Raw genomic sequence first — 72089 nt, forward strand, 5'->3', positions numbered from 1 at the left:
TTTAGTTCACTTTCTCCTATTTGATCACTATGATTTCTTGACTATTATTATTTCACAGAAAATCAACTAATCTACTTCTTCTCCCTCTTTTGTCATCAAGGAATTCACACACACTCACAGGCTGGTCACTCGCCCCCACTTTTCTTTCTCTCTCTCTCTCTCTCACACACACACACACACACACACACACACACATCTTACTCCTCCTTTGTTCCACCTGTGAACCCGCCCCTCGAGGCTGGTCCTTTTTGTTACTTTAATTGACTCCCGTACTTCAGACGAGACACAGACTCTAACTGCGCTTTCACACACAGTCCTTCTGCATCAGGCACTGGTTCAACTCAGCTCGGAATCTAACCGGTGAAAGCAACCGATCCTGCTTTTATGCAGACTTTAGACTGTGACAGGGACCTCTCCCCGACTTAGTTATTTAGGAGTTCCGAATCCCCAGGTTACCACCCTGGATCTCCTGTCCCACAGGTCTCCCCCCCGCGTCCGAAGGGAAGTGAGGCAACCAAGCCCGGAACACAAACAGCCCTGAGCTGGCGACGAGGCCTTAAACCCCGCTTTCTAACTAATAGTAACACACGTTTCCTGCTTTAATGCACGGGGACGGATCACAGCACCGCCACTTTTTCCTAATAACTAAGACGGATCACACACCGCCACGGATGAAGCACCGATTCTATTAACTACTAACTAAGACTGATCAAACACCATTTCTTTTACCTACTGAGTGAATTTACACTGAGATGCGTTCAACTTAGCGAACAGATAATTTAGGCTTTAAACAATATGCACGGTTCGAAAAGAAACAGGTCGTGCTTACCTTTTAATCAGGTGAGCTAGCGCTCTGTTCGCCTCGTTTCACGATCTCAGCTCTGCCAATTCATCCCCTCTGGGCCTCGAGCGAATCCCGGGTTTCACGGCACCAAAACTGTTGCGAAATCAGTTTCACCCTGGTTCTTTTATTCCTCGGGCATCCAGAGACGGCACCGGAACTCAGTAGTTATTTCACAAAACCTTTATTCATCTTTATTCATCTTCATTTAAGCATGCATCTTCTAGAAGGAGAGACGTGCAAGGCCGGTGTCCCTCTGCAGAATCTCTCACTCCTTTGTCTGTGAAACGCAGTTTTGTGGAAGCGACCCCATCATAAAACCCCCATGGTGTGCTGCAAACTCTGTGTCTGTGTGTATGCACGAGCACGTGAGTGCCTGTGTGTGCACGTGAGTGAGTGAGCATGTGGGTGTGGGTGCGTAACAGTCAAAGCACTGTGTGTGTCTCTGTGGACGTGACTTCCTGGGGGTCATAAAAGTAATCTCCTCACCCAAGCTACACCAAATTCCTCTACACAACAGAGTTAACATATTACAAACACTGAGACCCCCACTCTGCATTCACTGGGCCATTGGCCTCTTGTTGTTTTACATTTACAGATAAGGCGGAGAGTCTCCTGCAAACTGTGGGGTTAAACAGAATGTTTTTGCCATATATATAACCTGCAGCATCCACAGGACATTCATAAGTACAGCATGTAACTTTCAGATCAGATTGAGATGAGCAAAACAGATTGGCAATCTTTGAAACTTTTGTTATGAGAATGACTATAATCATTTTATACACACTTGCTTCTGTGCTTATAAAGAGCTGCAGCTTGGTCCATTAATTGAGGGTCAAAAGCTTTTGGCTGGTGGTATGATCAGCCAATCTACTGTGAAGTTGACTAGAGCTGGGAAGGAATTGCAACACATGCTTACAAGACATTTATATCAGATTACTCTTGGGTATCTTGTATTCGTTTATATTCTTTTTATTGAGTTTAAGTAGTATCATTTAAGCAAGACATTTATTCAATATATTACACATAGCAGTTTCAGTTGTGTACGTGCTGGCCTTTTGTTTGATGAAAAGGTTATGAGCAGAGGTGCGAGGTGAGCCAGAGTACAGGCGAGGTCATGACATATACACAGCACATACACACACAGTAGTAGACTCATTTTGTAGGTAAAGAGTTAAGACTTATTTTGCTGTAACTGCAAAGTTGTGTGCGTACGTGTTAGTCTGTTCCAGGAAGTACACCAGATGTCCCAGAGATAAGCGACAGCGAGGGCGAGCTGTGGGAAGACACCTGGACGGAGACGACGGCGCTGTTCTTTTTAAACTATGTCAAAGTTAACTGAACGTTTGTGGTTTTGGATTGACGTATGCTGTATTGTGTCTGCTTAATGCAAGGGGGGGGGGGGGTTGTATCACCCCAACCCTATATAACCTTTTGTTTTGAGTATTGTCAGACAGCTCTACACTGATTCTGCACAGTGTGGTCTCCATGCGTGTATCTCATTAAACTTCTTCGCTTGACCTTACCTCCTGGACCAGAGTGGTTATTTTTAGATTTCCTTTTGCAACCCTCCTTCAATATTTTGAATCCTAACAAAACCTACCTACTTCTAAGTTATAACAATTATGAGTTTTTATTAAAGGTACGAGCATCAGCATCAGCAACCCCCAACTGTAGCTTCCTGTCTCCTTTGATGAGAGCAGAACCCCAGTGTCCATAAATTCCTTTCCCTCTAAACAATTACACACTCAAGCCTACAGCTAAGCCAAACTGAAACACAGACAAATCCTTTCCTTATTCCTCTGATCTAAACAAATTTAACACATCATATTATAATAATTATTTTCTTGTACTCACAGTATCCACATTAAACATTAAGCACTGATTTATCCACTGAGCCTCAAACTGCACACATACATGAAAACATGATATTTATTTTATAAAAACATGATGTTTATTATTCAAAGGTGTTTGAAAGCCTTTCCAGGTGAGTTTGATCCAGGAGGGTCTGAAGCCAGAGTCAGACAAAGACTGTGCAGAGACTTTAGAAGGACAGAGCAGCAGCAGAGCAGTCCAGATCCACTGATGATCCAGAGGGACACACAGGGATGATGCTGGACTCTACATTGTGTCTGACAGTGGAGCTGTTCTCAGAGCAGTTCACTCTGCAGCACTGACAGTCATCTGCACTTCATTCCTCTGTCAGTCACTGCTGGATGAAGCTCTCCTCTCCACCTCCCAGTAACATGGCCCAGTCAGAGCGTCTCTACACACAAGCTGCTGTTGCTTCAACCTCTCTGGATCATCAGGACACAGCTGCTCCTCTCTCAGCACACACACCGTCCTGTTTACCATCATCGGCTCCACCTGCAGAGAGAAGAAGGAAGAGCAGAGGAGATAAACGAGTGTTTCCAGAGACTCTTCATCAGCTGTCAGTCAGTGATGCAGCACATCCAGTATAAAGAGCAGCAGGGACTTCAGTGCTGGGACTGTACTAGGACTCATTGTTGCTTCACTTTTTCTAATCTTTAGATTTTTATTGAAGTTGATGAAAATGTTTTTCACTCCTAGTTTGAGTTTGGACTTTCATTCATTAGAAGAACCTTGGTCTGTCCACTCTGAGCTCTTTGGCAACCCCAACAACAAGCCCAACAATCCAGATGGACGGTTCCAGCTGTTAGCTGGAGGAATTCCATACAAACATCTGCTCTCACTAAATTCTACCTCACCTACAGACTGTGTTCTTCACTGCTTTAAACTTGGAAATGAATGCAGTCATTGGTCTGCGTGCTGCTTTGTTCAGAGAGCTGATTGGCTGTTGACAGTGTTTGATCAGAGTGTGTCAGCCGTTACTATGGTGACCATAAAGGTGAGAAACAGGAAGTGTTTGTGTCCAATCCTGAAGCCTGTCACCATTCTCCTCTCACAGCTTCACTGAGAAGCTGCAGCTTTACAGGAAACACTGGATCTTTGTTTTATACTGACTGTGTTTAGTACAAGACTGCTGACAGCACCACCCACTCACTCCATCACTCTACTTACACCAGACTCGCCAGTCTGCAGTCTGGACTCTCCTTAAGATCAGACAGCTGCTTCACATCTGAATCCGTAAGGCTGTAGTTTCCACTCAGGTCCAGCTCTCTCAGATGGAAGGGGTTGGACCTCAGTGCTGCTGCCAGAGAATCACAGCTGAACTTTGACAAACCACAGAAACTCAATCTGTATAAAGAATGGAAGATGTAAGTTTATTAGACAAAGTGTGAGCTTGAAATCATTTAGTGTTTCATCATCTGTTCAGAGCTGAAGAAGGTTCAGAATGTAGAAGTTTAGAAAATGGAAACTCCAAACAGCTGAAGCCAACAGGAAGCAGCTTCAAACAGGAAACTGTGCAGAGTTTCAGACTATATGTCCCAATGCAGCCAGTTTGAGTTTGGAGATTTGAATCTCTGTTCTGGGACTAAGTCCTTGAATCATTTCTTCCAGTTTGTCTAAGTATTGGACATGTGTTGTGGCTCCATTAGGGGAACTTCTAAATGTGATGTGATGGCCCCTCTGGGTCTGTCAGATCACAGGACTGAAGAGAGCTCAAACTGGGCACACAGTTGTTCCAGTCTGGATCAGAGACTCTATACTGGAACTGAGGGATTGCTTTGACTGCTCCCACTGGGACTTTTAAAAGGCTCATGTTCTCACTTAGATCATCTGTTTCTACTTACATTTCTTTTTGGGAAAAATTACTTTGAAAACAGGAACTATTTTCCCCAATAAGCAGCCCTGGATTAGTAAATCACTCCAACATGTTCTCAGTCAGAAGAAGCTGTCTTGTTATGAGGGAGAGAAGAAAAGGATTGAGGCACATAAACTTGTTCAAAGAGAGATAAAGCAGCTAAAATAAGGTCTAAAAGTAATGAAGAGGATGAGCTGAATAAAGGACACTCAAGGCTGGCTTGGAAAGGAATGAAGTCCATGGTGGGTATTGTGGCTCCTCCAACCAACGGCCGCGGCAGGCTAAACATGAGGACACCGATGACGCGCAACAGTGAACACATGAGATACACTTCTGTATTATTTGCTCCTTTTATTCCACATGCAACTGTCCACTATACAAATCAGCACATGGGCTCAAACCATTAAACAAATGCACAGACTGCACAAACCAAATAACTGCAACTCACAAAGAATTACACCAATTACTATGCCAAACTACAACATTGGCCTATGGCATAAATTAGTGCATAAACCATACTTCAAGTTACAGTCAAAATATGTGTGTGAATGGGTGGATGACTGAATGTGTAAAGCGCTTTGGGGGAGTTACACCCAAGAGTTACGAGGCGCAGAATCATTGACAACGATAACCACATCCCCAGGAATGAAATTCCGTCTGATTCTCTGCCACTTCTGACGCTCTGGGGCAGGTACTACTTAACCCAGCTCTTCCAGAACAGGTCAGACATGTACTGTACTTGCCTCCATATTGTCGTCCATATGCGTCCCCCTTCTGAAACACTCCTGGTGGCATCAATGGCTTGGTCTTAAGCAGCAACAGATGGTTAGGAGTCAAAGCCTCCAAATCATTAGGATCAGTAGAGGCTTTGGTTATTGGCCTACTGTTCATAATAGCCTCTGGCTAACAAAGAACTGTACAAAGGCCTTCTTCGTCCAAATTCTGCACTTTCAGAATGGAATTTAACACCTTCCTGACAGACCTTATGAGACGTTCCCAAACACCGCCATGATGGGAACCAGCAGGAGGATTAAAAATCCACTTTATGCCCTTTTGCAGCAGCATCTCATGAATCTGTGCCTGATTCCACCCTTCCACTGCCTCTTTCAACTCACGTTCACCACCCACAAAATTTGTACCATTATCCGATCATATCTCCAATACCTGACCCCGCCTTGATTTAAATTGTCGGAGCGCATTAATAAAGGAGTCTGTGCTCAAAGATGACAACACCTCTAAATGCACAGCTCTCACAGCCACACATGTAAAGATAATTCCATATCTCTTTACTTCACACCTTCCACGCTTAACCTGAAAAGGTCCGAAACAATCTACTCCAACCCGAGAGAATGATTTGATTTGATTTGATATACCTTTATTAGTCCCACAAGGGGAAATTTCATAAGGCTGCCGACCTATTGCACGCAATGGCGGCGCCATCTTACCCTCCGACCATACATGCATTACACAAAAACATCACATGGGGAAGACAGGTCAGAGAGGTATAACATGGAAAAAGCACAACATGAGGAAAGATAAGAAGAAAAAAATAACTCCCCCCAGACTGAGCTCCAACAGGGAGATCAGTTTGAGAACAGAAAAAAACACCTCTGCACATAGCACATGAAAAAAAACTCTTAATACACCAAAGAAACACATGACAAGCAACAGGGGTGGGTAAAGGGTGAGAGACAGCCGATGTAGAATGGAGGTTCATCTGGTGAGATGCGATCTTGTGGAAGGTCTGCCATCATCTGATATCCTGGTGCTGCATGAAGTCTGAGACAGACAATGCATTTAGCCAAAATCCTTCTTATGGCAATGCTTGCACCTGGAATCCAATACCTTTGCCGCAATTCGGACAGCGTGTGGTTACGTCCACCATGCCCTATTTTCTGATGTATATATTGAAGCACAAGGTCAGAAATATGAAGATCCCTAGCTATAATAGCGGGATGCCTTGCCTCTTCAGGCATAGCTGCTCTACTAAGCCTACCTCCCACCCTCAACACATCATTCTCAAGCTTAGGATTAAGCTTATAGAGCTCACTACTCTTCTTCACCTTTTCACCCCTCTGCAACCTACTGATCTCATCTGAATATGTCCTCATTTGACAAAAGCAAAGAACTGCATTCTCTGCCTTGTCAAGCTCTTCTACCGAGAGAAATCCTTTAGCAGCATGGTCCTTGACAGTCTGCAACAAATGCAGACTGTCATTAAACAAATGCACAGACTGCACAAACCAAATAACTCCAACTCACAAAGAATTACACCAGTTACTATGCCAAACTACAACATTGGCCTATGGCATAAATTAGTGCATAAACCATATTTCAAGTTACAGTCAAAATACATCAAAATGACTCAAGCTGCGTCCAAGCTGCGGTCAACAGAAGGTTTCCCCTCGTGCTCACCCTACCTTTCTGCTCGTCAACATCAGGTGCGGTGAACAAGTGAGTGCAACCACATTTATCACCTAACACACCCATGAGTCACGCCCCACACCCGTGGACCAATACAGTGAGTGCATTTAAACCAACCCACTTAATCAAAAAAGGAACAACTCACATGGCTCCTACAGTGGGGATGCAGAACAAGAACCAAAGATGAATGTGATGCTGAATCAGCAGAAGACTTGGACTCATTTGATTCCAGTTTTGATATCATTGATTTCAAGAGCTTTGTGATTGTAGGAAAGGGCTGGTAGCTCTGAGAGTCACACTCATGAGGTGTTTGTGTGGAAATATCTTTTCTCAAAGAAAGAAAAAGCCCTGGTCCTGATGCTTTGGGAGGGAAATGATTGAAGTGTGCTGTGAGGAACTGACTGGGAGATTTTCACACATTTTCCAGTCCTCCTTGGAACAACAGGAAGTTCCCAGCATATGGAAACAAATGTTAAGTGTCCTATGGCACTCAGTGATGATGGTGCTGTGGCCCCACCACCTCCACCTCTTTTTAAAGGAACTAACTGTTATCTGAAGCTTCAAATGGGACTAAGACTTCTTCCACTAGGTGGCAGTGTCTGATGAGAAAGTGTTAGTGCAACTTGCCTGTAGTCAAAAACAGGAAAATGCAGGATTTGGGCTGAAATTGGAAAAAGTGGTTAGCACTAGTGCCTTAAAGTAAGAAGGTTGTAGGTTGAAGCTTGTTGGCCAGATGGGTCTTTCTGTAGAGGTTGGATGTTCTCCCACAGTCCAATGAAATGCTGCTTAGGTTCATTGGTGCTTCTAAATTGGCTGTAGGTGTGGATGTGAGAGAGTGCCTCTCTGGCTGTATCCCAATTCAGGGTCTTCAGCCTTAAAGGAATTTTAAGGCTGATTATGTCACAGCGACGCAACGAAGGCTGTCCCAATTCAAAGGCTGCTTGAAATGCGGCCCTCAAATGCGTCCTTCATTTCCCTGAATTTTAAGGATGGGTCCGTGTATCCTCCATGGCCCAACATATCCCAGACTTCATAGCGCAGCAGTGGGTGTGGATAATTTTGCAGAGAAAAAAAAAAACGGCGGAAGAGGGGCGGCCAAAAAGTAAACTTTTAAAAGTAAGTACTGAATATTATATCACTTATTTATGTGCAAATGTTGAATAATGAAGAACATTAAAACATTACTGTTGGCCACATGTTGGCAAAGTTATTTGCCATTAGTGATGTTTGTACTTTCAGCATTTACTTGGTTTTAAAGCCTTTACTTTAAAATATACGCCGTTCAATAGTCGACCTTAAACTTACAGAGAATGTGATGATTTTATGGATAATTAAAGTCAGTCATATATCCAAACACAACAAGCTGGAAGTCAGTGATGCTGCTCGGTTTGCAGTCCTGAATATCACGGCACAAGCAGGATTCACTGCACTGTTAATGTTAGCTATGTTATATTGCTGCCTCTGTTCGGTGGTGTCGAGCCAAACGGACTTTAACGTGTGTTTGAACGAGCTGACGGTTCACTCGTTAAGCTGAAAGAAAGATGCTTTAATCACAGGAGTCACACATGTGTCCACTGTACCATCTGGGAACTCTTCTTGTTTAGCACTCGTAATAACACAAACACTAAATCCTCCTTCTCTTGTGCTGTTTTGTAGCAGTGTATACACCTGAGACTGTCACCTGTCTGTCTGTCCTGCACTCTCTCTCTGTTTCTTTCTCTCTGATTGTGGAATAAAAGTATGAACATGTATTTATAAGTTACACTTGTGTTTGAATCCTGCAGCTTATCACACATTTGATTTCCATGTGTGACGACTGCAAGTGTCCAGAGTGAGAACAGACTGAGGGACCCACTGCTGCACATCATCTGTGAGGCTTTGCACCCCTGATGATCCACCAGGACAAACTCAGCAGTGTGTGAGGAAGAGGAGGAGGAAGAGCCAGCAGCAGCTGGCAGATGGAGAGAATAGACATACTGTTCCCTGTTTGTGAAGGACTGCTAGGAAAGTTTAAAAGAACTAATTGTCTGTCCTGAATCAGTCTTATTAGGTAATGTTCAAATAATTATATCATTCCAGTGTTTTCAGTGTGGGAGAAAGTACTCAGGGCCTTCAAGTTACACACTATGAAAGGCAGAAACAAGTTTAATGTTCAGAAACCTAAAGTATGTATCAGCAGCAGAATGGAGCTAAAAATAAATGTTTGTTTCAGTTCTATAATGCCAACATACTTAGAAAGAACAACATTTGTCTCTGATATATAATCAGTGTTGGGTAGGTTACTTTAAATTAGTAACTTAGTTACTTTTGATAGAAGTAACTAGTAATGTAACTCAGTTACTTCAAGTTACTCGTTACTTTCAAAGTAACTAGTTACTAGGGAAAGTAACTTAATTTTACTCAGAATTCTCTTGTTAATGTGTTGCTTCCGTAACTGGATACCCAGCAAGATTGCCAGTCTTCTAGCTTGCTTACTTGCCACAAGTGCACTGTGCCACCTACCAATAGAAAGGAAAAAATAATGTGCATATTTCCACGAGAGAAATTCCATGCCTGGACCGGCGCCCATGATGTCACAGCGTCATGTGCGCTTTTTACATCCAACACGAAAACTGCAGTCGTGGTGCTTTCGATTGTACTCAGAACTCGGAAATTCTGCCTTCCGAATAGGAAGATGTAGGTAACACCAGACTCCAGATGAGGTGCATACAGGGCTGGACTGGGACAAAAAAAAAAAACAAAAAAAAAACGGCCCAGGCGTTTTGACTAGAGACCGGCCCGCCATTATAGGAAAAATCATAAAGCCTTTGAATGAAAACAAACGCCGTAGAGACAGTGATGTATACTGTTTTGAGGCATCAATCTATCAATCGTTTGTTGTAAGATTCAGATAATTATTTTTTAAAAGCGAGACATTTTAAATGAGAATAAGAAAGAAAAGTACTTTGTGCCCCCCTTTCCCTGTTAATGCCCTATCTGCCCCCCTGGCAAAGTTTTGCTAGACCCGCCCCTGCACAGTTACCAGCTGTCAGCTAAAGGATCCTGGTGTTATTTCTCAGAAACAGTTCATAACTTCCCTTCAACTCATTCATGTCACCTAAAAGGTAAACCTGTTTCTCCATCACCTGTTCAGCTCTGATGATTCAGTAAGGACATCTCCTGGTTTCATCTTCATGTTTCCCTCTCACCACATATCCAAACCGATATCATGACCAGCAGCTTTTACAGCTGTGGCTCCAGCAAACTTCAGCTAAAACTAGAAGGTAATATTAAATAAATTCTAACAACAGTTGATCAAGCTTAAACGTGTAGCATGTAAAAGCCACCGAGTAACCGCTAAGGGCCTGTATACTACTCGTGCAAACTTTCAGGCCCAAAGCTCTTGCAGGAATGAGCCCAGAATAAACGGGACAAGAGGGTCAATATCAGCCAGATACGTTAAAATTTATTATTAAAAAAACAAAAAAAACAAAAAACAAAACAAAAAAACAAACAAAAAAAACCCGAAAAAGGGTTTTCAATAGGCCTAAAACATCACAATAAAGAGGTCACTAACGACCACAATATAGTCTTTTTGGTGCAACCTGCCAGCAATGCAACTATCACCTGAGGGCTTGCTCTCCCCCAGCGGTCCCAGATGCTCGTTGCTTTCAAAGAAACAAATCCACCCCAAATTAATACGAGCCCAACAGAACACTTATCGCATGCACTAAGTGTTTTATTTCAGGCAATAATTGGTGGCACTAAAATCACTCTAAATAAAACTTATTCACCACAAATCCACACGGAGCACCTCTAAAAGACCTAATTTCCCTAAGGTAAGAGCCCAGCTCAGGGATTGCATATTGCCCGACTAATATTGCACCAGCCCAGTAGAAATAAAAAACAAACCCAGCATAAGAAAAATTCAGTTTTAAAAGGTGACCCTACTCTAAAACCAACTTGTGAGAAAAACGCAACAACAAGGAGAAGGAGGAAAAAAACAGTGACAAATTCACATGTGCAGCCTGTCCTGCAGGAGGCAATACAATATAAATTAGATTTCAGTGCATAAATATACTTTTTTTATTGTCAAATATATTAAGTTAACCTACCTCCAGCTGACTACTATATTTGCTGCACAACTCACTTGTGGTCTTCTAAAATCTACTAAAAACATGAAATACAATAAACATCAAATACATTTCAACGTACTTAAAAAAAACACTAAAAGAATAACAGCCTGTACCTTGAACCTCTGCTGTAGAGTAGTGATGTGTCCTGTGTGTCGAAGCTTCGAAACCTGTGTCGGGTAATCTCGGGGGACTTTTTGTGAAGCACGTATCGAGGCTTGCTTTGATTACGTATGCAGTGACGTTCTAGGCAACGGAACTGTCTCGCCGGTTTGCGCCAGATTCGAAATAAAATGGGCAGCAAAACACAGCTGATTCCCCCATCACATTGTGTTGGGGAATTTGATTACGTACGTGCTACATAGTAAATTGAGCGTTTCTTCTTCGATGGAACCAGCAAGGAAGAGATTTGTTAAATCTCATCTCTTCTAATAAAGTATGCACACAGTAATAAATATCACAAAGATAAGTACCATAATATAAATAAACAACACTACAGATCATATAATCTGATTTCTGTCTTTTAGTTTATTAAAAAGTGAAGCACCAAACACTAGTTTGTGTCATTATCCAGATGTACATAAGCATGATTACACAGTTACTAGGGGTTGATTTTGATTATCTATAAAAATCGATTCTAGCTTGGATAACATGATATCGATGAATTAAAATCCTGAATCCATTATTTATTTTTTATTTATTTTGCCCGAAATGCCAGAATCTAAGGTTAAACCTCACTAAATTTCAACCACCACCAAACAGCTAGAACATTAAATGAGAGCAGGAACACGGATTCTGCCCAAAGACGCAAAAACAAAGCGCGGACCCGCCGACGGATCAGAATCAGTGAGATGTCGCCTTTCTCACCAGACGGCACGGACACGGTCGGGGCTGAAAGCCGACAGCTCACTGATTCTGATCCGTCGGCAGGTCCGTGCTTCGTGTTTATGCCCTTTTTGCGCTGATTCTGAAGCTGCAGGTTTTATTTCTCTCCAAACAATATTGACTGAACCAGCAGCAAAAGGAGATCCAAACTACGCTTCACATAAACATCGTCATGAATTCCCTCTGACTTTTACTGTTTTGCTTCCACCACGATAAAATCACACTTCATGCACAGCTCTCTCTCTCTCTCTTACACACACACACACACACACACACACACGGTATACTTTAAGAACAGTTTCCCATCTAAAAATCTGTTTTCTGCATTATTCGCTTGCTTGTTACGCACAAGTCTACCATTGTTTGCAGCGCTGTAGGTCACTTTCTGCTGTTCAGTAGGCTACTGAACAAATTATAACTTTTTATAATTATGCAAAATTGCAAAACGCTTAGCTGTGTCTCTAATAAAACCTCTGTAACTTTGCTCTGCTTCACTTCAACAGCATCAGGTAATGTTCCTATGTTGATTAATGGTTTTCTTTCGTTTGTGATCTACTACAGAATATTTTTATAAAATCCAGGAAGGAAAATCACCTTCACGTCTTTCTGTGTTTTATCCTCAGCTACTTTGACACAAAGGCATCTGCTGTGATGCTTACACCTTTGATAAAGTCTTGCAAGTGTCAGCTTTATTGTTATAGATACAAAAATATGGAAATGTACTGATGCATGATCTGAATTATAATATTTCTGACTGTCTGAGGCAAATTTCCCCGATTCGAATCGATTCTACAAATCAGTGATGATACCCAGCTCTAACAATTACACAATCATACCAAAACTCTGTCCTGATGGTTTCCACTTTCTCTTTTGTATCAAACTTACTGAGACAATATTCGGGATAAATAACCATGAAAACAATTTATTTATTCAGTTTAGAGGTTTACACATCACATCATTATAATCACAGAGCCTGTTTCACTTGAATTATCCACTTGATGGCGCAGTAGAGCAAATGAATCATCACAATGCTTTGAACCATGAGTCGACCAGTTGGATGGAAAGCTTCAGTTCATCACGAGGCTTCATCTCACCATCACTACTGTAGAGATTTACAACAGTTTGTGTAGCAGACAATTGAAACTTCTCAGGCTCTTCACCTTCTCATAACCATTGTTCACAGCCGATCCTCAGTGCAAATGAGAGAAGAAGGGCACCTGCTGCTACTTCCTCTTTTATACCCTGCCTTGGGTCCCCTGGGTCCTAAAGCCTTCCCCATTACAAACGTGCTCCTGTTGTTAAACACGACCTCCGCTGGTTTCTTCTTTCTGGCGCAAAGTGGGCGATAAACAAATAAGAGAGCCGGGACTTGCGACAGAAAAGCCGATCAGCTGATCACTGATCAGTTTCATGATTGAAGTAGAAACAGGAGAGGGAGGGGGAGAGAATGAGAGAAGAAGAGGCAGCTGTGCAGCAAGGACACAGAATAACTCCAGCTTTGTATCTTTTTCATTCTAGCTGAAGTCCGTGACAAACTGTGTTCCTTTTCACCTCAATACGAAACGCGACGATTCCATTTTTTAGGGGATGGTTGGAAACTCTACTAACTAACCTTATGAACAAAATAAAGTTCAACATCAGTAACATCATAGCACCCACCCAGCTGTATAGAAACTCTAGAACTAGAAACATGCTAGCTAGTGCCCAGTACGAAAAAGTCAGCATAACGAAAATAAACTCCACCTAAACTTGGTTTATATCTGACCCAGATAGACTGCAGGTCATAACCTGTTACCTGAAATTCAGTTCACCTGACACTCGGACCGGCGGCCGCCTCAGGGCTCTCCTCCTCCCCTTTCCCTCATCCACCTGCTGGCCTCCACCACTTGCTAATGTTACTGAATCTGTGGAAGTTCCACGATAGCCACCACACAAAGTAACAAATAACGACCCGATCTAAATCCCAGTAACGAGTAACGCGTTCCTGATTTTGGCATAATAACTAGTTACCGTGCTCGTTACCACAATAATAACGTAGTTACTGTAACGCGTTACTTAATAACGCCTTAGTCCCTACACTGTATATAACACACCTATATATGCACTGTCAAAGATACTTGTCTTTGAGTGAAGATTTAAGGTGATAGGAAATATAAATAACTGCAACTTGAATCTTTACTGAAGCTCAGTTTTTGACACAGAGTTCAAGTACACTGCTGTAATAACTAATGATGATTAATATAATAACTATCATATTGGCCACATTATATTTACATTACCAAAGTGATATGACTTTAGTCTCATGAACAACATTAGCTAATTGTTATTTACAAGCTAATCTTAAAATGACTGTTCAGTACAGAAATGAAGCCCAAAAATCATGTTTTACTGTCCCGTGGTCTCAGCCTCAGATACTTATCAAATCACACAAAGCTCATGTAGAAACAAACAAACAAATGAACAAAAGATTTTCTCCTTCATTTCTGTCAAACAATGCTGTATGACACATTTCCAGCTGTTAGTATCATGGTTGCTAGGCAACCTGGGCAGCGCGACGGGGGCTAGACCGTCCCATTTCACAAGCCTACAAACCTCGCACTTCCGGCCTTAGTGGTCTTTGAGTACGCGGCCCTTGAGGACCGTTGAGGGTGCGTACTTTAAGGCTGCAGACCCTGAATTGGGATACAGCCTCTGTCTCTCTGTTGGCCCTGTGATGGACTGCTCACCTGTGCAGGTGGACCACGTCTCTTGCCCTATGACAGCTAGGGCACAGGCTCCAGCCCTGTGAGCCTAAGCTGAATAAACATTGGATGATGTGTGTATGTTTGTGTTGGACTGCTGTCTGTAAAGCAAACGGCCATTTTGGTTTGGATTTCAGTGTCAGACAGACTTTAAGGTGGAATGAAGAGTTTTAGAGTTTCACAGTCAATTATCCACTGGAGGAATTTTCTTCTTCTTTTAAGGTTTGAAATGTGAACATTGTTCTGCTACAGTCAATGGACTAAACCAGAGAAGAAGAAAACAGACTTTACCATGAAGATCCTTATGTCAGCCTTATGTCTGCAGTTTAGTGTCAGCACAACTTTCACATCATATTCATCTCAGCACAACTAAAACATGGTGACTGACCTTAGAGTTTCAAGTTCACATCTTGGACTCTCCAGAAAACGACACAGCTGCTTCACTCCTGAATCCTTCAGGTTGTTGTTGAAACTCAGGTCCAACTCTCTCAGATGGGAGCGGTTGGACTTCAGCGCTGCTGCCAGATAATCACATCTGATCTTTGACAAACCACAGCCCTTCAATCTGTATAAAGAATGAAAGATGTAAGTTTATTAGACAGTGTGCGCTTGAAATCATTCAGTGTTTCATAATCTGTTCAGAGCTGAAGAAGGTTCAGAATGTAGAAGTTTAGAAAATGGAAACTCCAAACAGCTGAAGCCAACAGGAAGCAGCTTCAAACAAACACAACAAGAGAAAAAACTCTCAATGTTTCACATTAAAGTCGTACATTTATCATAAAAACATGAAAAGGACATGAAAAAGTCATGTGTTTCCACATGGCTTCACTTTTAAAGGTGAAGTGTGAAAGAAACGGACATATTTGAAGTCCAACACCTTTTTCCAGTCACATTATTAAAGCAGACAAACTACAAGCTCATTTTCATTCCAGCAAGTCATCTTCTGACCTGGACTAACAACACTGGTCTCTATATGCAGCTGGCTGTCAGACCAGTGCTCAGGGACCGTCTACAAAGTGCAACACTGAAAGAACATCACACACAAATTTGCTTCAAGCACTTTCACACAAACATCTACTGTCATTATTTTCACCAAACTCTGTGGATCCTTTATTGGAAATTCAAATGGGATTCAAATGGTCAGACAAAAGAGGGTTATGTTGAAATATGATGAAATGTTGTGTATTAGCAGGAAGTTATTGAATCATTTTCCTCATAAACCAAACAAAATGATTGACAAACATGTTTTTACAAACTCAGTGCTGGACTTTAATCAGCAGATTCTCCAACACACACTCTGACCACAGGCCAGGCCCAGGGGCCACACACAGCTGGGCTCCATCCAAGAGACGGGAAACGAACCAACACAATAACATAGAGCACCATTTGATCTTCTTACATTTTAGCTCTTCAAACCAAACACAGTAAAAACATGAGCATATCTATTTCATGATAAAATGACCTGACAGGTAGAATAGAATAAAGTGGTGGTGTTACAGCCGGCCTTTCTCCCTTCTGCTGCCGAGGCTGCTAGTCTCTCCCAAACTCAGCTACAGGACTTCCAAATGAATGAAAGCAGCAGAAGTGGCTTTACACATGAAAGAGGAAGAGGAGAAGAAGAGGAGAGGGAGGCCACCCTGACCATCACTCCAGCTGAAAACATCGCACTTCCATTAAAGTTGGTGAGAAAATGTTGAGCAGGATGAGCTGCTGGCTAATCTGGAGGCCATAGCAGCAGCTCACAATCACAATGGATTTCCACTCATGAAAAAGCTCTGGCTGCTTCATTTCTCATTTCATATCAGAGACTTTAAAGTTTCAGTGAAGCTGGACTGTGATGCTTCCTTTCCTTCATATTCCAGTGAGACCTCCATAATGATTTCAGCTGTTCTGTACACACACTGTGTGCCCTGTATGTCTAATTATTGAAGAAGGAAAAGAAGCCGAGCATTCAAATCCTGCTGGTGAGGGTCCATCACACATCTGTGCCCAGGGCTCTGTAAGCTGAACATGGAACCATGGAGCCATCATGGATTTAGTGTGAACAATAAAATAGACAGTGATGTTTCCACATCTGATCCACAACATAATGACATTAAAATGATGTGATTACATGGAACTGGCAGATCCTGATTCAGGCTCCAGTCTGCAGTCACGTCAGCCATCATGTCCCACCTTCACTGGAGGCCATCTTTGGCTTTATTGTCAAACTCTGCTCTGACTGGCTGGCCTAAAATCCCTGTTACCCATAATGCAACAGGCGTCAGACATGGGCAGAAAGAGTGTGAGATTTTTTACAAAGTGTAAACAGTTCTTCTGTTTTTAATAACGCTTAGCCAAAGTGAGAGAAAAAGGAGCTTTATGGAAGAAATAAATGTGATGAATGAGTCATTACATCCACACCTGAATCACAACACTCCAGTAGGCGCAGCCATCGGCCATCAGCTGTGCAACACTCACACAAATATATCAACTGTGTTTAATATTTAGTCATGTAGATCATTTATGTGCTTCAGCTCTTCTTACATTTTACTGCCAACATGTTTCAAAAGGAGCAGCTTTTACTTTGAAGGCCAGCTGTCTCTGTTTCCTGTTTTCATTGTTGGATAATGGAACAAGTCGATGCTTCAGTGCGTTGAACTGTGTTACACAAAAATAAGAAAAGTTTTCACGTTGTTCAGGCAGAATTGAGCGTTGAAGAATGAATTCACACGTCAATAAAATTTTCCATCAGCACAAGCAGGACAAAGAAAGCAGGAAATACTCTAAAACTGCCCTTTCTCATTCTACAACTTCACCCACATGAATTATACTTCATACGCAGACGCACAGTCTCTGATTGCTCTGAAATCTCACTGACAGCCAATAGAAATAAAGTAAAGTCCAGACTGACCGGGTCTGTGGGGTTAGGCAGTGAACTAACCCCAGTGTATCATATCTATCTAATAGACTCCAATTTGTACATGTAAATGGAGAGTCCTCTTCACCCACTAAGGGCAATTATGGAGTTCCACAGGGTTCAGTGCTAGGACCAATTCTGTTTACATTATACATGCTTCCCTTAGGCAGCATCATTAGAAGACATAGCATAAATTTTCACTGCTATGCAGATGACACGCAGCTCTACCTATCCATGAAGCCAGGTAACACACACCAATTAGTTAAACTGCAGGAATGCCTTATAGACATAAAGACCTGGATGGCCGCTAACTTTCTGCTTCTTAATTCAGATAAAACTGAGGTTATTGTACTCGGCCCTGAAAATCTTAGAAATATGGTATCTAACCAGATTCTTACTCTAGATGGCATTACCTTGGCCTCCAGTAATGCTGTGAGGAGCCTTGGAGTCATTTTTGACCAGGACATGTCCTTCAATGCACATATTAAACAAATATGTAAGACTGCTTTCTTCCATTTGCGCAACATCTCTAAAATTAGAAATATCCTGTCTCAGAGTGATGCTGAAAAACTAGTTCATGCATTCATTACTTCCAGGCTGGACTACTGTAATTCTTTATTATCAGGATGTCCTAAAAACTCGCTGAAAAGTCTTCAGCTAATCCAAAATGCTGCAGCAAGAGTACTGACAGGGACTAGAAAGAGAGAGCATATTTCTCCTGTTTTGGCTTCCCTTCATTGGCTTCCTGTTAAATCCAGAATTGAATTCAAAATCCTGCTCCTCACATACAAGGTCTTAAATAATCAGGCCCCATCTTATCTTAATGACCTTGTAGTACCATATCACCCTATTAGAGCACTTCGCTCTCGCTCTGCAGGCCTACTTGCTGTTCCTAGAGTATTTAAAAGTATAATGGGAGGCAGAGCCTTCAGTTTTCAGGCCCCTCTTCTGTGGAACCAGCTTCCAGTTTGGATTCGGGAGACAGACACTATCTCTACTTTCAAGATTAGGCTTAAAACTTTCCTTTTTGCTAAAGCATATAGTTAGGGCTGGACCAGGTGACCCTGAATCCTCCCTTAGTTATGCTGCAATAGACGTAGGCTGCCGGGGATTCCCATGATGCATTGAGTTTTTCCTTTCCAGTCACCTTTCTCACTCACTATGTGTTAATAGACCTCTCTGCATCGAATCATATCTGTTATTAATCTCTGTCTCTCTTCCACAGCATGTCTTTATCCTGTTTTCCTTCTCTCACCCCAACCGGTCGCAGCAGATGGCCGCCCCTCCCTGAGCCTGGTTCTGCCGGAGGTTTCTTCCTGTTAATTTTCCTTCCCACTGTCGCCAAAGTGCTTGCTCATAGGGGGTCATATGATTGTTGGGTTTTTCTCTGTATGTATTATTGTGCGATCTACTGTACAATATAAAGCGCCTTGAGGCGACTTCTGTTGTGATTTGGCGCTATATAAATAAAATTGAATTGAATTGAATTGAATTGAACTGCTCACGCTGCGTTCAAGTGCATCACTGGAATTGGATCCAACTTTATCAGTTTCTGTTTTGAACATTTCTCATTTCCTTATTAACTGTATTAAACTCTGTAAATGAACTGAGAACTATTTCGACATTTGAAACAATGGATCATTTTCCCATTCACTGCTGTACGTTAGTGTATAAATGAATGTTAGACTGGCCTCCATGGAAACACTTGGACTGGTCTCGGCTGCCTGCTTTCTGTAGTCCTTCCAACAGAGTCCTTTCTCTTCTCCAGCTTCTGTTTGAAATCCTCTCACAGAACCTGGATCCTGCTTTGTTGTAATGTTTGGGCCTGTGTTAGGCTGTTCTGTGTTCCTCTGCTTTAACACACACTTCACCACAGCAGCTGTGTGGGTTGTCTCTGTAACAGCCATATCAGCTTCTGATACCATGAACATCATCACAGCTCCTAACGTCACCTTTATTAGCTTTGACATTCATTCGTTCCATTCAGAATGGCGGCGCATGTAGTTGCAGCAGCTCAGTGTCCCACCGATCAGCGCTGTGTTTGGATATTTTTGTACGCCTTGTGTTTGTTTCTGTGTTCTACCAGTCAAGCGAATAACATCTATAGCCGACATGATCTCCTCAAGATCGGAGTAAGTTACCGTGAGAGTGTGACTAGCACATTTGTCCGCCTACACAAGATACCGGTGGAAATAGCAAGGAGACCGGATTCCCCATGGATTGTTATCCCTCCGGGGTGGAGGCGCAGGTGGCATCGAGAGAAGGAGAAGGCGAGGCTGCAGGGCCGGCGCACTAGCCAGGCTATGGAGGCAGCCACTCAAACCACCGCTCCCCAGTCTATTCATCGCAAAAACCAGATCCCTCGCGAATAAGTTGGATGAATTGAGGCTGCAAATAGCAGCGTATAACTACATCAAAGACTCATGCATCCTTCTTATCAACAAATCCTGGCTACATCAATCCATTCCGGACTCTGCTATTGAGCTAGCAGGTTACACCACACAGCGACATGACCAAACAGTGGACTCCGGTAAGCGCAAAGCATGGGGGCTCTGTATGTATGTGAACAACAGCTGGTGTACCAACACAGTGATAATCAGTGTTGGGCAAGTTACTTTGAAAAAGTAATTAATTATAGTTACTAGTTAGTTATTCAAAAAAGTAACTGAGTTAGTAACTGAGTTACAATATTCTAAAAGTAATTACTTACTTGAAAGTAAAAGTAACTAATGCGTTACTTTTAAAAAAAATGTTTTACCTTTACCTTTACCTGCTCCCTCCTATACTGATGTGGTGTCTGTGGTACTGCTGAGCTTTTCAAAAGAAAACTGTTTTACGAGTTAAGTTTTCCTTACTGACCCATCCCATGCCCCTGTTATTTCTTCTCCAGATCTGAACCAGTGTAAAGGTTGCAGTTTAAGGGCCTGAGGTATGAAATTCTTTTCAGATTAGCTGTGATCAATATTTTTTGGATCTTGATAAATAACAATTAAAGCTGTAATGGCTCCATTAGCATTTTGTGTAAATGTTTGTGTGAAATTATAGCTTTAATGAGGTCTTTCTACATTATTTTTAGTTGTAAAGTATGTATATATGTACATATAGTATATATATTTACAGTACAGTATGTTATGTTTGTTGACATGTTTTCAGGTGGAAGCAGAATTTGTGAGGAATACTACTGCTCCACTTGTTCCAAGGCTTTTTGCACAACTTGACCAATACACTGACCAGCTCATAAAAGTCTTCAAGAAAAAAGGAGGTGCTGCAGGGAAGAAAATTAGACAAACTTTGGCCCCTGCCACACAGGTGCGTTATTCTGTTGGTAGCAAAATATTATGGCGTCATAAGATCACTTTCAAATTTAAACAGCTAGTGTATGGTAGCTGCACAGCCACATTATATATGTCCATAATGGAGGTATAGACAAACTAATATATCATCTACTTTGCATACAAAAATTTATCTTTAACATAAAAACATTCACTTGTGGTTTAACCCGAAATTGAGGGATCAAATTTTACTTATGTTTAGATAATTTTAATTTTCCAGAGTTTTGAGTACCAAACTTTGTCTTGCTTAATATAAATGTAAGTACACCCTGCCCAACAGGTTAACTATTCATGTCCATGTGATGATTAGTTGGTCTTGTGTACACGTCTATCTGTGCAGTGGATATGTCATTCATTTTGCATATAATGTGAGTTTGTGTCATTCTGAAGTATTTCTGTTTTCTCTTCCTGTATCTCTGCCACTCACTACAGAAGGAAACTATTGAAAAGGGGAGGGAGTGTGTCCTCAGTGCACTACTTCTTTACATGAAGACCCAAGCATCCTCTTCAAAGAATACCTGGTTGGTAATTTTAGTTTAGTTTTTTATCTGTATTAAACCAAATCTTGAATAACTAATGTTGTTGCATATTGTAATGTTGTTGTTGTTATAATTTGCGTGGAACGTGTTTAAATGTTTTGGGGAATCTTCTTGTATACCCAAATTATTTATATATTTTGTTGCGTCTGTAGTCTAAAATAGTGGCACACTGGGGTGCATGTTCCTAATTTTGTGTTTACTTCATTAAAGGGTAGCTTTGGCTTCTTTTTTTTCTTTTTTTTTTTAAACTGGACGCCATTTTTCTATGTTTTTGTGTCTAATTGACAAATGGGTTTGGTTTTTGTACTCTCCGTTGTAAAGGATTCTGATGCTAACGCTGTTCAAAGGGAGCTGGAACAAATTACCCTTGCTCTCTTCACCATCGAAAGAGCTGATGCCAGCACTCCTCCAGCCAATGTGGGTATAGCCATTGAGGGTGTTCTGCATGACCTGGAAGACATGGCGTCTGCATGTGCACTCTTAATGGGTGGGATATATGCACTGAATCTCAGTTAAAGTCGCATGTTTTCTCTGAAGCAAGGTAAGAGGAGTGTTGCTTACTTTTCCGTGGAGTTCTGGATCCTGGCGGAGGAGTCGGGCTGGGAGGAGAAAGCACTGCGTGGAGCCTTCCTCAACAGCCTTAACGAAAATATTAAGCGTGAGTTAGCAACCAAGGAACTACGTAAAGCTTTGTCTGCTCTAATCAATATGTGTATTAACTTAGACGACCACATGTGGGAGTTCGGCAAAAGAGCCGGGGATGGTCGGCGGCCTGCTGGGGGCACGGTTACATCTAGGGACCTTCCTACTCTGATGTGGAGAGGTGAGGAGGAGGAGCAACACGGGGATGAAGAGCAACCCATGCAGCTCGGCCAAGCCAAGCTTTCCTCCTCTAAACTGGGCCTCTAAACTTTCTTTTGGCTCTCAGCGAAGGCGGTTGCATTTTTTTCCTCTCCTCTCCTCTCCTTCCCCTTATCTTCCCTGCTTAGCTTCTTATGTCCTTGTCTAGTCTCCTGTTTTTTTTGTATTACTTTCCCTGGAACACTCTCTCACAGTCTGTGTCTAAAACCTAAAAGAGAATTATGGATTTGATCAACTGGTCTCTGAATGCTATTGACACCCTTTTCTCAACGAGAAGTCTGGGCTCGGGAGAGCCCGAGTGCCCTGGAGTGACTTTCCTTGCCGGATACACGATGGATGGGTGGCAGAAATGGAGGATCGTGTGCCTGGCGGGACTGTTGATCGAGGACGCTGAAGTTATCTACCTATTCGGAACCATGATAACAGGGTTCTTGCTGATCGGAGCTGGCCTGGCCCTGGCTTATCGGAGAATTAAGAAAGCGGAACCGGCTGTTCAAACCCCCACAAGGCTGCCCGCTGGGATTGAATCGATGGGACGAGGTGCTTCTTAGAAAGGGCTCACGGAAGGCAGCATGGTTAAGAGCTTGGAGGCGCTTGCGGCTGCAGTGAATACTCAGAATAACAACTCTGAGCGGATAATTGGGATACATCAGGGAAGAATCCGCTCAGAACAACACCTATGGGCGGAAGCTGGAATACATCACGGATCAGTTGGCTGTGGTCGTGAGGTCTCAGAATCTGCTCTGTGAGCAAAAGAGTGACAAGACCACGGAATTGAAGGAAAATAACATCATGGAGAAACTGGCAGCTATCCCACAGGAGATTGAGAGACCAGTGTCGGAGTGTTAAAAACAGCTCGAAATTCTCATGAGTTGTTTGTAAAAGAAAAATCACCATCATAATGCGGCTACCCTTCGGCGCCAGCTGTGGGCTCAAGGCTGGAGCTGAACAAAAACTCCCTGATAACAACTGTGTTGAGTCTGTTCCTTCCCGTTTACTTAGCCTGGCAGGGCGAAGGACACTGTCTCAGCTGAACTCTGGACATACACACACACACGCACACACATACATATACACTGATATGCACACACTGATCCCCCCTCCCCCTCCAAACGCCTTTGACGCTTATTCCCCTCCGATGCTGACGGTGGATCATGGAGACCAGCGCACAGGCTGCAGGCCCGGATGTACTGTCTACATTGGATGTCTCTTACCCTTTACCCACCCCTGTTGCTTGTCATGTGTTTCTTGGTGTATTAAGAGTTTTTTTCATGTGCTATGTGCAGAGGTGTTTTTTTTTCTGTTCTCAAACTGATCTCCCTGTTGGAGCTCAGTCTGGGGGGAGTTATTTTTTTTTTCTCCTTATCTTTCCTCATGTTGTGCTTTTCCATGTTATACCTCTCTGACCTGTCTTCCTGTCAAAGGAAAATTGTGTATATGTGATCAGTTACATGAAAATGTGCTCTTTTATTATCACTAAGCAAGTGCCATGTCTACGTGACTTCTGTCATGAACTCTTCTGTGATAAACAACTTACAGCTTCCCCTTTCTGTAAGAACATGCAGACTTAGAAAAGGGGAACCTCAGCTCTGAGTTCTTAGAATAGCTCTGTTACCTTTGTACACACAGACATACACACACACACATGAGTAAACTTGTATAAATAAAGAGTGCAGACGGTGACAGAGCGCGAGTCCGTGAGTGCCTCTTGCGTGTACGAGCGCTCTGTGACCGTCCTCGCGAGTGAAAGACAACTGCAGTATTTGTGTTTTCTAACTCAGGTGTCTTAGCTGAAGAAAGACCGGGGTGATTCTTAGAAATCCCCTGTCATTTAAATTGGTCCTTCGAGCTTAGAGATGGAAACAACAGACACGTTTCTGTGACTCCAATGCAAGGTCTGACTGCTGCATCCTGGCGTCGTGGGAAGCCAGCACCGAAGTCTGTCGACAGCCCTCTCCAGGTAGAGGTGAGAGTCCTGGGACGGGAATTCGGGTCCAGGCCGGTGTTAGTTCTGGTCCACGATGCTGGGATCCAGCGAGAAGACTTGAACAACCAGCAAAAGACGACTGAGGGTGAGAAAACACTGTTTAGGTTTAACCCGCCGCAAGGGTCCAATAGGTTTAACCCGCCGCAAGGGTCCAATAGGTCTAACCCGCCGCAAGGGTCCAATAGGTTTAACCCGCCGCAAGGGTCCAATAGGTCTAACCCGCCGCAAGGGTCCAATAGGTTTAACCCGCCGCAAGGGTCCAATAGGTTTAACCCGCCGCAAGGGTCTAATAGGCCTAACTCGCCGCAAGAGTTTAAAGAAATAAAAACGTTTTAGACTGGTTTTAGAAGTAGCCGCAATTACTTCGTGACAAAAAAAAAGAGAAACGCGCGAATGTCTTTGTCTATATGTGTTTTGGAAGTAAGTTGATTTTACAGCACAACACCCTGCTGAACTACTTCCATTGTTTTTTGTCTTCTTTGTGTATCCTGCAAAAGCCCACGTACTGGTGACAAAGGGGAAAAAGGTTGAGTTCCGTCTCATAAAACTGACACCGCCCTGTGGATAGCACAGGGTAGAAGGGCGTGTCAGCAACCACCCCTGAGTCAAGCATACCAGAGAAGGCTCTGCAGTTCTGTGATAATGGGGAATCAGCCCACAAAACTCACTGCTGACGAGCAGTGGCTAGAAAAGAAATGTCCAGGCGCCGGACAATTCAGTGCTTGTAGATGGAGAAATCCTAAGAAAACAAAATGTCCCACTTGGGAAGGAAAATGCAGCCCCTGAGCATTAACACATCTGAAGGAGGCTCTTTAAAAGAAGCAGCTAGGCGAGAGGAAAATAAAAAGATAAACAGTCAGAAAAACAGAACTTAACTGCAAGTTTAGTAAAACCAGAAGACGAGACACTGTGCAGTCCTCGTAATACTTTATTACTCCACCACCCGGTCCTGCAGCCGCAGCTGCAGCACCACCCATTATACACTCACCCATATCAGGAAGAACATAATAATTCCTAATAGAATGAAAAATTAGAGACCAAAGTAGAAGTTTAAAAAGGGCTGGATACAGACCCAACTGAATACATATAAATACAAGAGGAATAAAGTGGAATAAACAAAAGGTTAAATTAAATTAGAGCTTATCTCTACTGTATTCAACCTAATAATAGGAAGGAAGGATAACAACCTGTAAATTGGTATTAACAATGAAACATAGTTTGGATGACGACCATGCCCAGAATGAATAGAATGAATGAAAGCAGATAATTCACACGAAGACATATTAAATAAAATAGAGAGATGCATAAGGTACATTAAGGCTGTGTCACTGTTTAGCCAAGGAAAGTGTGTGAAAAGAAAGTGTGTCTCCAGCTTGGGAGGGGGTGAAACTGCCGATCACCCCCAGGCCCTGATGGATACATAATAAAATATAAAATAATAAACTATTGTATATTAGTAGTATAGTAGTATATTGTAATATACTATTGCTGTTATAAAAAAAAAGGAAAAACAAAACAACAATAACATTAATAATGATATACTATTTATAATAAGAGGCACCTCAGTCAGTTATGATTTGAGGTGGATAATTGTTAAAAGTAGTCTGATTCAAGCTTAAGGTTTGCTCAAACTCAGTACAATGATATATGAGATGAAGAAAATAAGGAAAATACCTAAACTAATCAGGTGCATAGAAGCACTTGACCTGATTGAAAACCTGTCATCCTAGATGAGACTTTGTTGAGATGAAGAGCAAACCTATACTAACAACTAATAAGCCAAACCCTGTGGACAACAGCTAAAGCTACAGGTTTGAGAAGCTGAATTAAATATGTGGACAATACTAAGCTGATGAGCAAGTTACACATTTTTATTTTTTATTTAATTGTTATTTTTTAGAGCAGAAGCTGCATGATATTAAAAGCTCACACATGCAACTGTCTGTGAGCTCAGTTTTTTCCTCACACTTCTGCTTTGTTTCTGGCAGCAGCTTTTTCTTTTTTCTTTTTGTGTCCCGACTCATGTGTGTAAAGCGTTCATGCCATCAGCAATTTGTTTTTTGTTTTTGTTTGATTATTTTGTTGTTTTGGAAACAAATTTGTGATCATGCCTCTGGATCACAGTGACACATAATGATTAGGCATATGATTTGCTAATGCCTAGTTTTAGAGCTGTGAGCTATGAGCTGTAAGCAATGCCAAGTTTTCTTTTCTAACTTAAAAGTTTGAACTATGTGAGATGTATGAGATGTATGAATTCTTTGAAAAAATAGAAACTGCCTAAAATGCCTTAAGTAATAATGTAGTGTTGCTTCTACAAAGAAATAACACAGAAGAAGCACACTTTGATCATCAGAGTACCCCATGCAGTGACTTCAATTTTAATCTAAGCCAATTTGTCTTACCTGATACATGCGAGACAGCTCTCATATGTTGGAATCTTACTGTCACAATCTCAGCCAGGTGCTGACATTTACAGCAACCCGGTTTCACTGATATTTTTGTAGACGGCTCAGCGTCTAAAAATAGCCTAGGAAGAAACTCTGTAGGTTATGCAGTAACTACAGCAGACAGAGTCATAGAAGCGAAACCGCTCACATCCTGACACTCAGCTCAAAGTGCAGAACTTACAGCAGTAATACGTGCATGTGAATTGCACGCAGGCCAAGATATATACACAAACAGTCAGTATGTTTTTTTCAGCAGTGCATCACTTTGGAAAAATTTGGCAGAACAGAGGAATGATTACATCTACTGGACACCCAGCACAACATGGAAATCTTCTGAAAACACTATTAGAAGTAATAACATTGCCAAAACAGTTAGCATTATGTAAATGTGCTGCACATCAGAAAGATAAATCAGAAATAACTAAAGGCAATAACTTTGCAGATTAAGCTGCTAAGGTAGCCGCACAACAAACCGTAGACACATTAATGTCTGCATCCACTATGCAAATACCACTTGATGTACTTAAAGATGAACAAAAAGCCGCACCAACTACAGAACAGAAGAAATGGTTAAAGTGTGGAGCACAACTAGAAAATGATCTCATGACTTGTGAAGGAAAACCAGTACTTCCCAAGTCACTACACAGAACAGCAGCATTGGTGACCCATGGGGTGACCCATGTTTCAACGGGGGGAATGGTCCAAGTCATAAACACACACTTTTATACTCTAAATTTTGAAACTTCAGCAAAAGAATTTGTGAGAACATGCATGATTTGCCAGAAAAACAACTCACAGGGAAATTTAAGGCCTAAAAGAGGACATTTCCCCACACCACCTCATCCATTTCACACCATTCATATGGACTTTATTAAATTAAGTGAAAGTCAAGGCTCAAAATACGTTCTAGTGATTATAGACGTATTCTCAAAATGGCCAGAGATTTATCCAGTGAAAAAAGCACATGCAATCTCAGTTGCAAAATGTCTATGTAATCATTTCATTCCTTTCAATGTCTTAAGAAAAAGTAATAAAATGATATTAATTACATGTTTTAGTGTGTCAATACAGGTGGACTCTCCTCAACCTGAAAACATGAATACAGCGGTAAAAATGATAAATTAACAGAATTGGGAAAAACAGGCCAGGTTTTGGCTAAAATTTTATAGCTTGACCTCTCACTTTGTCCTCAATCCTGAGAAGAAGATTAAAGGACAGTTAATCTCCTGATGAAGACCGATAGAACACTGTGGACGTGAAGAATTAACAGCAGGCAAAAGACAGTGCAAGTGAACCATTAACACTGACGACGACTGACGACACCAGCAGCATGTAAGAAAAGCACGAGATGCAACATGTACTGTGAATTACAGGCTGGGCAGTTGAACAGTGGGATAAAGAACTGTGGGAAAGCACTGGACATTGATTTTAATATTTGCCATGCTTGGAAGAGAAGACTGAAAGGATGCATGGAGAAGAAAAACAGAGAAGAAACAGACTGTGTTTTTCCTGGAGATTTGAAGGCCAAACAGGGGACCGGTGACAGGTCAAGCCTGGACGAGTTTGAGTGCGAAAGTACAGGATATAATTGGATCAAAAATGGAAGCTAAATCATGGAGGTTTAGGATTGTCCACCACATTTAAAAAGAAAAGAAAAGAGAAAGATCGGGGAAAATAAATACATGAACTACCAGATAATGTACATTCTTCAGAATGACTTTTGTAAAGTGCACAACAACATCATTGATAGGTTTGTAGCATAAACCTATTCGCTGGAACGTTCAGGACAATTTGCTACACGGCAATAACAAGACACAAGTAGGCAACGTTCTTTGTGTTACTCATGCATGAGGAGACCTGCTCAGAGCCAAGTGTCGTTCCACCCACTTGACCTCCGTCAGACTCTGTGTGTGTGTGTGTGTGTGTGTGTGTGTGTGTGTGTGTGTGTGTGTGTGTGTGTGGGGTCAAGATATGACCCCATGAAGACTCCCCAAAGCCGTCCATCTAAACAAAAGGCACTTAGACTAAAACAGATGTAGACACGTTTATCCTACCATAAAACAATAAGACAAGGCACGGCCTCTCCCATGCTCCCAGAATGTGGGTGTGAATGCCAGAGTGCTCTGGAATGCACACAAAGCCTTTTACAACCTACTGAAGATCACACATCCTATCACTACACAATCGATTATACATCTCTAAGCATATATGGTTAAATATCTCTTAATACAAATGACAATAATAAAATATAACCCCAACAATCATCATCATCCTCATCCAGGAAGAAGCGCTCAACTTTAACAGGTTCTAAAGAGACTATTGATCGTCATTGGAGTTTTCCTGGTTTTATTTTGTTTTTTACTTGTGTTATTCCTTGTTTAAAAGCTGTAATTTCACAAATGATAAGTTTATCACTTACAGCATATGCAGATCTACCACAAACCAATGAAGATCATGAAGACCTTTTTCCTATTTGTTTAATGACGATGAAGTGTAACTAATGATGTAGTAACTGCAAATGTGAAAGACAAGTAGCTGCTAACTGATGAATTGTACATTTCATTTTCTGATCAACAGGAGGGAATGTCAAAGGAACATTGTGTATATGTGATCAGTTACATGAAAATGTGCTCTTTTATTATCACTAAGCAAGTGCCATGTCTACGTGACTTCTGTCATGAACTCTTCTGTGATAAACAACTTACAGCTTCCCCTTTCTGTAAGAACATGCAGACTTAGAAAAGGGGAACCTCAGCTCTGAGTTCTTAGAATAGCTCTGTTACCTTTGTACACACAGACATACACACACACACATGAGTAAACTTGTATAAATAAAGAGTGCAGACGGTGACAGAGCGCGAGTCCGTGAGTGCCTCTTGCGTGTACGAGCGCTCTGTGACCGTCCTCGCGAGTGAAAGACAACTGCAGTATTTGTGTTTTCTAACTCAGGTGTCTTAGCTGAAGAAAGACCGGGGTGATTCTTAGAAATCCCCTGTCACTTCCCCATGTGATGTTTGTGTAATGTATGTATGGTCGGATGGGTAAGATGGCGCCGCCATTGCGTGCAATAGGTCGGCAGCCTTAACATGAAATTTCCCCTTGTGGGACTAATAAAGGTATATCAATCAATCAATCAATCAAACAACGGACCGGTGAGTGCTTTCTTTGTGGAAAAAGAGGACATTTTGTTGACTCCTGCCCAGACCGAGTAAAAGAGTCGGCCCGTCAGTAATTGTGGGGATACTGGCGGGCGCCACAACCAAAGTGTTCCCTCACCTCAGCTGCCCTGCTAAATTAATGTCTCACTCCCTCACTCACTCCTGCTGCGCACTCATTGACTCTGGTTCTGAACAAAATTTCCTAGACGAAGAGTTAGCCAAAACCTTAGGCCTGCCCCTATTTTCCCCTTCCAGAGGTCCTGAAGGTCTCAGCCTTAAATGGCGGCCATCTAGCCTCCGTCACACATCGCACTCAGGAGGTTACACTCATTATTTCGGGAAATCACTCTGAGAAAATCAGTTTATTGGTATTCAAAGCCCCCCACACACCACTGGTTCTGGGATTTCCTTGGCTCCAACGTCACAACCCCCAAATAGACAAAGGGTGTGTAACTGGCAGGAGCACGCGGTGTCATGAACAGTGTTTGCTTGCCGCTGTCCCAGATAATCCCGGGACCACCTCTGCGAAAAGTTCCTCAAAAGGTATTCAGCAAAAGTAAGGCGTTGTCTTTGCCTCCACATCGGCCTTACAACTGTGGAATCGACCTACTCCCAGGCGCTCCCCTGCCAACAAGTCGGCTCTACAGCCTGTCTAAACCGGAACGCGAGACCATGGAACGCTACATAACGGAGTCTCTGGCCGCAGGTATTATTCGCCCATCTACTTCACCTTTAGCAGCAGGATTCTTTTTTGTAGAAAAGAAAGATAAGAGCCTGCGTCCCTGCATTGACTTTCGAGGGTTGAACAAGATTACAGTTAAGAATAAATATCCACTCCCCCTGCTGGCCTCAGCATTCGAACTACTACAGGGGGCAGTCAGTTTCACCAAACTGGATCTTCGGAACGCCTATCATCTGGTTCGCATCCGCAAGGGTGACGAGTGGAAGACGGCTTTCAACACCCACCTGGGGCACTTCGAATACTTAGTGATGCCTTCCAGTCTAACTAACGCCCCTGCTGTCTTCCAGGCCCTGATTAATGATGTGCTCAGAGACTTTATTAACCATTTTGTCTTCGTGTATCTGGATGACATTCTGATTTTTTCCAGGTCGCAGACTGAGCACATCAACCATGTACGTCTGGTTCTACGGCGCCTATTGGAGAATCGCCTTTTTGTGAAAGCGGAAAAATGTGAGTTCCATGTGCAAACGGTTTCTTTTCTGGGTTTCATTGTGGAACAGGGGCGTTTGCGAGCTGACCCAGCCAAAGTCAAAGCCGTAGTGGAATGGCCTATTCCCAAGACCCGCAGGGAGATGCAGAGGTTCCTGGGCTTTGCCAATTTCTACCGCCGCTTTATCAGGGATTTCAGCAAGGTAGCCCTTCCTCTAACCAACCTAACTTCTCCTAAGTTGTCTGGTCCTCCGCAGCCCAGCAAGCGTTTGATCGACTCAAGCACCTGTTTTCCTCAGCTCTGGTCCTCGTCCAGGCGGACCCCGGCCGGCCTTTCATCGTGGAGGTGGACGCGTCCGATTCGGGCGTGGGGGCGGTTCTCTCCCAACGGAACGAAGGCAAGCTACATCCCTGTGCGTTCTTCTCCCGCAGGTTGTCTCAGGCCGAGAGAAATTATGATGTGAGCGACCGGGAATTGCTCACCATCAAGTTGGCTCTCGAGGAATGGCGACATTGGCTGGAGGGCACTGAGCAGCCTTTCATGGTGTGGACTGACCATAAAAATCTGGTGTATCTCCAGGCAGCCAAGCGCCTCAATGCCCGACAAGCCAGGTGGCGACAAGCCTTATTTTTTAGTAGTTTTCACTTCTCCAGTACTTACAGGCCAGGTTCTAGGAATACTACGCGTTGTCGCACCAGTTCGCACCCAAGACTGATGAGGACGAAAAGGAGAAACCAGTTCTGCCCCCCACCTGCATTGTGGGCGCGCTAACATGGGAGATTGAAAAGGTAGTCAGGGACGCCCAGCGACAGGAACCCGACCCTGGCACGGGCCCGAAGGGGAAACTGTATGTTCCGACCACGGCTCGTAGTCAAGTCATTCACTGGGCACATACCGCCAAGTTTTCGTGCCATCCAGGTAAAAATCGCACTGTCTCCTTTCTACAACGTTTGTTTTGGTGGCCCTCTCTTATTCTCGATGTCCAGAACTATGTTGCGGCATGCCCGGTGTGCGCACAGAGCAAAACCTCCAACTCACCTGCTTCTGGCCTCCTGCGACCGTTACCCACTCCAAAACGCCCGTGGTCGCACATCGCCCTGGACTTCGTCACCGGCTTGCCTCCCTCTTCAGGTAACACCTCCATTCTAACCATTGTTGACCGTTTTTCCAAGGCCGCCCACTTCATCGCTCTGCCCAAGCTCCCTTCTGCCCTGGAGACGGCCCAGTTACTGACGCAGCACGTGTTTCGGCTCCACGGCATACCCCAGGACATCGTTTCCGACCGAGGCCCTCAGTTCACCTCGCAGGTTTGGAAAGAGTTCTGCGCCGAATTGGGAGCTCAGGTCAGTTTGTCCTCTGGGTTCCACCCCCAAACTAATGGTCAGGGCCAATCAAGAGCTGGAGGCCATGTTGCGATGCATCGCGTCATCAAACCAAGCGACCTGGAGCGACCAGTTGGCCTGGGTGGAGTACGCCCACAACGCAAGCACTTCGTCAGCAACTGGACTCTCGCCCTTTGAGGCGTCGCTGGGGTATCAACCCCCCCTCCTCTCCATCTCCGAGGGAGAGCTGGCGGTTCCCTCTGTCCAGCACCACCTTAGGTGCTGTCGTCGGGTCTGGCGGGCCGCCCGCGCAGCACTCCTGAGAATGGCCGAGCGGAACAAGGCATTGGCGGATCGCCGTCGCACTCCTGCTCCGGATTATCGGGTCGGCCAGCGGGTGTGGCTCTCCAGCAAGCACATCCCCCTTCGGACTGAGTCTAAGAAACTGGCCCCTCGGTCTCTTGGCCCCTTCGCCATCCAGGAGGTCCTGAACCCAGTGACGGTCCGGCTGGCCCTTCCGCCTGCTATGAAGGTACATAACGTCTTCCATGTTTCTCAGATTAGGCCCGTCCGGACCAGCCCTTTGTCGTCATCGGGAGTCCCTCTTCGCTGTTGCCGGCCCACCTGCAGCTGATTACCTGACCAGCTGTTGGTAATCATCCCTCCCGGCTAGAAAGAGGTATTTAACCTGGACTTGCGGCGACAGTCAACGTGGGATTATTACTCCGAACTGGTATAGTCTGTGCGAGCAGTGTGAGCTTGTTATTCGGCTAGCGTGTGGCTAATAGTGGATTTTCCTTCTTCCTCTAGGAGAGGCGAGCGGAGAAGCGAGTTGGGGAGCACACACACTAAGGGCGTTACAACACGGAACGCACGGGAGCAAGGGATGAGCACAATTGGAAAATTGCACTTTTGAGTGAATTGTTGGACTTGCCTGTCTGTTTCACTGTAAATAAACGCACTGTGTTTCTGTGAAGAAGAACCGCGCCTGGGTCCCTCTTTTCCGTGACATTGTTAGACCATAATGTTGGCATGCTTTAAAGTTTTATTCGGGATGGTGATAATTGCTATATCAGTGGACTATTTTTTATTACTATTATTATTATTATTATTATTATTACATTTTTTAAATTGTGGCTGTTGAGGTGGACACTTCACTTTGTATTGTTAAAGGAAAGAACTTCATTGGCGTTGTGTTACTGGACTGACCCTAAGCAATCATTGCAAATAGCAACTTTGCTATCCATTTTAGAAACTCAAAGAAAAAAACACTCCACAGACCTTACTAGCATCACATGTGCATAACTCAAGTGTCATCTTATCAATCTGTTATGTGATATTCAATGTTTTTTTCTTCTATTTCTGGCAGATATAGACATTTAATTTAAAGTCTTGATGTTGCATCATTCTACATACTGTTAGTTACTAACCCTAATGAGCTGTTGTGTTTTATCTTGGACTGGGTTTACACAAATGCTCACTGAATTTGTTGGCAATAAAAGAAATTAAAAAAAAAATAAGTTGGATGTACTTATTTCATTTATGTGGAACCTGTTCGCAAAATAGATTTATGTAAAACTAATTAGTAAAGCACAAAGTGGCTGAAAATATAATATTTTAATTAATCTAACTTAAATTTAACATTTTACTGCCACAAATAAGAAAGGTGTTTAAAAAACTAATCTAAACTATCTAACCTGTAAATATATCATTTATGTTCATACAACATAACTTGATTTAAGTAGTCTTAAATATCTCTTGTTAATCCTAATTAGTTTTTTAAAATTAGATGACCTAAAGTTTTTTGCTTTAAACAAACACAATGCAATTTCATGGAACCTGTTGACAAAATACTTTTAATTAAAGTCAACGTTTCATTTTTTTGTGTGTACCTGCAGGTCTGACAGCAGCAGGTGTATCACTCCTGTTCTGTACCTGGAGACAGCAGTCGCCTCATTGTTCTGACACACAACACAAAACTATCCACAACACTACACACTAACTACACAAGACAACACATTAACTACACACTCCAAGCACGCTAAACGTCACAAATCTCTCACATCTCAAAACTCGCTCTCACTTTTTCTGCTCTCTCTCTCTCGCCGTCATTCCTAAAACTTCCCCCACTTCCTAAACAAATAAATGTCATGTTGCCATATCATTTTTTTTGGTCGACATTGTGCATTTTTCCACAAACAGCCTGTTTTGGTTTTTTTTAGGTTTTTTTGTCATAAGCAGAGAGTGTTTGCTAGCGCTGTCGTTAGACAGTAAATGTGGCGAAACGATTGAGGAAAAAAACGCTGCGCATATATTGTTTATCATGACTCTGGTTTTACGTGGCCTATCAACACAATTTAAAAACTGGTATATATCACCTTGTTGCTTTGTCATCTTGAAGTGGTCATGCAATTGGCTTACCACGACTACTATATTCTTTCTCAGTCAAGCACTCATTTGATTGTTTTGCCCCCTAGCTCCAGGTGTTGGGCCAAAAGGTGATCGTGATTGCCGCCCGCGGGAGTGTGCACAGCTGCTTAAAACTGTAGCGTCCAGATTACTTACATAGTCTGCTACTTCCATGCAACTGATATAAGATGCGGTAAGCTGAACACAGCTTCAACCGTCTGCTTGTTGAAAAAAAGTAACGCAACCGCACCGCATTTTCTTGTTAGTAACTGTAACGGCGTTGTAACTATAGGAATAGTAAGATAAGATAAGATAACTCTTTATTGTCATTGCACAATCATACATAGTACAGTAGTACAATGAAATTGGAAAACTGTCCTACGTCGGCACTACATATAACACAACATGACACAATACGACACATCACAACGCAATACAAACAAAACAACACAGTATATTAACTTAGTAATACAAAAAAGAAGAAGTGTATGTGTATTGCACACTGTTATTATTGCACATTATTATTAGTAATTAGTTAGATTACTTGTTACTGCAAAAAGTAACGCCGTTAGTAACGCAGTTACTTGTAATGCTGTTATTCCCATCACTGGTGATAATAGACCGTCACTGTTCACCGGAGATTGAATATCTGACTGTCAAATGCAGGCCCATCTACCTACCTAGGGAGTTCACCGTTGTCATAATAACAGCTGTTTACATACCACCAGATGCTAATGCTAACTCGGCAATCACACTTCTGCACACAAACATCAATAATAAACAGAGCATTTACCCTGACGCTGTACATTTTGTAGCAGGGGACTTCAATCATGCAGACTTAAAAACAGCAATCCCCAAATTCCACCAGCACATCAAGTGTGCCACTAGGGGTGACAAGATTCTGGACAAAGTTTATTCCAACATCAAAATGGGCTACAGGGCCAGACCTCTGCCACATCTGGGTCAGTCTGACCACTTGTCACTGTTTCTAATACCTGCATATGCCCCCCTCAAGAAAGCTGCTCGCACCATCAATGACCACTATTACTGTATGGCCAGAGGGTGCCTCTCAGCAGCTGTAGGACTGTTTTGACAGGACTAACTGGGATATCTTTGAACATCAGGATCTGGAAATGTTCACAGGCAGTGTTCTCTGCTACATAAAACACTGCATAGACACTGTTACAGCAGACAAATGTATCCGGGCTTATCCCAACCAAAAGCCTTGGATGACCCGGCAGGTCAAGCAGCTGCTGAAGGAGAGCAACATCGCGTTCAGGTCTGGCAACAGGGACCACTACACCGCAGCCCAATCCAACCTGAAGAGATGCATCAGAAAGGTGAAGGGGGACTATAGGAGGAGGATTGAGGAAAATCTGAAGAGTAACAACAGCAGGCAGGTGTGGCAGGGCATCCAGCATCTAACCAACTATAAGATCAACCTCGGAGCTGTGGAAGGTGACCTGGCGTTGGCAGAGGAGCTGAATATCTTCTTCGCCTGCTTTGAGGCCACTGTACCGGAGGTATTGGAGCCACAGCAGCAATACACGGCCCACACCAGCACCACCCTCACCCTGGAAGAACACGAGGTGAGGAGCACTCTGCAGGCCATTAACCCGAGGAAGGCGGCGGGTCCTGATGGTGTACCAGGTCGAATATTGCGGGATTGTGCAGAACAGCTGGCTGGGATCCTCAACAGGATCTTCAACAAATCCCTCCCACAGGCGACTGTTCCACTCTGCCTGAAGTCCTCCACCATAGTCCCCTTGCCTAAGAAGCCCCATATCACAAGCCTGAATGACTAAAGACCAGTGGCACTCACCCCAGTGGTAATGAAATTCTTTGAGAAGCTGGTCCACAGACACATCACAGCAGTCCTGCCTCGCAGCCTGGATCCACACCAGTTTGCCTATAGAGCAAACTAGTCCACAGAAGACGCTGTAGCCACAGCACTCCATGTTGCCACACCTGGAAGAGCTATGTGCAGATGCTTTTCGTGGATTACTGCTCAGCTTTTAACACCATCCTTCCACACAAACTGGTGGTCAAGCTACAAGACCTGGGGCTTCCATACAGCACCTGCATGTGGATCAACAGCTTCCTCTCAGTCCGTAGACAGAGAGTCAGAGTTGGTCATCGCACGTCCTCAGCCCTGAGTCTCAGCACTGGCTCACCCCAGAGCTATGTGCTCAGTCCGCTGCTCTACTCTCTCTACACACATGACTGCACTCCTCTCCACCAGAGCAACATCTTTGTGAAGTTTGCAGACGACACCACCGTGGTGGGGCTCATTTCCAGGGGTGACGAGTCTGCTTACAGAAACGAGGTGGAGCAGCTGTCGTCATGGTGTAAGGCCAATAACCTCCTCCTCAACACTTCAAAAACCAAAGAACTCATAACTGACTTCAGAAGAAAAAAGGCAGAGATCCAACCACTATTCATTAATGGGGACTGTGTAGAAAGGGTGGCAAGCTTCTGCTTCCTGGGAGTCAACATAGAGGAGAACCTATGCTGGTGCGTGAACACCTCTGAGCTGCTGAAAAAGGCCCAACAGAGACTGTACTTATTGAGAATTCTCAGGAGGAATAACGTCACACAGAGACTGCTGGTGTCCTTCTACAGAACCACCATTGAGAGTGTACTAACCTATTGCATATACATCTGGTACACTAGCTGCACAGTGGCTGCAACATGTAAGAGTTTGTGGAATGTGCTTTGTCTGTGTCTCTGTATATAAGATGTAAGGGCGGCAGCCACAATTCAGAGATGATCTTGGTGTTTCACTGGGATGTTCTCTCCACATTGCAATGTGTTTATTAAACCCACTTCAAATCAAGCTCACTGGGTGTGTTGCAGGCTATTGTTAAAATTTCCATAACAACTGACTGAAGCATGTATGTGGAAATGTATGTGAATGTTTGCTAATACTATTCTTATTAGCACTTTAAGTTTTTATTTATTGATTTTATTGAATTTTATTGTTTTATATATATTTTGATATTGTTAGGGATGATGCACTGATTGGGGACCATTTTTAATTTCGTTGTACCTGTGACAATGAGAATAAAGACATTCTGATTCTGATGTCCTTCTTTTCTCTCTCTCTCTCTCTGTTTCCACACAAGCTCAAAGTCCCTGCAGCCTGTTTTTATCTGCTATCATCAGATCTTCAGCAGCCTCATTCACATCCCTCACACACTCTACAGCCTCATCAGTACTGACTTCATCTTCACTGACTGATGGACCACAACATGAACCTGTGGAGGCTGAACAACTGTCCTGTCAAACATCTCCCTGTCACCACTCCACTTCTGTCAGCCTTTAAATGAACCCTGCTCAAGTCTTTCAAGTCTATTTGGAGCCAAAAAGAAAAACTAATGTTCAGTCGTTTGGAAAGACACAACATTTCTGAAAGCACTCAAACTTCTTCACATTTGTCTTCAAACGCACAGTTTCAAACATCAATCAAAGATCTGAAATACAGAAAAACAACAACAGCTGCAGTCAGTGAACTCACCTCAGAGTCTCCAGTCGACAGTTGGGACTCTCCAGTCCAGCACAAAGAAGCTTCACGCCTGAATCATACAGGTCATTCAGACTCATGTCCAGCTCTGTCAGGTGGGAGGGGTTTGACTTCAGAGCTGAGGCCACAACTTTACAGTGAGTCTCTGAGAGTGCACACTTAGTCAGTCTGTGATTATAGAAAATATAAAATGTGTTATTATAAAAGTAGAAAATCTGCATTATAAACACAGACTGAATCTATATGAAGACAAAACAGAGTGAGGTCATAATCTGATGAACATCTGCTCTTCACATCTGTGCTTCAGCTCCTCTTACTGTGTTTGACATGACACAGTGATTCAGTCTCTCTCAGACCTGCAGACTTTTAATGATAATCTTTGTTTGACTTTAATCTGCAGATGAAGGAGGAAAGATGGTGTCACATTTAGGCTTCCATAATGTCCACAGTCTGTCACTGAGATCTGATCCAGAGTCAGAGTGAAGACACACTTTTGGACTGTTTCCTGATTTTAATCTGACTCCAGGACATTTTGAATGAGTTCAGCTCAGTGAAGAGTTCCAGCTGGGAAAGATGATCTCTGTTTGCTACCTGCTGCTGTCAGGTATGACTGTTCATGTCCACACGGAGGAAAAATCTGCTGACTGTTACCAAATGAAGCAGATATCTCATCACTGGACAATAATGATGAATGAACTCAGAGCTGCTGATATCAGATCTGATTTCAGGGGAACTAAACAAAGAAATGATTGGCTCATTTTAGCTTTCTGAGCCATTAGTCTGCTGATATATCGCTAGTTGGCAGAAAAAGATTTGTATTCCTGTTCAGGGCTTCAGTGTTTATGAGTCCAGATCCAGGTGACAGCAAATCAAAATGATGTTACCTGTCTGTGTCCAGCAGCAGCCTGTATTCACTTTGAATATTGTTATAAACTGACATGGATCAGTTTGTCTTTGATTGGTTTGTAAATGTCACTGTTTCCATTGAACCTGAGTGACGGCACAAAGACACAGAGTGAGAGAAAGGAGAGAGCAGGATGGAGACAGCAAAGAGAGAGCAAACAGAAACAGGTGAGAGTGGACATGTAACCAAGGTCAGCAACCAATCAGAAAGCTTCTGTTTGACCCACAGTCACTGATGATGACTGCACATAACCAAGCAGTGTGTTACTCTGATATCAAATATGGATCCTGCTCTTATAATAATGATCATCAGATGATATTATTGTGTTATTTTGTAGCTGAATACGATGTTTGTGTGATTATCAGTGAAAGAAGCAGTGAGAGGGATGGAGAGAGAGAGAGGACAGAGGGTGAAGTTAGAAACACTAAAAGGATTTTTCATGGATTTCATGGATGATTTGAGTGATTTCCAGCAGGACACTTAAACATGTCAGTGGACGTTCTAAAGAACATATTCACTGATATGAAACGTGTCATTGAACAGGATTAATATTAGTGGAAACATGGTGGAAACAGCTGTGACTGCATGGATGTGACACACAGAACAAATCTGTTCTCCACTCTTGAATTTGGAATCCATGGAGCTGCTCTGTGCTGAGTCTGTACAATAAAGGAATGGTGTGGAAGGTTGCAGCATACAGACACAAACACTTTGTGGTGACAACCTAAACCTCCCACCGTCTATAAAGCACTGTACTAAGAGATGGGTCATTTGACTGTGTAATAAAATGTTGTATGAAGAGTAACGATGTTTAAAAATGAAAAAATTACATCATGTCAAAAATTACTAACACTGTTTAATGATGTTAATGATCACATCTGGACTCACTGAGCCTTTCTGCAGTTCCTTACAGCTGGAATCAGTCTACGTAGTCCCCAGAATGATGTGTTGTACTTCTGCAGGTCCAACTCATCCAGAACCTCCTCTGACATCTGCAGCATGAAAGCCAGAGCTGAGCACTGGATCTCAGAGAGTTTCTTCTCTGATCTGTTCTCTGACTTCACGAACTCTTGGATATCCTGAAATAATGAGAGGTCGTTCATCTCCATCAGACAGTGGAAGATGTTGATGCTTCTGTCAGGAGAGATTTCATCACTGTCCATCTTCTTCAGGTTGTTGATGACTCTCTGGATGGTTTCTGGACTGATCTCTGTCTGACCCAGCAGACCTCCTAAGAGTCTCCGGTTGGACTCCAGAGAGAGGCCATGAAGGAAGCGAACAAACAGGTCCAGGTGGCCATTTTTACTCTGGAGGGATTTCTTCATGGCTCTCTCGAGGAACTCATCCAGAGATGATTTCCAATAATTTTGTCCCACGAAACCTTCAAGCACCTCTGTCTTCCTGTTGGAGTGACAGTGGAACATGTAGACTGCAGCCAGAAACTCCTGAATGCTCAGATGAACAAAGCAGTAGACTGGTTTCTGGAAGATCACACACTCTCTTTTGAAGATCTCTGTACAAACTCCTGAGTACACCGAGGCCTCTGTGACATCCAGACCACACTGCTCCAGGTCTTCTTGGTAGAACATGATGTTTCCTTTCTCCAGATGTTCAAACGCCAGCCTCCCCAGCTTCAGAAGAACTTCCCTGTCAGCCTCCGTCAGCTCCTGTGGACTCGTCTCATGTCCCTCATGGTACTTGTTCTTCTTCCTCTTTGTCTGAACCAGCAGGAAGTGTGAGTACATGTCAGTCAGGGTCTTGGGCAGCTCTCCTCTCTGCTCTGTAGTCAACATGTGCTCCAGAACTGTAGCAGTGATCCAGCAGAAGACTGGGATACTACACATGATGTGGAGGCTCCTGGATGTCTTCATGTGGGAGATGATTCTGCTGGACAGCTCTTCATCACTGAATCTCCTCCTAAAGTACTCCTCCTTCTGGGCGTCAGTGAAGCCTCGTACTTCTGTTAGCCTGTCAACACATGTAGGAGGGATCTGATTGGCTGCTGCAGGTCGGGAAGTTATCCAGACGAGAGCCGAGGGAAGCAGATTCCCCTGGATGAGGTTTGTCAGCAGCTGGCTGACTGATGACTTCTGTCTGACATCAGATAGCAGCTTCCTGTTGGTGAAATCCAATGAAAGTCTGCTTTCATCCAGGCCGTCAAAGATGAACAAAAGCTGAGAGACAGCCAGCTTCTCTGCTGTGACCTTCTGTAATGTTGGATGGAAAACATGGAGCAGCTCCAGAAGACTGTACTGCTCATCTCTGATCAGGTTCAGCTCCCTGAATGAAAGCAGAACCACCACACTGACATGTTGGTTCTCCAAGTCCTCTGCCCAGTCCAGAGTGAACTTCTGCACTGAGAAGGTTTTTCCAACACCAGCCACGCCGTTGGTCAGAACCACTCTGATGGGTCTCTGTTGGTCAGGTAAGGCTTTAAAGATGTCCTGGCACCTGATTGGAGTGTCATAGAGGGCGTCCATCTTGGAAGCTGTCTCCAGCTGCCTCACCTCATGTTGGGTATGAACCTCTTCACTCTGTCCCTCTGTGATGTAGAGCTCAGTGTAGATCCTATTGAGGAGGGTTCTACTTCCTGTTTCATCACTTCCTTCAGTCACACGTTCACATCTCCTCCTCAGACTGATCTTATGTTCATCTAAAACCTCCTGCAGACCAACATCTGCTGAAAGAAAGAAAAACAGAAAGAAAACTCTTCAATGTCTGAACAACACAAGAAGTCCAGTTTTCAGAAATGAGTCCATCAGCAGACAGATGTTCAGTCTTACTTTGTACACAGCTGCTCTGACTGGCTGTCTGCAGTCCAGCTCTGCTTCTGGATCTTTCTCCACACTGGGGACAGGAGGAGTCTCCCGATGAAGCAGACTGGTCCCAGTATGAGGAGATGCACTGTCTGCAGAACCAGTGTCCACAGCTGGTAGAGACTGGATCCTTCAGGACATCCTGACACAAAGCACAGCAGGACAGCTGCTCATCCTCACAAACACCACTCCTCTTCCTCTCTCTGTGAACACATTTCTTTATCACTAAAATAATTTACTGTTAGTAAAAAACATCCAGATTTGACCAAACTGCAGTTCCATACAGTTCCTCTGATCTCATCAACACTAGTGAGCTGTTTTTTCCTGTCTGCCTGTCTTATTAAACACTGAACTCAAAGCGGCTGACATGAATGAACAGGAACAGCTGACAGATACACACCAACAATAAAAGTTAGCTGATTCCTGCCAGCCAATAATAAAACACCTGTTCAGTGACATTTTCATTGCTCAAGAAAAGACAGGGGGGCTTTTAGAAAACATATTTATAATTTCCTGCATCAATATTTGATAACATGTGAACATCAATTATTAATCAGTTCATTTTAAATAAATTACTGAACTTTATTTCTTCAGTTTTAGGTTTAACGTTAGGCTATATTTTTTTCATAAATATTTTGTCTCATTTCAACACTTTCTGTACTTTAAAAAATACCACTAATATCATTTTTATCAGTTATAGTAACCATCTATGTTACTGAGACTGTATTATTTTTTAAAAGCTAATAAACTAATAAACAATAGTTGTATACACCAAAAGTCTGCTATGGCTACAACCTTTGGTGAGGTTTTGGTTCATCAGTGGTCTCCTGCGAAACATACTGCTGCACTGAGTCTGGAAAAACCAACTTTTGAGAGATTTCTCTAAATGAACAATATAATTCATCACATCACTCTCATTACTTCACACATCGGTGAAACCACAAAAGTCATTAAACCTTTTTTAATGTTCCAAACAATAAATAAAAATAAAACACTTACATTGTGACAATGGCAGACATGACTACAATACAGGAATAATAGCAATGACATGAAAGAAGATAATTCACCAAATGAGACTAAATGTTAAGTTTTGCATTCAGTATTACATATCTGTGAGGAGAAAATGTTTGTGAAACTTTCAGTGTCTGCTGTGAGCGCCATGGTTAACAGTTTATTAGCCCGGAGGAATCTGAGCTCATTACTTCAGCTCTGAGATATTGTTGAGTTTTCTCACTTCAGGTCCTTCTAATTGTTTTGGTCAGCTCTTCTAAATCATTATATTTATTCTACTTTGATTGTTTTGTGTGCTGAGGGTCAATGTTGTATGACCCAATTTTTCTTATGATTTAAATATCCTGATATTTTCTTTCAGAAAGCTGTAGAGCTCTCCTGGCTCGGTTGGCCTTTGCTCTGTACTGCAGTACTTGCATAAGGTCCACTGGATAGATCTGCATGTGCATTTACAATTGATGTGACATTTTGGCACAAACACAATTAACAAACACTACGAGCAACGTGTTTAATGTGCAGTGGCTTTCTTCTCATTCATCCACTTAACACTGTATAAAAATCTGAAGCCTCTCACTGACATCATCCTTCCAGTCCCACGTCAACAAGACTACCTCCCATCTTCAGAACGCAGCAAGAATTTTTCTTCCTTTCTATGGAGAAACTGAGAAGCCAATAGGATTTTAGCTGAAACTTGCCCATAGTCCTGCTCCATCACTGCTCACTTCTACCTGTGTTGGTGCTGAGTGGACAGTCATACGCTGTGTCCCAATCCAGCGACCACACGCTTCGTAGTATGCACACTTCGCAGTACGCACACTTCGCGTACTACGAAAAGCTGAGAGACAGTGAGCTTCTCTGCTGTTACCTTCTGTAATGTTGGATGGAAAACATGGAGCCAGAAGACTGTGGTCATGTCCAAATTCATGGGCTGCATCCTCCTGAGGACCCGGCCTTCGCGGTCCACGTGGGCTGGGTCCTCAGAAGGTCGGGTAGGCCGGAAGTAAATGGCTGTGTAATTGGACGGTCTAGCCTTCTGATCAGCATCACCGCTGTCTCGGTGGAGTTTAATAAACTCAGCCGTCTGCTCCTTGCTATCTAAAATATAACAGGACACTGGCATAAATTCTCGACCATCTCAAACTTCTGTTTAATCAGTTTTCTGTTTGACGTTTATTCAGCTGTGTAAAAACCAAGGAGGAACCCACCCGAGGGATTAATAAAGTTTTATTTTATCTAATCTAATCTAATAACTTTAATCTTAGCCAAACCAATTTACTCACGAACAAATAAAACACTGAAAAAAGCCAAACAATAACATTTTTAGGTTGTCTAAGTGACTTACATATTACGTTTAACCTGAGTAGCGAAAGTCTGCGGTGATCTGAAAATGATGTGCTGGGAGTTGTGCCGTTCTCGGCGGCTTCAGTGACCCTTGAGTTCTTGGCAAGCTATCGAGCTGGTGGGTAACAGACGTCTCCGAAAACGTTGAAGCACTTTTGCAAATGTGCGATATCTTGATAAACCAAGCAGATATTTGAAGTTTACACACCCACATTCTCGCCTGAAAATATGTTAAAAGTTTATTTTGTGACTCAGAAAGATTAATAAGAGTAATTTTAAAACTTTGCCGGAAACTGGAGTTTGTCAGGCCCACGCTATGAATTCTGGAATATGGTGGGCCATGAAGGACACACCCAACCCATCCTTCAAATTCGGGGAAAAGGAGGACGCATTTGTCGGCTGCATTCAGAGGAGTCTACGAATTTGGACAGCTTTCGGCGCGTCGCTGTGACGTAATCGGTCTACGAATGCGTCCTCGGGAGGATGCAGCCCATGAATTTGGACACGACCTGTATGTCCTACGTACGGCGGGTACTACGAAGTGCGGAAGTGAGAGGCTTGTGAAATGGGAGGGTCTAGCCTTCGCCGCGCTGCTCAGGTTGCCTAGCAACCAGGATACTAACCATAAAAAACGTTTCATACAGAATTGTTTGACAGAAATGAAGGAGAAAAATTTTTCTTTTGTTCGTTCATTTTTTTATGACATCACTTTGATTAGTTGAGGATCTGAGGCTGAGACCACGGGACTGTAAAACATGATTGTTGGGCTTCATTTCTGTACTGAACAGTCATTTTAAGATTATTTAGTAAATAACAATTAGCTTATGTTGTTCATGAGACTAAAATCATCTCACTGTGGTAATGTAAATATAATATGGCCAATATTAAAGTTATTGTCACATTATTACGATATATTACAGCAGTGAGCTTGAACTACTCTTGGTGGCGCTGTCACTTGGTGTTCGCTCTCTCTGCGGTAGAGTATCACTTCCTGTTCCTGCTCAAACAGGGTGGTGTTCTTGAGTAGCTTATCTGCTTAGTGATTTATTTAGATACATTCTTTCTTCATAGTATAATCTTCACGTGTTTCATCCGAAGCACACTTTCTGTGTAGTCACTCCCGAATTTATAGCCAAAGTATTCACTCACTGTGTCTTTACTGTTTCGCTAGCTTAGCTTAGCTTGTAGCCAACTCGCTAGCAGCATGGCCTCTTCACCTGTCCCTCCTGCACTTTGCTGCTCATTGTGACAGATCACGAATTTAGAAGATCATCATTTAGCCTGGAGAAATAGTTTGTTGCTTTATAAGAAAGCCCTCCGCAAAGCCAGAACATCTTACTATTCATCATCTTAGAAATATGGTATCTAACCAGATTCTTACTCTGGATGGCATTACCTTGGCCTCCAGTAATGCTGGGAGGAACCTTGGAGTCATTTTTGACCAGGACATGTCCTTCAACGCACATATTAAACAAATATGTAAGGCTTCTTTCTTCCATTTGTGCAACATCTCTCAAGTTAGAAATATCCTGTCTCAGAGTGATGCTGAAAAACTGTTCATGCATTTATTACTTCCAGGCTGGACAACTGTAATTCATTATTATCAGGATGTCCTAAAAACTCGCTGAAAAGCCTTTAGCTAATCCAAAATGCTGCAGCAAGAGTACTGACAGGGACTCGAGAGAGCATATTTCTCCTGTTTTGGCTTCCCTTCATTGGCTTCCTGTTAAATCCAGAATTGAATTCAAAATCCTGCTCCTCACATACAAGGTCTTAAATAATCAGGCCCCATCTTATCTTAATGACCTTGTAGTACCATATCACCCTATTAGAGCACTTCGCTCTCGCTCTGCAGGCCTACTTGTTGTTCCTAGAGTATTTAAAAGTAGAATGGGAGGGAGAGCCTTCAGTTTTCAGGCCCCTCTTCTGTGGAACCAGCTTCCAGTTTGGATTCAGGAGACAGACACTATCTCTACTTTTAAGATTAGGCTTCAAACTTTCCTTTTTGCTAAAGCATATAGTTAGGGCTGGACCAGGTGACCCTGAATCCTCCCTTAGTTATGCTGCAATAGACGTAGGCTGCTGGGTAGGGATGGGTATTGATAAGATTTTAACGATTCCGATTCCATTTTCAATTCTGTTTAACGATTCGATTCTTTATCGATTCTCTTATCGATTCCTTTTTTTAAAAAAAGGAGAACACTAAGGTCGATTAGCTTAGAACTTTGTTTTATATCTTCTCTTTGAACAAGATAGAAATTTAGGAGTAACATGGCCTTACAAACCCAACAGTGAGATCTTAAGAGATCCAGCGTATGGATATTCAATGGGGTGTCACAGGGTCCCCGGAAAAAAATTGTAAATGTAAAATAAAATAAATATTCTTCTGTAGCAATAACAAAGTATAACATAAATTATTCTGTAGCAATTACACAAGAATATCCAGTAATCTCCCTGCCTACAATTAAACACATTCACTTACCGAAAATCGGGGGCACCTACTGTGGCAAATGCCTTTTACCACAAACTTAGTCACTGCTCGGTGACATTCTGGCCTGAAAGGAGACGCTACCGGTAGACTGCAGCGAAAACTGCCAGCATCTGAGCCAGCCAGACTCTGTCTGTCTCTCTCATCATGGTCACCTAAATGCACAGTAATGGCAGGTTTTGTAATAAGGCAGATCGCGCTAACATAATATGCACTGTTAGTTGATTATTTACCTGCCGCATTAACGGGAGAAGACGTGCAAACGTTACCGGTGCTGCTGGGTTGAGATTCACGAGTCCGGAGCGGAATTAAAAACACGACATTCATTTAAGGTTATCGCGTGTTTTGTGAGCAAATGCTTTTGCATATTCGTAGTGTTTCGTCCCTTAAATGAAATATCTACTTTGCAAGTATTGCAAGTTGCCCTGTTGCCATCCGTTCTCGTAAAGTGTGACCAAACTTTTTAGCGTTTGAGCCGCCATGTTTCCTGCCAGGTAAATGACGCTCCACAACGTGGTGACGTCATTCGGGGCAACTGGAATCGATAAGGGAATCGTTTGGAAAAATGGCAAACAATTCCAAGGAATTGAAACAGTGGGAACCGGTTCTCAACAAGAACCGGTTTTCGATACCCATCCCTACTGCTGGGGGATTCCCATGATGCATTGAGTTTTTCCTTTCCAGTCACCTTTCTCACTCAGTATGTGTTAATAGACCTCTCTGCATTAAATCATATGTGTTATTAACCTCTGTCTCTCTTCCACAGCATGTCTTTCATACTGTTTTCCTTCTTTCACCCCAACCGGTTGCAGCAGATGGCCCCACCCCTCCCTGAGCCTGGTTCTGCCGGAGGTCTCTTCCTGTTAAAAGGGAGTTTTTCTTTCCCACTGTCGCCAAAGTGCTTGCTCATAGGGGGTCATATGATTGTTGGGCTTTTCTCTGTATCTATTATTGTGCAATATAAAGTGCCTTGAGGTGACTGCTGTTGTGATTGGGTGCTGTATAAATAAAATTGAATTGAATTGAACTCTGTGTCAAATACTGAGCTTCAGTAAAGATTCAAGTTGCAGTTATTTATATTTCCAATCACATTAAATCTTCACTCAAAGACAAATATCTTTGACAGTGTATATATAGATGTATTAGATATAACACAAATATTTTTTGTTTAATATGTTGGCATTACTAAATTTGGCTCAATGCTTACATATATGTGTAAAAAGAAAATGTATGAGCTGTGATAACTGTTTCTGATAGAATGAAGAGTAGACTGATATATTAAATATTCCTTTATTGGGTGAGAAAATCAGACCATGTCATAACTGCTTTAAGTCACACAGAATAGATATCAGAGCCTTAAACAGGCTGACTTCTGCTAAATGGGTCAAACTGGGCAGAAAGTCTACAAACACATAACATCCTTATAGAATATGATGTAACACTATAGATCAACTTACCTCAGAATATATAAAGCATATAAACAATTACAGCAATATGATGCAACAAACACAGCAGTGCTACTAATCCAAAATACTCAAAGCTTCATAGAACTGAAACAAACATTTATTTTTAGGTCCATTCTGCTGCTGATACATACTTTAGGTTTCTGAATATTAAACTTGTTGCTGCCTTTCATAGTGTTTAACTTGAAGGCCCTGAGTACTTTCTCCCACACTGAAAACACTGGGATGATAACATCATTTGAACATATGATGATAATAAGACTGATTCAGGACAGACAATTAGTTATGTTAAACTTTCCTAGCAGTCCTTCACAAACAGGGAACAGCCTGTCTATTCTCTCCATCTGTCAGCTGCTGCTGGCTCTTCCTCCTCCTCTTCCTCACACACTGCTGAGTTTGTCCTGGTGGATCATCAGGGGTGCAAAGCCTCACAGATGATGTGCAGCAGTGGGTCCCTCAGTCTGTCCTCACTCTGGACACTTGCAGTTGTCACACATGGAAATCAAATGTGTGATAAGCTGCAGGATTCAAACACAAGTGTAACTTATAAATACATGTTCATACTTTTATTCCACAATCAGAGAGAAAGAAACAGAGAGAGAGTGCAGGACAGACAGACAGGTGACAGTCTCAGGTGTATACACTGCTACAAACAGCACAAGAGAAGGAGGATTTAGTGTTTGTGTTATTACGAGTGCTAAACAAGAAGAGTTCCAGATGGTCCAGTGGACACATGTGTGACTCCTGTGATTAAAGCATCTTTCTTTCAGCTTAACGAGTGAACCGTCAGCTCGTTCAAACACACGTTAAAGTCCGTTTGGCTCGACACCACCGAACAGAGGCAGCAATATAACATAGCTAACATTAACAGTGCAGTGAATCCTGCTTGTGCCGTGATATTCAGGACTGCAAACCGAGCAGCATCACTGACTTTCAGCTTGTTGTGTTTGTGGATATATGACTGACTTTAATTATCCATAAAATCATCACATTCTCTGTAAGTTTAAGGTCAACTGTTGGATGGCGTATATGTTAAAGGCTTTAAAACCAAGTAAACGCTGAAAGTACAAACATCACTAATGTCACATAACTTTGCCGACATGTGGCCTACAGTAATGTTTTAATGTTCTTCATTATTAAACATTCGCACATGAAATTTCCCCTTGTGGGACTAATAAAGGTATATCAAATCAAATAAATAAGTGATATGATATTCAGTACTTACTTTTGACAGTTTATTCTTCGTCCGCTCTGCTTCAGCGTCTGCCGTATTTTTTGGCAAAATTATCCACACCCATCGCCGTGCTATGAATTGTGGGATATATGGGACCACGAAGCGTACACCGGACCACGCTTCAAATTTGGGGAAATCAACGGCGCATACATTCGAGTACACGTCGAATTGGGACAGCCGTCGTCGCGTCGCTGTGACGTAATAGGTCTCAAAATGCGTACTCCGAAGCGTGCGGTCGCTGGATTGGGACACAGCCAGGGACACACTTTTGTTATCTAACAGGATTAAAGTGGTTAACATTGTTAGTTTTGATTGTATGAGCTAAGGGTAGAGCTCTGGGAAGTATTAAATATTAATAGACGACCATGAAGTGTGGAAACGTTCATGGACAATTTATAACCAATAGATATGTCCCATGTGTGTGTTCATGTTAGTTCATGTTACTTAATGTGCTTCACTGCAGTTAAACTAAACTTAACTAACCTCGGCTAGCTTTGTTAGCTGTTTACATCTGTTTGCTTCTCTCCTACACTCGCATGTTAATACAGTTGGATTCAAACTAAATCTGTTATAATGGACATATTTTTCTGTTCTTGTTGTCAGTCAACAGAATAACTAATACTAATAACCAATTGTAATGTGGCCCATAAATTAGAGGTTTAACAGCTAACACCGCTAGTTCGATTGGCAGCTACTCTGAAATTCAGATTTCCGTAACTGTGACATCGTCGGATGTGTTAAAAACAAAGACTAATTCAGAGTTAGTTAAAAGCGAACTCATTGCTCAGAGAGAAAAAAGCCACAGCGTCTCATTCAAGTCTGTATCTGCAGGCATCCACCTCTAAAGTCTGACATCATTTCTGGGTCCAAACTTTTCTTCTGTTCCAAACTCAAATGGCACCGTGACATCACTGAGAGTTAAAAACAGTCCAAATTCATTCATCTCCAATAAAATGTTCAGTGTGGCTGTTCCCACTGGTGTTAAAACAAAGTTTAACATCCAGGTGTCTTTTCTTTGTGCTCCTTGGTTCCCAGGTTATTTCAGAGTCTGTTCCTAGTTCTTCACTTCATAGTTCTTTATTCTAGTTTTCAGTTTTAGCTCCTTGTAGGAGCCTAGATAAAGCTTGTGGAGTTTATAATTTGGCTTAATGATTCAAACTATAAAGTTATGACTCACTGGCTTAGAGTTGTTTTATATTGGAAGGAATATTTACAGATTGACATATTAAGAATAATGGAATAAGTTCATAGTTTGATTGCTTGCACTTAAAAAGTGTGCTTTTATTTCTATAGTCTGGCAGAGACTGTCAGGATCCTGGGTCTCCTGACCCAGCGTTTTTAGTTCTTTGTGATTTTTGTATTTTGTACTCGTGTGATTTATTCTATGGTTTCTAGTTTTGATCCCTTGCCCTTCATGTTTCTCTGTGCCCCCTCTGTTCTGTGTAAAGTCCGGGTTTCTTGGTCTGTGTCTTCGCATGTTTTGAGTTTCTTGTGTTTTCTGTCACTCTGTATTGTGACTTATGTTTTCATGGTTGGTCTTTTGTTACTCCCTCGAGTCTAGTTTCTTGTGTTCCAGGATTTCCCTCTGTGTATTATTTATCATCTCTAGTCTTTTGGTTCTTTGCCTTATGGTTATGTCTCTGTGTTTCTTAGTTGCTCTGTCTCCACTGTGTCAAGCTTGTGTCTCAGTGTTGTACTTCCTGTTTTACTTTGAAGGTCTGTCTCATGTGAATGTGTCCTGCTTTGCTTCCTTGTCTCGTCAGTTCTGATTTCTCCCAGCTGTGCCCTCCTTCTGTGTCTCATTCCCTCATTATTCCCCAGTGTATTTAAGCCCTCTGTTTCTCTGTGTCAGTGTTGTGTCCCTCATGCTGTGTGGATCTCACTGTGAGTTTAGGTTGTTATTTCCTAGTTTAGTTTAGCATGCTTTTCCCCTGCCAGCAAATAAAGCTGAGTATTTTGAGTTCATCCCTCGAGTCTGAGTGCCTGCATTTTGGGTCCAACTCCTGCCTGCCACACAGTGCTTCCTGACAGAGACAGGAAGTGAGGAGAGTGAAGCCATGAAGGGTTTTGACCTCTCAATCTCTCTGCATCTGTTTTAAGTCTTTGATAATTGTGGATTCAGGTATCCTGAACCCATCTTTGGACATTTGTACGTAAATATTTTAAAACTCTATCAAAGACTCCTGATGTGGATGTTTGCAGAAGGAAAAGAGGGACAGAGTGGAGAATCGAGCTGAGGCTTCATTCACTGCAAACCTACAGTTATGTTTTCTTATTCCTAGTGTTTGCATGTTCACAGCTGAAATAAAGCTGCCTCTGTGACTTCATCCTGTTGTGTTTGGGTCCAATCCTGCCTGCCACACAGTGCTACAGGACAAAGTCTAATATTTTTATCTTTTTAATGAATCTGTGGTCATATTTATCCAGGAAAACACAAACATGTAAAGGAGCTCATCACAGTTTTGTTACCTCATTGCTCCAGGTTTATCACTGAAGTTTGGATGGGGATGTGACCTCTGACCTCTGCAGACACAAACATGTTTTATTCAATTATAAATTCTCTGATAAAGTCATAGAAGTAGCTGTGATCACACAGACTGTAGATAATGCAGCTGTTTCCTGTCAGTAACAGTCCTCTTAGATTAGAGTTCAGCTTTTTACAGGAAAACAAATGTCCCAGAATGCAACAGTGAGAAACAGTCTGCCTCTGTGGCTGTGATAGCTGCCGTTAGGAGCATTCATGTGTTTATAGTTAGATGAGGAGATGTTACCACCATGGACATGTTAAGAAATCCTGGAGCATCACGTGGCACAAACACTTTGTGTTCCTGTCATCTGAAAGCAACAGGAAGTTCATTAATAAAGGCGGGATGGAGACATAACTGTGATGGTTCTCCTTCATTCAGCTGTTACACACACATCTGGGCTCACACGACGAGCCTTTGTCTAATAAAGCAGCTGCTCTCTGGACTCTTTTCTGAAGAGGAGCTGCACAAACCTTGATTTGCTTTCTAGAGCAGCGTCTCATCCTCACAGAGCACAGCTGGCACGCTTGTTTCTGTTAGCTTAGCCACCAGGCTAAAGTCAAACTACCCACTGCTAGCAGCTGTTTCTATCATAGTTTAGGATCCAGATGTGTGAGGTCTAAATTTACACCTGTGATTAAAATTAATAGTTAAAAACAGCCAATTGTGTCCAAATTTTTCTTAAAACAAGATAAACTGACAGTTACAGCTGAGTCTGTGTGTCCTTTGAGACACTGCTCTCCTACAGGGATGCATTTTAGAAACCAGGAAACATCAAATTCATTTAAATCAGACACCAAACTGACATCAGTTCATGTTACTAACAGCTCACCTCTCTGCAGCAGAGACGTTAAAATCAAGGGGGAGACCTTTAGACTGGTAATTCTTTAAGGACACAGAGCTGGGTGGTGGTCCAGGTTTGAGTTTCTGATGGATCCTAAAAAAGGATCAATTCTCAAGTAAAAACCTCATCATATATATACTCAAATTTTATGATGCTTTATCAGTGAAATTGACTTACTGCTTGTCAGATGACTTTTTTTGCCCTAAATTACGAAAGAAATCCTTCATCCGTTTGCTCTTAGAGGACACAGAGCTGGGTGGAGGTCCAGGTTGGTTCCTGTGAATAATGATGGAGCAGTGATGTGAGTGCTGAGCTGTGACATGGAGAAGAGTCATGGACAGTTAGAGATGGTCATCTCACCTCTGAGCTTTGGTCTGGCTCTCATGTTCCCCACACAGAGTGCTTTTAGAGGGAGGGACTCCCTCCTCTCTGTCCTCACACTGATCCATGCTGCTCAATTCACATCAGCTCACACACACTTTCTACCTTCACCTGCAGAGGAAACACAAATCATTCATGTGCACATCAACTGAAATCCTCCTTTCCATCATGTGTGCTGTCCAAATATCAGCTGCTTCTTTCCTGCTTCATCTTAGTGTCAGCTGAATGCAGTCAGACAGCAGTGTGAGGCAGAGGAAGCTGCCATCAGCTGCTCTACTTCTACTATCAGTCCATGAGATGGAGCCATGAATCACACACGATGCATTCACTGACACACACTGATTCACTGTTAATAAGAGCCTTCTTACATCCAGTAATGCTCTGTGTCTGTTATATGACTAAAAATACTGGGATATACTTTACTGCTGCTATCAAGGACCATCAGGTGGGGACTTGTGTGGCAGCCAAGTGTGGTGGCAGATTTTTTTTTCTTATGTATTGATCAGTCCACTAGATGGAGCCATGAAGCACGCACGATGCATTCACTGACACACACTGACTCACTGTGACTGGAAGCTTCAGTCAGTTCAACATGTGTGAAGAAGCTGATCCATGATTCAAAGAGTTAAAAGCTTGCACTTACACAGTGACTACCAATAAAAATTAGTGTGCATTACTGTCAGGGCTGCAATTATTCATCCAGTAAGTCGAATGACTTGATAATAAAAAATATTTGTTTTATGATTTGCATTGAGGAACATTGTTGAATTTGCAGGGACACAATAACCTCAGATTAAATGTGCAAACCACTACAGTATAGAGCCATGTTATGAATAATAAACATATAATAATAATAAGGTCAATTTAAGTGATTGTTTTTGTCTGAACTAACAAATGAACATTACATATAATGTGACAAGCACTAAATTCAGGTTAAGTGCATTATCAGCATTTCGAGGAGCTTCTTATCCTTCTCTTTACTGGTCACCTCTTACAAAGGGGGTGTCCAAAACCATGGGCTGCATCCTCCCGAGGACACATTTGTAGGCCGATTACGTCACAGCTAGGCGACGAAGGCTGTCCAAAACCGTAGACTCCTCCAAATGCGGCCAACAAATGCGTCCTCCTTTTCACTGGATTTGGAGGATGGGTCCGGTGTATCCTTCGTGGCCAACATATCCCAGAATTCGTAGCGCAGCCCAGTCAATTCCAGTTTCCAACAATGGCAGCAGCTACTTAGTTTTAATATTCCACTTTCTGGGTCACAAAATAAACTTTTAGGATATTTTCAGGCGAGAATGTGGGTGTGTAAACTTCAAATATCTGCTCGGTTTATCAAGACATCACATATTTGCAAAAGTGCTCCGACGTTTTCAGAGACGTCTGTTTACCAGCTCCATACCTAGCTGGCCCAGAATTCATTGCGGAATTTAATGGCCGAAGCAAGAGATAAACTGGGGGTTAATACACTTTTAAATGTAAGTATGAAAATCTGGTGGTACAAAAGTTAAATTTTCATAGCGGTTGTGTTGTTAGGCTTTGGGCATTTGCATAGAGTTTTTTTTTTTTATTAAAATAATCTTAAAATAAGCTAGCGACCGGAAATACACGGCAGGAAAGGCGGGAACAGATCGAGAAGGCTAGACCGTCCAAATTCAACAGCCACTCACTTCCGGCCTACCTGGCCTCCTGAGGACCCAGCCCACCTAGACCGCGAAGGCCTGGTCCTCAGGAGGATGCAGCCCATGGTTTTGGACACGCTTAAAGTGTTCACACAGTTTGCTAGCTTCTTTCAGCCTGCTAGCTATGCTAACAAGTCTACTGGCTACACACACGCGACTCGGTCAAATGACAGACAGCAGAGATGGCGGCTGCTCTGCTAGCTGCTCTGCTAGCTAAGCTAACTCATGTTAAAGGTCAACGTAAAGAAAAGATGTGATGCTGCTGGGAGTGACCTCACAGACTAGCAACATTTAGTTACTCAGCATATATTTAATATATTCACCCCTGTTTACCTCTGACAACAAGAACATTTAGCCAACAGTTTATTAGCTTTGATGAAATTATGAACAGGCATCAGCGCGGTCACCTATACTGTGCTTTAGTGCTGCAGCAGCAGGAACACCAGTTAATCTGAAATCTCTTTTTCTCTCTAAAACACAGTGACAGCAGACTGAGTCAAAGACAGAAACCTTATTTAAACACCAAATATTTACCGTCATGAACCAGGATTCAAAGAGGACGTTGCACTTACTCAACTTCTTCCCATGAACGTCTTCACTCTGCAGCTCTCTGCTGTCTGGACCAGGTCTGTGTAGAAACAGAGAAAATCCTCTGCTTCTTCTCCGTCATCAGTCCTCTGTGTCTGCAGGATGTGTCACATTAAACACTTCACACCAGAGTCTGAAGCTCACAGGTCAAAGGTCAGCTGCTGCACCTTATATGATATTAATTTGATCAATAATTAACCTGCAGCAGGTTTCTGCTCCAACACTCTGAACAACCCTGAGAAATAAGATAATGTGGGTGGGTCTGCAAGCTTCAATAGATGAGCATTAAACACTTCACACCAACAAAGAGTCTGAAGCTCGCAGGTTAAAGGTCAAAGATCAGCTGCCACACTGTATATAACATTTCAACAGTAGATAACCTGACTGTGGGCGTCTCTGCAGCCATAAACAGTTTAAACATTAAACACTGAACCATAAAAGAGGCTTAAACTGCAGCTCACAAAGGTCTGCTGCTGTGCCTTCATATCAGTTTAAATAAATCATTAATCATTATCTTTCCCTCTCAGCACATTTACTTGGCATTGGGGTGTTTTGACTGAGCTGCACTGATTGTGTCAAATGTTGTAAATAACCGAAGTCCTGAACTGGGAGTGATTTCGTTGTATTATTGGTTTGTTTGTTGGTTATATATTTCCATGTAGATGAATGAAGACAGATTCATTCTTACATTTTCAAAATGACTGTGAGGTCCACCACGTCTATGCTTTTATGCGTCTTCCCGAGATAACCCCAGTGATTTTCACTTGCTCTGAAATCTCACCTGATCTTGTGACATTGCGAGTCATCTGCCTTTAAGGCAGCTAACCACTCTTACTAGATTATATCACATCATCTCAACATGAACTGAGAAGTGTTAAGCTGTTAAGTTTAATGCAGATCGTTTATGATTTAATTATGTTCATGTTAGAAACATGTTTTGTTCAAACTCTTGTGAATGTAATAAGCATCCAGTTTGTCTGTTTTGAGTGAATAATTAAGAAGGACAAACAGGAAATTGTATAATATGGAAATAGTTTCTGATGCATCTTCAGTCCATCGTCCGATTAACCTGACGTTCATATTTCTGAGTGGATCTAAATGATTCCTCCATCATTTCTGTTCTCTCTGTATTCAAGTGCAACATTTGAGCTTCTGCTGTGTTTACATTTCATAACTGTGTTTTGAGTATTAACAAACAATCCCAGTTTTCCACGTATCACTTTACACCTGATCCCAGTGATATTTCATTAATTTCTGATAAAGTCCAATGGTGTTCATTTATCTGTGCTTAGAGAATTAAAGGCAAACAGCTTCATCAGCAGCTGGTTCTCTAAACTCCATTTATAACTCAAATATATTTCAGATTTCTGAGCTCTGCTTTGAATCCGTGCCTGTAGCTCCTTAATATGACTTTAGTTTGATCAATCTGCAGCAGGTTTCTGCTCCGACTCTGCCACATTGAACATGTGCCATACACATATGTTCTGACCCTGCTGATTTCTGCAGGTCATTCAAAGGAGAACAGCCTGTGAAACATCAGGTTTGAATTTAAAGAAAAGGGAACATTTCGGGTCAGATTTACTGACGTCTGCAGCAGCACAAAGACTTCTTTAGATGGAAAAAAGCTGCTGGATTTACTGACGAGGCTCAGAGTCAGTTTGTGACTGAAAGCTGTGGACACGAAGATTTTTGTGGCCTTATGTGTTTGTAAGAGTTTCACTTTCAGGAGGAGAATATTTAAACGAGTCACACAAATGTGAACTACAACGTCTCTGACACACAATTTACTGCAAACTGCATGAAATCTGAGCCTGAAGAAATCCAGTCTTCTCCCTGTTGTGGTTGTGACAGCTGCTAGTAGGAGAGTTTGTTTGTAGGAGGTGGAGATGTTCTCAGAACGAGTGCGTAATCGGCTGTTTGTGTTGTGAGATTAGTATATTATCTTATGCCACGTTATACCCCTAATTAAAGATTGTGAAATCATTATGTAGTTTTAGTTCGCATTATTCTCCTGACTTAGAAGAAGGTGATAACTATTAAATTTAGTAGACTGATTTGTATTACATTAGACTGCTGATTTATCTATAATTATCTACTAGTCACAAACACACAGCAACAGTAAGACTCAATGATTACACATAGATGATTTAACTGCTTTAGGAGCATTTTACTTTTCTTTAGCGCTCTGAAAGAGACAGAGGCTAATAGTTTTTAAACAGAGTACCACAAACAACATGTATTCCTTTAGAAATAAACTTTTCTTGTGATACTTCTAAAAACACATATCCCCACACAGCATTTAATTTAACTAGTATAGGGGCATTTCACATTTCTTTAGCGCTCCGAAAAGACACATGAGCTAATAGTTTTTAAACAGAGTGCCACAAACGACATGTATTCTTTTAGAAATAAACTTTTCTTGTGATACTTCTAAAAACTACATATTCTTAACTAGCCACACTCTGCAACAGTAAGACCTGATGATTAGACAGAGGGTGTTACTAGTGATGTGCGATACCACTGATTTCCTTTCCGATCCGAAACCAAGTAATATTCAGGGTGGTATCAACGATACTGATCCGATACCGATACTTTGTACAAAAACTTATTTTATTTATTGGATCTCAAATTATAGCGTCATAATGATTACAGGACATCAGATTACTTGTTCTTATCACTTAATAATGCAGAGTTCATCATATAGAAATAAAAAAACTGAAGTTGTGCGCTATTTGAACACCTTGCCTGCCTGCAGCACTAAAGGACTCCGTGAGAGACGTCTGTCTCGCCCTAGCAGCACCTGTCCTCTTCAGTTCGTATCAACATACTCTCATCATATTCTGTGATATGATTTACTCTGAGGTGTTTGACAAGGTTAGTGATGTTGCCACAACCATACATGCCAACCCTCCCAATTTTTCCGGGAGAATCCCGAATTTCAGTGCCCCTCCCGAAAGTCTCCCGGAGCCACCATTCTCCCGAATTTCTCCCGATGTTCCACCCAGACAACAAAATTGAAAAACCATATCCCAGAATTTATAGCGCAGCCCAGCTAATTCCAGTCTCCAACAATGACGGCAGCTACTTAGTTTTAATATTACTCTTATTTCTCTTTCTGGGTCGCAAAAATTTTTTTAACATATTTTCAGGTGAGAATGCAGCTGTGTAAACTTCAAATATCTTAGCCGACCGACACATCGTCTTCAAAACCCCGCGGTCTTTCACTACTCAGGTTAAACATGATAGTCACTTTGATAGTCACCTTTCGCTTTTGGCTCTCAGCGAAGGCGGTCGCATTTTTCTCCTCTCCTCTCCTCTCCTTTCCCTTATCTTCCCTGCTTAGCTTCTTATGTCCTTGTCTAGTCTCATGTTTTTTGTATTACTTTCCCTGGAACACTCTCTCACAGTCTGTGTCTAAAACCTAAAAGAGAATTTCTAAAACCTAAAAGAGGAATTATGGATTGGATCAACTGGTCCCTAAATGCAATTGACACCCCTTTCTCAACGAGAAGTTTGTGCTTGGGTGAGCCTGAGTGCTGAAGATATCTACCTATTCAGAACCATGGTAACAGGGTTCTGGCTGATCGGAGCTGGCTTGGCCCTGGCTTATCGAGCAATTAAGAAAGCGGAACCGGCTGTTCAAACCTCCACAAGGCTGCCCGCTGGGATTGAAACGATGGGAAGAGGCGCGAGTTTCTCAAAATGGGCTCACTGAGTGCAGCACGGATAAGATCTTGGCGAGGCTACGGCTGCTGTGAATATTCAGAATAAGATCTCTGAATGCAGACTGGATTACATCTCGGAAGGGCTAGCTCAGAATAACATCTCTGAGCGCAAATCGGATGACATCTCGGGGAGGCACACTGTCGTGACTTCTCAGAATCGGCTCTTTGAACACAAGAATGACAACATCACGGAACGCAAGTATGGCGAAGCTCGCCGCTCTCCAACGGAAGATTGAGAGACCAGTGTTGGACTGTAAGTAAAGTAAAAAAAAAAAACAGCTCGAAATTCTCATGAGTTGTTTGTAAAAGAAAAATCACCATCATAATGCGGCTACCCTTTTGGCGCCAGCTGCGGTCGCAAGGCTGGAGCCGAACAACAACACCCTGATAACGACTGTGTTGAGTCTGTTCCTTCCCATTCCATGCAAGGCCACCTGGGTTGGCTGGAAGACTGTTTACTTAGCCTGGCAGGGCGAAGAACACTGTCTCAGCTGAACTCTGGACACGCACACACATACATATACACTGATATGCACACAGTGATCCCCCCTCCCCCTCCAAACGCCTTCGACGCTTATTCCCTTCCGATGCTGACGGTGGATCATGGAGACCAGCGCATAGGCTGCAGGCCCGGATGTACTGTCTACATTGGATGTCTCTCACCCTTTACCCACCCCTGTTGCTTGTCATGTGTTCTTTGGTGTATTAAGAGTTTTTTTTTTTTTTTCATGTGCTATGTGCAGAGGTGTTTGTTTTTTCTGTTCTCAAACTGATCTCCCTGTGGAGCTCAGTCTGGGGGGAGTTATTTTTTCTCCTTATCTTTCCTCATTTGGTGCTTTTCCATGTTATACCCCTCTGACCTGTCTTCCCCATGTGATGTTTGTGTAATGTATGTATGGTCGGATGGTTAAGTTGGCGCCGCCATTGCGTGCAATAGGTCGGCAGCCTTAACATGAAATTTCCCCTTGTGGGACTAATAAAGGTATATCAATCAATCAATATCAATCAATCAATAACTTAAAAATGTTATTGTTTGGCTTTTTCAGTGTTTTATTTGTTCGTGAGTAAATCAGTTTGGCTGAGATTAAAGTTATTAGATTAGATTAAATTAAATGTAACTTTATTAATCCATCGGGTGGGTTCCTCCGGGGTTTTCACACAGCTGAATAAACGTCAAACAGAAAACTGATTAAACAGAAGTGTGAGACGGTCGAGAGTTTACGTCAGTGCCCGGTTATATTTTAGATAGCAAGGAGCAGACGGCAGAGTTTCACTCCACCGAGGGAGCTCGTGACGTACTACCCGGCTTTCTTTAGACCGCGAAGGCCGGGTCCTCAAGTGGAAGCAACCTCTGAATTTGGACACCCCCGCTGTTTCCAGGCCGGCCAATAATAACGGTGACATTTAATGTATTTTATCCGATAAATAAACACTGTAAAATGTATTTATCACCCCCCTCACAGCCCTTTTGAATGTCTCCCTAGTATGGCCACAACACCTCACTCTTGGAGCACTTTTTTGCCACATGTATTGCAAACCACGTCTCAGCTGTTTGTGGGGGTAAAATACGTCCGCACATGACTCCAATTATGCTCAGCCATTGTTGTGAGCGCGCACGCCAGCAGCTGCGAGACATTTATACAGCCGTATTTCGCACATGACTATGAAAGGCGGAAGAGGAAGTAGTTCGTTTGAATGTAGACAATCGGAATGTTATAGTTTCTTTCCACTGTGTTCCTGTTAATGATAAACTACAAATTTACCCTAAATTACTAAAATATCGATATTTTAATGTGAGAATCGATTCTAGAACATAAATGACTGGTATCGGAGGAATCGATATTTCAGGATCGATCCGCACATCACTAGGGGTTACAGGTAGGGGCCCAACAGCCAGCAAAAACAAGTCATAAAACAATAAAAGCGGATCCCTTATCAAGAGCATCCCAGCACTCACACATCCCAACTGTAGTTCCATAGTTTCCACCTTTTTTCATTACAAACAGTTCCTTTATCTCACCATGTCAGAGGTCAACTGAAACCATGTCCAACCCCGGATGGTAATGACACCTCCTAGTGGTCTGGTCTAGCGCATATAGACCAAACGGACTCTTTCACCATTTGGAACATCAACAGAGTGACCTAAGGCAGCGGTCCCCAACCTTTTTTGCGCCACGGACCTGTTTATGCCCGACAATATTTTCACGGACCGGCCTTAAAGGTGTTGCGGATAAATACAACAAAATAAAACTAGTACCGGTACCGAAAAAAAAGAAGATTTATTCATAACACACGTGAAAAGACCCAGGAAAACCGAGTTAACGATAAAAACAATAAGTCTGTGAAGGTTCTCAGTTCTCAGAGCTTGCAAAGAAAAGCGTCTGGACTTCTTTAGGTTGCTTGAAAATGTTTCACCTCTCATCCGAGAAGCTTCTTCAGTTCTAAGGTCAAATTGTGGGGAGTCCCAGATTTAAACCCAGTGGGAGTATCCCCCCAAAGAGGGACAAAGGACCCCCTGATGATCCTCTAATCGCCTGAGCCAAGGTGTGAAATTGGGTGTGGGTCCAAATCAGCCAGGGTTTCGGGTGAGCTCATTGTGAAACCCGGCCCCACCTTATCATGCGAATTCCTGAGGTCAGATGGCCCAGGATGTGAGTGGGCATTAAGGCGTCTGGGGAGGGAACTCAAAACTGGATTATAGATGGCAGACAGTTGGTGTCGTAAACCACCGCCTCTGTTCAAAGATGGTCGCTCACAGTGGACATAGATGGCCTCTTTCACTCCTCTTTCAAACCATCTGTCCTCTCTGTCCAAAATGTGAACATTGGCATCCTCGAAAGAGTGACCTTTATCCTTAAGATGCAGATGGACTGCTGAGTCTTGTCCTGTGGAGGTGACTCTTCTATGTTGTGCCATGCGCTTGTGAAGTGGCTGTTTGGTCTCTCCAATGTAGAGGTCTGGGCATTCCTCGCTACACTGTACAGCATACACCACGTTGTTAAGTTTGTTAAGTTTGTACAAACTTAACAACGTGGGACTCCCCACCATTTGACCTTAGAACTGAAGAAGCTTCTCGGATGAGAGGTGAAATGTTTTCAAGCAACTTAAAGAAGATAAAAACAATAACAAAATAACGCTAAAAACCGATAAAAACCTTGAAAACCATACATTTCACACCTGAGCCTCAACTCTCGCGGCCCGGTACCAAACGACTCACGGACCGGTACCGGTCCGAGGCCCGGGAGTTGGGGACCGCTGACCTAAGGAACACAGACACCTCTAACTAAGGAGTGCAGGATGACGTCGGTATCAACCATGATGAGCAGCCAGGACATCGCCCAAGCCACAGCCGCTCTAGGTACGTCTACAGGCATATGCACCCGAGGCCCTCATCGTAAAAAGCAACGCTATGAAAATGCCGTAGATGGGACTGAGTTTAAGTTAGAATATCGAGGCAGTAATGGGTATGTGTATACCGTTAAATATACCAGCGGAGCAGTTATACTTCGTGTAGATTGTGGTGAGGGAGTGTTTTGGGGGGAGTCACAAGTCATGTCTACTAAAAACTGGAAACTCTTTTGCACTGTTGTTTGTGCTGACTTGGACAATGTGGGCTTCCCAAAGATGCTGTATGTTTCCCAGTGGAACAGTCCAACAGGCCCTGAGCTTTACAGGGTCGAGGCTGATCGTTTCAACCGCAGCCCCGATGACTTTATTTTTCTCAGTGTATGTGTTGAAAACTGGAGGTTAAATCCTTACCTTCTAAGCATAGAAGAGCGCACTACATGGTTTAACCCTTAGATGCACACGTGGGGTCAAAAATGACCCCACGGGTTGTTTTTCTTCAAAATCTTTAAAATGCAAAGTTGGAATATATTCATATTCCAGGTATTCCTCATAAAATATGTTTGTAACATGAGGCCATTTGCATTTTTATTTATTTTTTCATTAATTAAAAAAATGCAGTTTTTGTATCACTACCCCACTCTTCCACAAGTGGGGTCAAAACTGACCCCAAGCAGTTCCTATGGAATCTTCTATGAAACTTTCATTCTTAGCAACTCTGACTGACCCACTTACACTTCTGATGGATCAAGAATTAATTTTTACACAGTAACATACATGATTTATAGTCAGGGCTGCACATAAGTGGTCCGCAGGTGTGCATTCACTGTCAAAATAAAAGTATTCCCGGAAATTCAGAGAATACGCGCCTCTTTTGCAGTGGAGGAACACCAAAGTAATTGCTTACGGAGCTTGCTTATTCGACATCTTTAAGAGTTCTGAACAAATGTCTGTCCTCCTCCAGAACATCTAATGTACGCAAACGAGCGTTCCAACTTCTTATCTGGTATGCGTCTTTTATTTTGACAGCAAATGCGCACCTGCGGACCATTTATGTGCAGCCCTGTTTATAGTTTCCTGTGCATTTCAAACATTGTCCTTTCTGATGTTTTTTTTTTTAATATTTAAAGTAACATGGCTGCTATGAGGCCAGCTAGGATCCCTGTGGACCTTGCCCTACAAATGATCCAGGACGGATGGGATGAAGAGCCCATCGGAGGCATTGACTCAGAATCTGACATCTCAGATATAGAGGACCCAGACTATTGTCCCCCCCACTGAACAAGGCCAGTCAGATACAGAGGAGTCCTCTGATGAGTCCTCTGAAGAGGAAACGGATATTGAGTCTAACAGAATGAGCACCTCTTACTGCTCTAGCCACAATATTCTGAATTAGTCGGCCAGGGCTTGCAGTTGGGTTTAGTACTGTCTCCCCAATAAATGCATGGAAGATGTTCATGTCTGATAATATAATAGAAGAGGTGCTGACATGCACAAACATGGAGGCACCGACAGGGTGCCTCCATGTCAGTAGCCACAGACAGGGGAAAAGAGTGGAAAAATGTAATCAAACATAAGCTCCTGGCCTTTATTTGATTGACCATTCTTGCAGGAAGTGAGAAGAACTGGGATGTACAAGTCGGTGTGCTTTTTGGGAGTCCTCTGCATAACCCATTGTACAAGGCCACCATGTCAATTCAAAGATTTAAAGATATTTGCCGTTTCTTGCACTTTGATGACAAGAGGACCAGAGCCTACCGACTGAAAACAAACCACATGGCAGCTTTCCGCTACATATGGGGCCTGTTCCTGGTCAACTGCAGGCAGAAATTCATCCTCAGTGATTGTGTTACAGTGGATGAACAACTTGTGCCTTTCAGAGGGAAGACCCAGCTTCTGCAGTATATGCAGAGAAAGCATACAAAAGTGATACAAAAACTGCAATTTCTTAAAATTAATGAAAAAATAAATAAAAATGCAAAGGGCCTCATGTCACAAACATGTTTTATGAGGAATACCTCAAATTTGAGAATGTTACAACTCTTCGTTTTAGAGATTTTGAAGAATAACAACAGAGTTTATAGCAAAATGCATTGTTTCTATTTGGGGTCATTTTTGACCCCACTCGTGGAAGAGTGTAGGTATTGGTAGGTTGTGCATCCAAGGGTTAAGGACATGTTTTTTATACAGTGGTGGTACTGGAGAGCTATGCAGCGTCTGTTTAGCCAGATTGACGACACCATCAACAGGGATAGGCTCAACACTGCGTACGAGGGTATTAGAAAACGCCCTGTTTTTAATGATTTTGCGACTTGTCCGAAGACTGGCATGCCTTCTACCCTGTGTTAACCCAAAATCATAAGGCCGTTTGACAACTAAATAAACCAAATGGTAGGTGAAATGTGTGTGTGTGTGTGTGTGTGTGTGTATCTATGCAACAAAATATAACATCTTTTTATTGTTCTCATTTTTCAGAGGGAGACATGCTCGCCAGACTCCCCACCACCAGCATTGCTAATCCAGACCCCCCCCCCCCCCAGGCTTGAATTTCTTCTGCCCGGGCCCGGACTCTAATTAGTAGGATCACCCTAACTCGCCTTCACCCTCGTGTGTCCAGGCCCAGGCTTCAATTTCTTTTGCCCGGGCCCAGACTCTAACTGGGGGGGGGATCAATCTGTCTCGCCTTCACCATCGCGTGTCCAGGCCCAGGCTTTTTTTTTTTTTTTCTGCTCAGGCCCGGACTCTAACTGGTGAGGGGGATCACTCTGACTCGCCTTCACCATTGCGTGTCCAGGCCCAGGCTTCAATTTCTTCTGCCCAGGCCCGGACTCTAACTGGGGGGTGGGGGGGTGAGGATCACTCTGTCTCGCCTTCACCATTGCGTGTCCAGGCCCAGGCTTCAAATTCTTCTGCCCAGGCCCGGACTCTGACTGGGGGGGGGGGGGGGTTCACTCTGTCTCGCCTTCACCATCGCGTGTCCAGGCCCAGGCTTCAATTTCCTCTGCCCAGGCCCAGACTCTAACTCGGGGGGGGGGGATGACTCTGTCCCGCCTTAACCATCGCGTGTCCAGGCCCAGGCTTTTTCTTTTTCTTTCTGCCCAGGCCCGGACTCTAATTAGTAGGATCACCCTGACTCTCCTTCACCCTCGCGTGTCAAGGCCCAGGCTTCAATTTCTTCTGCCCAGGCCCGGACTGTGACTGGGGAGGGGGGGGGATCACTCTGTCTCGCCTTCACCATCACGTGTCCAGGCCCAGGCTTCAATTTCTTCCGCCCAGGCCCGGACTCTAATTAGTAGGATCACTCTGTCTCGCCTTCACCATCGCGTGTCCAAGCCCAGGCTTCAATTTCTTCTGCCCAGGCCTGGACACTAACTGGGGGGGGGGGGGATCACTCTGTCTCGCCTTCACCATCGCGTGTCCAGGCCCAGGCTTCAAATTCTTCTGCCCAGGCCTGGACACTAACTGGGGGGGGGGGGGGGGGGGGATCACTCTCACTCTCCTTCACCGTCGCGTGTCCAGGCCCAGACTTCAATTTCTTCTGCCCAGGCCTGGACACTAACTGGGGGGGGGGGGATCACTCTCACTCTCCTTCACCGTCGCGTGTCCAGGCCCAGGCTTCAATTTCTTCTGCCCAGGCCCGGATTCTAACTGGGGAGGGGGATCACTCAGTCTCGCCTTCTCCATCGCGTGTCCAAGCCCAGGCTTCAATTTCTTCTGCCCCGGCCCGGACTCTAATTAGTAGGATCACTCTGACTCTCCTTCACCATCGCGTGTCCAGGCCCAGGCTTCAATTTCTTCTGCCCAGGCCCGGATTCTAACTGGGGAGGGGGATCACTCAGTCTCGCCTTCTCCATCGCGTGTCCAAGCCCAGGCTTCAATTTCTTCTGCCCAGGCCCGGACTCTAATTAGTAGGATCACTCTGTCTCGCCTTCACCATCGCGTGTCCAGGCCCAGGCTTCAATTTCTTCTGCCCAGGCCCGGACTCTGACTGGGGGGGGGATCACTCAGTCTCGCCTTCACCATCGCGTGTCCAGGCCCAGGCTTTTGTTTTTTTTTTTTCTGCCCAGCCCCACACTCTGTCTGCAGGGGGGAATCACTCTGTCTCGCCTTCTCCATCGCGTGTCCAGGCCCAGGCTTCAATTTCTTCTGCCCAGGCCCGGACTCTGACTGGGGGGGGGGGGATCACTCAGTCTCGCCTTCTCCATTGCGTGTCCAGGCCCAGGCTTCAATTTCTTCTGCCCAGGCCCGGACTCTAACTGGGGGGGGGGGGGGGGGGATCACTCTGTCTCGCCTTCACCATCGCGTGTCCAGGTCCAGGCTTTTTTTTTTTCTTCTGCCCAGGCCCGGACTGTGACTGGGGGGGGGGGGGGGGGTTCACTCTGTCTCGCCTTCTCCATCGCGTGTCCAGGCCCAGGCTTCAATTTCTTCTACCCAGGCCCGGACTCTAATTAGTAGGATCACTCTGACTCGCCTTCACCCTCGCGTGTCCAGGCCCAGGCTTCAATTTCTTCTGCCCAGGCCCGGACTCTAATTAGTAGGATCACTCTGACTCGCCTTCACCCTCGCGTGTCCAGGCCCAGGCTTCAATTTCTTCTGCCCGGGCCCGGACTCTGACTGAGGGGTGTGTGTGTGTGTGGGGGGGGGGATCACTCTGAATTGCCTTCATCACCGCGTGTCCAGGCCCAGGCTTCAATTTCTTCTGCCCAGGCCTGGACACTAACTGGGGGGGGGGGGGGGATCACTCTGTCTCGCCTTCACCATCGCGTGTCCAGGCCCAGGCTTTTTTTTTTTTTCTGCCCAGGCCCGGACTCTAACTGGGGGGGTGGATCACTCTCACTCTCCTTCACCGTCGCGTGTCCAGGCCCAGGCTTCAATTTCTTCTGCCCAGGCCCGGACTCTGACTGGGGGGGGGGATCACTCAGTCTCGCCTTCTCCATTGCGTGTCCAGGCCCAGGCTTCAATTTCTTCTACCCAGGCCCGGACTCTAATTAGTAGGATCACTCTGACTCTCCTTCACCATCGTGTGTCCAGGCCCAGGCTTCAATTTCTTCTGCCCAGGCCCGGAGTCTAACTGGGGGGGGGAATCATCTGTCTCGCCTTCTCCATCGCGTGTCCAGGCCCAGGCTTCAATTTCTTCTGCCCCGGCCCGGACTCTGACTGGGGGGGGGGGGGGGGGATCACTCAGTCTCGCCTTCTCCATTGCGTGTCCAGGCCCAGGCTTCAATTTCTTCTGCCCAGGCCCAGACTCTAACTGGGGGTGGGGGGATCACGCAGTCTCGCCTTCACCGTCGCGTGTCCAGGCCCAGGCTTTTTTTTTTTTTCTGCCCAGGCCCGGACTCTAACTGGGGGGGGAATCATCTGTCTCGCCTTCACCCTCGCGTGTCCAGGCCCAGGCTTCAATTTCTTCTGCCCAGGCCCGGACTCTAACTGGGGGGGGGGGGGATCACTCTGTCTCGCCTTCACCCTCGCGTGTCCAGGCCCAGGCTTCAATTTCTTCTGCCCGGGCCCGGACTCTGACTGGGGGGGGGGGGGGAATCACTCAGTCTCGCCTTCTCCATTGCGTGTCCAGGCCCAGGCTTCAATTTCTTCTACCCAGGCCCGGACTCTAATTAGTAGGATCACTCTGTCTCGCCTTCACCATCGCGTGTCCAGGCCCAGGCTTCAATTTCTTCTGCCCAGGCCCAGACTCTAACTGAGGGGGGGGGGGGGATCACTCTGTCTCACCTTCACCCTCGCGTGTCCAGGCCCAGGCTTTTTTTTTTTTTCTGCCCAGGCCCGGACTCTGACTGGGGAGGGGGATCACTCAGTCTCGCCTTCTCCATCGCGTGTCCAGGCCCAGGCTTCAATTTCTTCTGCCCAGGCCCGGACTCTAACTGGGGAGGGGGATCACTCAGTCTCGCCTTCTCCATCGCGTGTCCAAGCCCACTCTTCAATTTCTGCTGCCCAGGCCCGGACTCTAATTAGTAGGATCACTCTGAATTGCCTTCTCCATCGCGTGTCCAGGCCCAGGGTTCAATTTCTTCTGCCCAGGCCCGGACTCTGACTGGGGGGGGGGGATCACTCTGACCAGCCAGCTGCTCTGACTACGCAATTTGCCAGCTTCACCATCGGTCCGGGACGCCTGTCCACCTGTTATACGGGTGTCCCTCCCCCAGGCTCCGAAAGCCTGGCCAGCCCTCGTGACGGGGTGGCACTGCCCACCAGGCGTGTGAAAGAAAGCAGAGGTCAACGCTTTATATCGGTTGACCTCCCCCAGGCCTCACTGCCTTCCTTCTCAGAGTAACCCTCTACAGAAGAGTTTAGAAAGACAAAACTTGTGAGTTCTGAATGTCCTGGTTAGTCTCCACCTGTTACAGGCAGTGATGGGAATAACGGTGTTACAAGTAACAGCGTTACTTTTTTCAGTAACGAGTAATCTAACTAATTACTATTCCTATCGTTACAACGCCGTTACAGTTACTAAAAAGAAAATCCGTTCCGTTACTATTTTTCAACAAACAGACGGTTGAAACTGTGTTCTGCTTACCGCATCTTATATCAGTTGCACGGATTAGCTGACTACGTAAGTAATCTGGATGCTACAGCTTTAAGCAGCTGCATGCTCCCGCGGACGGTAATCACGATCACTGTCTAGCACGACGCCTGGAGCTAAGGGGGCAAAACAATCGCATGAGTGCTGCTGTTTGACTGAGGAAGAATAAAGTAGCCATGTTAAGCCAATCAGATGACCACTTCAAGACAAAGCAACAAGGTGATATTTATCAGTTTTTAAACTGTGTTGATAGGCCACGTAAAACCAGAGTCATGATAAACAATATATACGTGGCGTTTTTTCCTCAATAGTTTCGTCACGTTTACTGTCTAAGGACAGCGCAGCGAGAACTCTCTGCTTATGAGCAAAAAAAACAGGGGACATTTTAGGAGTGACGGAGAGAGAGAGAGAGAGAGAGGGAGAGAAAGACAGCAGAAAAAGAGAGAAAGCGAGTTTTGAGATGTGAGAGATTTGTGAGGTTTAGCGTGTTTGGAGTGTGTAGTTAATGTGTTGTCTTGTGTAGTTAGCGTGTAGTGTTGTGGATAGTTTTGTGTTGTGTGTCAGAACAATGAGGCGACTGCTGTCTCCAGGTAGAAACAGGAGTGATACACCTGCTGCTGTCAGACCTGCAGGTATCAGGCTGTGATGTTCTCCTTTATAGTGGACAGAAATTATTTTTTTGGAATGGCACAAATAATTTGTGGCATGTTATTGAAGAACAGCTGATTGTTCTGTAAATAGTTTGAAATGGTTATTTAAAAAATCAAGGTAAAAGGTAAATGGATGCAAATAACTTTGTTTGCAAAACTTGTGCATAGGATTTTAAAATTGACAATTTATATTTGCATTTAAAGTTATGAAATATGATTCATTAAACATGTTTGTGGTTGAAATAGTAAAAAAATATAACTTTTTATACTCAGATTTTATATTTTTTGTCTGATTGTAGATCAATTGTGTTAATACAGTATGTCAAAATGAAAACATAACTGTAAATCAGACACGTGAGGTTGTGCTGAAAAGGAAGATAGTTTTTAAAGGTAAAATGTGGAGGGAAAATCAAAAGTAGTTAAAAATGGCCAATTATACCCTGGACCCCAGAGGGTTAAACTTTTTTTAAAGTAACTCAATAGTTACTTTTCAAGTAATTAATTACTTTTAGAATATTGTAACTCAGTTACTAACTCGGTTACTTTTTTGAAGAAGTATCTAGTAACTATAATTAATTACTTTTTCAAAGTAACTTGCCCAACACTGGTTACAGGTGGGTGCAGCCTGCACTGTCTCGAGACAGACCAGACCAGCTCCACCACAGAGACTTCAAACCTCATCTCAGGACAAAAACTGAAAGAACAACATAAAAAAAGAAGAAAACAAACCCTAGAAACATGCTGGGTTACAGGAGATGGCAGCTGTGTGGAGGTGAGCCTGTGTGAGTCTTTTTTCTGTTAATGAACAACAGAAAAAAGAAAAAAACTGGAATCTGTAAACAGTTACTCAGAAAAGGATCCAGATTTTTCAAAATACTTGTTTCAATTCTGCAAACATAATTGCTGCAATTAATGGACTAAAGTCATCACTTTTCACCCCCATTTATGGATCTAAGGCTCAAAGGATCAAATTGGTGGTAAGATTCTAAATATATGTGACGTCATTGTCCCGTAAGCCAGTTAGGGTTGTCACATGACATTTGTGGATGCCGGTATTTTTTTACTTGGACAATTTATCAGTAAAGTTTCAATCTCTGTCATCAAACCTCATCTGAGGACAAAAACCACAAGAACAACATAAAAAAGAAAGAAAACCTACCTTAGAAACACGCCGGGTTACAGGAGATGGCAGCACTGCAGAGGTGAGGACAGGCATCTGTTTGAAATAGACAAAACAATAAGCACAGTCATACAGACACATACACACACAGGCTCCGAAAGCCTGTCCAGCCCTCATGATGGGGTGGCACCACCCCCAGGCGTGGAAAAGAAAGCAGAAAAAACCCGGACCAGGTCGCCTGGCCACGCTTTATATCGGTGGACCTCCCCCAGGCCTCACTGCCTTCCCCTTCCTTCTCAGAGTAACCCTCTACAGAAGAGTTTAGAAAGACAAAACTTGTGAGTTCTGAATGTCCTGGTGAGTCTCCACCTGTTACAGGTGGGTGCAGCCTGCACTGTCTCGAGACAGACCAGACCAGCTGCACCACAGACACTTCAAACCTCATCTCAGGACAAAAACTGAAAGAACAACATCAAAAAGTGAGTCTTTTTTCTGTTAATGAACAACAGAAAAAAGAAAGAAAACTTATCTTAGAAATCTGTAGGGTTGTTTTCTCTGAGACATGTTGGAATCTGTAAACAGTTACTCCGAAAAGGATCCAGATGTTTCAAAATACTTCTCTGGCGAATGTTTCACTTCTGCGAACATAATTGCTGCAATTAATGGACTAAAAGTCATCACTTTTCACCCCTATTTATGGATTTAAGGATCAAAGGATCAAACTGGTGGTAAGATTCTAAATATATGTGATGTCATTATGGGATAATGACATCACATATATAGGTTGTCACATGACATTTATCAGTAAAGTTACCATCTCTGTCACCCCCCCCCCCCCCTCCACTCCAAAAAAATATGTGCTATTGCAATAACCGATGTTTTCTACAGTCATTTGTGCTAACAGATGGCAGCATTTTAAAGCTGGGTCTTACTCTGCCCAGGCTGCTCTACCATAGAAGAAGAATGTAGACCTACAGTACCTTGAAAAACTTTCACACATTTTGTCACTTTACAACAACAAATGTAAATGTATTTTTTCTTAGATCTTCTGTGACAGA

The 72089-nt window shown here is 43.3% G+C and overlaps 1 protein-coding gene across 1 annotated transcript; it reads right to left on the reverse strand.

Moving 5' to 3' along the window:
• Positions 1 to 3195: 3195 nt before the first annotated feature.
• LOC134620385 (NLR family CARD domain-containing protein 3-like) lies at positions 3196 to 43121 on the reverse strand. Its single transcript, XM_063466547.1, has 8 exons — positions 43102 to 43121; positions 42070 to 42305; positions 40678 to 41966; positions 40175 to 40617; positions 38377 to 38550; positions 15119 to 15295; positions 3884 to 4060; positions 3196 to 3208 (listed from the first exon to the last, which is right to left on the reverse strand). Exons 1-8 carry the CDS (start codon positions 43119 to 43121, stop codon positions 3196 to 3198), a joined length of 2529 nt encoding a protein of 842 aa, XP_063322617.1.
• Positions 43122 to 72089: the final 28968 nt, after the last annotated feature.

The sequence above is a fragment of the Pelmatolapia mariae genome, linkage group LG3_W (assembly GCF_036321145.2).
Source record: "Pelmatolapia mariae isolate MD_Pm_ZW linkage group LG3_W, Pm_UMD_F_2, whole genome shotgun sequence".
NCBI classification, from domain to species: domain Eukaryota; kingdom Metazoa; phylum Chordata; class Actinopteri; order Cichliformes; family Cichlidae; genus Pelmatolapia; species Pelmatolapia mariae.

Coding starts and splice junctions, on each gene's coding strand:
- LOC134620385 (XM_063466547.1), bottom strand. CDS start 43,121: ATGTCTGCCATTGTCACAAT. Junction 41,967..42,069: donor TCAGAGCAGCTGTGTACAAA/GTAAGACTGAAC, acceptor TCTTTCTTTCAG/CAGATGTTGGTCTGCAGGAG. Junction 15,296..38,376: donor TGTCGACTGGAGACTCTGAG/GTGAGTTCACTG, acceptor TTCTTTATACAG/ATTGAAGGGCTGTGGTTTGT.